Genomic DNA, 72,089 nt, shown 5'->3' on the forward strand with positions numbered 1-72,089 from the left:
GTTTTCTACAATACTATCTTAGACAGCATCTAGATATCCGACTTCGTGAAACATTATACCTTTAAAATTGTATGCATAACATTTCGAGGATATTTCTGAAATCTGCCTTATTTATTACTTTTGCCTTATCTCAACAATGCAGACACAAAAGAAGTAAATCCGAATTCGACTTTTAAATTTGTAAACTGAAATACATAGCGAAGTATACATACGTCCTAGAAGGACAAAACAGCTGTATGGTTTCCCTATCATCATTGAGAGTCACAGAAGGACCAAACAGCTGTATGATGTCCCTAACATTACTGACGAGTCCTAGAAGGAAAAAAAGTGGTATGGTGTCCCTAACATCACTGACGAGTCCTAGAAGGATAAAACAGATGTACGGTGTCCCTAACATCACTGACGAGGCCTAGAAGGACAAAACAGTGGTATGGTGTCCCTAACATCACTGACGAGTCCTAGAAGTTCGTGGTATTTCAGTCTCCTTGCGCAGGACATCCCGTAAAGGTTAATCTCAAAATTAATCTTAATAAGGCGTTTAAGTTCGAAAGGATTTCGTTATTTCCTTGTACCTTTCCATGATTTTTCTATCAGTCAGGATTCTCTTTTCTACTACAATGTGACAAGGACTCAAAGTTACATTGCATCTGTCATTGGTAAAATTTGGCACGTTCAATCTCCAAAGCCAAGACATTAAATACAAAAATCTGACAGCGTTTACATTGTAATAATTTCGTTGAATTTTTCTCGTTATCCACAGTACCCAGTTTACATTAGAACTGTTCTTTCTCCCATTTAATCCTGAAAAATCTTCAGCACTGTCATTTTCTGATTTACGTTTGACTGGGAACTGCCTTTGGACTAGTCCTGTCACCGCCCGGGTGACATCCTTGTTGGCGTTGTTAGATCAGTTCCATGTTTTAACCAACATTTACCTCATATGACGATAAATATTGTCCGAAAATGCTCCAGTCACTACGCAGCTCCATCATATTCATATATGATTGATATTTAATTGCTGTGTCTGGAATAAAATTCTCTCCGAAAAGAACTGCGTAATTCAAAACGATTTCATAATAGACTATTTCAAAGCGTTTGCTTACATTATGCTTTAGAGAGGGCTATGCCATTTAATTCAAACCACATGGAAACAAACAGTTTTATAGTTCTTTAAGGGTGGTCTTTTTATGTTGTGTTTTCTTTTCTTCTCAGCATTCTTAAAACATTGATCGAACATCGGCTTTATTATTATAGTTCATTTTATATGGACTTTACAGTGACGTAGAGACAAAAACACGACATTCCGGCTGTAGTTTTTGCACAATATAAAATCGTGTTTGATATGAAAACTGTTATGAGGGACCATAGCCATATGAAGGTATGTGGCTCCCCTATCATAAATATCTCAGACGGAGAAATGTGGAACATAAAATGAAATAGAATTTGGAAATGCATGTCTTTATGAATGTGGAAATTGGTCTCACGACATGTGTTATTGGTGGAGAGGGAAGGAATAGTTAAGGCAAAAGTACGTCGCCATTACTGCGATAAGCCCCCGGGGAGGTACCAGTCTTTATATAGTCTCCAGCCCCACGGTCAACTATTGTATGTACTGTAAGACCGACTGTTGTCTAGGTACGACTACAAGTATCCCTAGTTAAATGGTCACCTCTGTACTGTTAGGGGCAATACAGACGTTAACAGATTACTTAATGGTCAACTCATAAATCTATCCCCAAAGTAAGGCAAGCAAAATGCTTGTACTTTTAACGATTTTCATGATAGTATAAAAACATTTGTGGTTGAATTGTTATATGAAATGTAGGACAATATTTTGAATCATATTGTGATATTTTACGATTGAAAGTAAAGACTGATTTTTGTATAGCTTTATTAGTTTTCATTTACAGACCCCGATTTCTTGAAACAAATTTTATTAAAAAACAGAATTAAGTGTAAGTTTTCATATAAGTTACATAAGGAGAAAAACTTCAGTTTTGAATAAAGTCTGCACTTTTGTTTCGAGGAATCTCAGCCAGGACTGGTAAATGATCAAAGAAAGTTATATATAATTTTCACGAGTTTGGTTCTATTTGCATTTTATAACGTCCAGTTTCATATACTACGACGACACAAAATCCAGTCCAATCTGATTAAAATACAGATCCTTATTATCACTACGTTAGATAAGAGGATCTGAGAAAATCCCATTAGGGGTCATGTCCAGGTGACCTTTGTAAATGGCCAATCAAATTGCTGCTGGCAAAATTTTGACAGTGAATTTCCGGGGACGAAATAGCTTGAAATCTGTCAGAATTATTTCCGTGTACGTAGTCATCTCGCCCAAATAGCACAACAAAGCTGATCGTATATGTATATATGTATGTTGGGGCGAAATGGCGTTGTCAATTGACAGAGCAACGTGCAGAAAATACATTTGATCTGAATTACATATGGTATAAAGGTCATCCGAACATGACCCTTAATCGGATTTTCTCAGATCCTCTATTGAACGGAGTGGTTATAAGGATCTGTATTTCAATCAGATTGGATCCAGTCCACTTACTTTCCTCAACTCTGGGATGAGGGAATTGCAACAAAAACATCCTCTGATAAATGTCGACCATAATTCAAAGTCTTGTCTCTCAAGGAGAGGGCTAAATCAAAGGTGGTCAGCAGTGGATGGCATCAAGAGAGATATTTGATAGAGAGACGCGGTTTTGATTGAAGAAAAAAAGAAAACTTATTTTAGAATGACCTCGTTCTGAAAAGAAAATACGACTCGAAAGTTTTTCGTTCTGGGGAAGTAAGTACGTTTCCAAATGGCCTCGTTCTGAACTTAATTATTGACGACCTGAAATGACCTCTTAATGGTAAATCAAAGACGACTCGAAATGGCCTCGTTATGGGGAATCGAGGACGACTCGAAATGACTACGTGCAGAGGCATTAAGTACGATTCGAATTGACCTCGCATAGAAGCTCTCGTGCAGAGACTCTAAGTACGACTCGAAATGACCTCGTTCTTGGGGAAGCAACAACGATTCGACGGACGCTTAAGTCCTACCTGCAAGACAGTTACCCTTATAGTACCACAGTAAATTCTCGTCAACAAACGCTTGATGTTGAACAAAATATCCAGAGGGATTAAGTCAAGGTAAAAATACCGCGGTATATTTCAATATGTTTCTTATTTCATCGCAAGAAGTGTCTTGGCGTTGTAATGGGCTAAAAAATATCCACTTGGTCACATCGTGTTTCCTACAGACATAGATTCATGTCGTATTTCTATGTTCTACCAGCATATGCTGGTATCGAATGCGTCCCTCGAAGTAGTTCAAGATAAAACTAGGCACTTAGGTTTTGTTTTTATTGTGTGTTTTTTTAAATTCTCTAGTTTGTATACATAGTTAGGTCTTTAAGTTCGTTTTTATTTGTTGCTTAGGGAATTCTATTCTTGGGAATTGTAACATGTTTGGTTGTGAATAAATAAGAAACATGAAACATCGTTCCAACTGGAGCACAAAGAATCAGCACGGCTTCAAATTCCCACAGATACACAGTGAGGCACATTGTTCACAAAATGTTCTTTCGACGGTTTCGTACAAGCATTATTAGCTAATATGCTTCATATTTGTATAAAATCAAACGTAAATTTAATAAGAATTACGTCTCGAATCTTAATCAACTATCGAAAATTCAAAAAAATGGTTGAAGAATATGTATGTATATTACATGTAATATGATTATTTCTACATTTACATTATACATACGTATTTACATTAATACTGTTATACTCAACAGACTAAATTTGACGAAAGTACTAATTTTTAAAACTTACTGGGATTTTTTTTCTCAAAACACTCGATTAATGGGTTTTACGTAACCTATTATTTATTAAAACATTTTTCTGCATCCCGAATGAAGAGTCCTAAAATTACTATCTGTTCGTGCAGGAAAAAGTTCTTCCAATTGTTAGCTTTTGTACAACCTCTTAGGGTTATTTTATATCATCGTACCGTGCTAGTCTTGGTATGCTAAGCTTAAGTTTTGTATATGAGACTAATTTTTAAATGACCGAGACAAAATGTACCATGAATGGCACTTCGAGTTCTGGCCTTTTGTTTCCTAGAGTCATTTATCTGTTTATCCATAACTTGCAAACGTTTGTCAAGGTTTAAACGGTTAAATTACGTTAATGAGTCAGCCAGAGTTTATATCGCAATGTAACTTGTAAGTAAATATGACCTTGGCTTAAATTACAGAGGTCAACGATGTTTTGTTGATAGTCAGAAGAAGAAAGGAAAAAAAAGAAAAGAAAGTAAAGTAGGAAGGAAGGAAGGAAGACGGACTGTAGGAAAGAAGGAGATACAAAACATACCTTGTTTTTTTTTCTTTCGAGTTCTTTCGGACAACAAAGCAAACAACAACCGCTTAACTGGAGATTTTTTTTAGCTTTTTTTCCTCTTTATCCCTTTGTCTTGTAAAATATAATTATATATATATATATATTATAAATTTAAGAATGTCACGGTATCTATTTGAGCCACCTTTAAAACCCGATTCTTTTTACGTCAGCCGTTAAGTCTTTTTCTACAAATTTATGTTGGTTCTTATTTCTTTTAGAGATATATAAACCTCATGTAAGTAGGAATTTTAAAGAAATGTTAAAAAATGTATAATGCTCATAAATAGTTATAGCCAAGGCGGGAAAGTTTCAGAACATAGTACTCGGGAGTAATAAAAGAACAAGCGGAGAAACAATAGGTATGTTTTAAAAGCTCAATAACACTTATATGTGCTGAATGATTTATGGCAAATCTTGCTCGAATAAGAATGTAAAAGAAAATCGCCTATAACATTTAGATGTCCTGTAAATATGTGCTATTTCCATGTTTATGCAACAGGAGAGAAACTAGGAGTTAATGCCATTCTATGTCGGTCACAATCAGCTCTATATAAAAGATCTTTACAAAATGTCGCTGAAAGCATAGCACTGAAGAATAGTTCGAACGTTATATCTAATCGCCTGTTTTTTACGGGGTTAATATTTTCGCGGAGCTATGTTCGTGAAATGTTTGATCCACGAAAAATTGAGAAATGGATGAATTAATATACAGCAATAGCCAAATCGAGCAATTCTGGAAACGATAGTTTTCAGTTCACATCGCGAAAATTTTAACTCGCGCAGATCTAGAAGGACCGATTATAAAGTATATTGTAATATGAATTGATAAGATTTGACTCATTATTACATTGTGTACCGGTATTTTATATCCTTATTTGTGTCCTTTATAATTTTAACGTTATCGTTTTAACGTAAAAATACAACCAATGCAATCGGTTTGATGTTATTATAAAAGACGGGGAATTTGAAACATTACCTGTTCCTTTTCCCAATATCTGTCTGTCTTGACACCGCCTTACTTAGGGTTTGCGTTGAGCGATCGATTCCGTGATGAGTTAATGTTCTTGGTTCTGCCCAGGACACATCTTGCTTTATAAAAGTGATAGATACTGTCTCTACTGTTCTGCATAACGAGAGTTGAGTGACCTGATTATCCACTGTGTATATAATGTAGGATGTGGTCTTCAGTGAGGTGGTCTTCAGTGACGACTCGTACCCGGAAACGATTACGTGACGGCATACGTTAAACCCACTCAACCCTTCAATGACGTCGAAAGTAGATTGCTTTACGAAGATAGTGCTGTAATATTAGACTCTCTCATATGTGGATTAGAAGGTTAGGGATATTCTACCCGAGTGTAAAACAACATTTTGTGATCCCGAGGTTAAGATATCCCTATCCTTCATAGCCGCATATGAAAGAGTAATTTGCTTTCATAACTCGGCATTTTATTGCAAATTTACAACTATGATATCCCGCCATTTCGAAATAATTTCTAAAAAAAACCGCGACTGCAAGTCAATTCTCCATACATAAAAATTACGTGAAATTTTCAAATCCCGTTATTTGCATCTTTTAAAGTAAAACCAGATTAGTTTTTAAAAAAAATGTGAAAATTTTACCGTGAAGCTAATAATTTTCTTGACGCCTTGACGTAACGAGGTTGTATTGCATGGCTACTAGCTATGTAATACAGCCTCAGACACATGAGTGTATCGCCATAGACCAGCCAGTATTACACATGTAGGTATGAGAGAGAGAGGTGGTACAATAAAGTGGCCACCATCTATGGCCAGAAGGCTCAAAGCGGACTCTACGAACAAATTTACTTTTGCGAGCGATTAATCGTCGCGTATTTTGCATGTGAATGGAAATTGCGAAAAAAAATTGGCGCAAAATTGTTTCAAACATAAGTAAGGTAGAGTAATAAGAGTGTAGATCGCGAATAACTCGTTTGGCAGATAAACGGGAAATAAGTTACCGCTAAATTAAATTGTTTTACAGTATACTGAGGTTTGCAATATATGCTCACAATACTCATACACAACATGCAGTCGTTGATAGGTCATGAAGTAATATAAATCATAACCAAACAAATCGATGTTAAACTACGAAATGTCAAAAAAAATATATGTATGCTCAGCTAAAGAACATTGGGTCTTTTGTGATACCCTTAATATATTTTTATCAAGCTTTTTCGTGTAATTCATTTCATACTCATATAATTAATTTTTATTTGTTTTCATACTAAATCTAACTCTCTGATTGGCAGCTTCTTTTTCTTCATATACTACGAAGAAAAAATCCTAGAATGGCGCGAAAATCTGACGTAATCATGACGTCACAATAGAAACGTCGACGTTGCGTATTGATCTAGAAAAAATAATCCGTTGGAAAATCGATAGAATCGTACGTGTAAACATACTTAATTTGATCTAGTAGTTTGAAAAATTAATTATAAGCATTGATGTAACTATTTTTAACTTCATAGGGTTATGAAATAAATTCTGTTTGCAAACTTTTGTGAGAATCCGCACAGTTTGCAAACAAAATTTCTTTCATAACCCTATGAAGTTAAAAAATAGAAACATCAATGCTCATCAAAGTTCTCCAACGACGTCTTTGTAGTTGTCTTACCCTCTTTACCTTTGAGAACACGTCAGGTACATGTATGATATTCCAAGTAACATTTTGACTTGACCAATATTTTGGATGTTCCGTTTTGTGCCTGCGCCCGTCCAGTCGCCCACTTGTAATTTACCTTTACGCTCTTGTATGAAGTCCTATCGTACAATAAGATGGATCCTTCACACAGGAATCAGCAACGAAGCAGCGACGCCTGCCTGACTGTAGAAATTGGTCGTATTCCCTTTGTATTCTACACACATACGGTGAGTACAGCAGACAATATTACGGAAGTCCTGCAGATTTTTAGTTCTTCGGACTATTAGCGTCCGGAGTATCAAGGATCAATTGTAGCTACACTGTAAAAGTTCACATTTTAGTGTTATCAAATTTTTAGCAGTTTTTGTAACAGAAATGTTACTTTAAATTGGATTGTGTCTTTTCTATTTTATATCTAGTTAAAGTAGTAATACACAAATTGTAATGTAAATAGCAAACTTACTCAGATTCAATTTTGATCTGAACTTTAATTTCGCTGAAATTATTAATGATAAATGGATGAAAAGCAATCAGATATAAGTTGACGGTAGGTCGACGCAGGTTTTGCATATGGGACTCACGTTTATTTTGTCATAAAACTTATCAGGTTAGTGCATGATCTTGCCTGTTAATGAGACGTAAAATAAAAAAAAAAAACATATAACAAAACTACCAGATTACATCTCTTGTCATATATCACGTGTTTGTGTTTATTTAATATAGAAAGTGATCCGCACATCTGACGATCTTATCAGATTAATGAAAGTTAGGGCGATATTGGACTCTGTGACGTCGGTCCATTTTGTATGTTTGTTTTAATATCTACACAATAAAATATGGACTAATGACTGAAACCAATTGATTTTTTACGTCCTATTAACAGTAATGTAAAGATGTGTCAGTTTTATTAATGGAGGAAAGCCGGAGTACCAGGAGAAAAACCACCGTCCAACGGTCAGTAACTGGCAACACGGAATTCGGATTCGCGATCAACCGAGAGGTGGTGGGCTAGTGGTAATTTGTCGAGACATCTATTTGGCTACTGCGACCACTGCCAATAGAAGCCAATGTTGGTAATATTTATGTAAGGTATTGCGTTCAATGTATTAGCACTCGCTTGACATGGTCGTGCAATACGCCGTTTCCGGCATACAACATTCAGTCAGTTTAGTCATGTGACTTTCATCACCACGTGACTTTATTTAGGGCACATTTGAAACAAAATGGCGGCATATGTAATGATTGAAAACGGGTGGAAAATTACATATCATGACAGAACACTAAGAATTAATTTTCAAAACATATTGTATCAAATATAATCTAAATATGCGCGAAAATTCAATTTAGACACTTCACAAGGAAATGACATGTAAATTACAGCATCAAATGGAGCTGTCGCATAGCAGTTGGAAATCCACGGTGTCTGACGTCTCACTCACAAATATTTCATAGCTTACCTGGGTTTTTTTTTCCAAAAATCAATAACAAATAAGAAAACAAAACTTAACAATTTATCTTAGTTCCATTATCGAGCAAGTTTTACTGACAATGACCTTTTCTCGGACATTGGTATTCTCTGCCTATAAGTGTCACCGCCATGACGGAAAAATGTACCCTAAATTTTTCGCGGACACATGACCAAATTAACGTTTTCTACCTCCTCCCAAGAAGAGTTCCTTGTATCCCGGAATCGGCGTATTAGGAATGGTCGTGTTGCTCAGTGTGTTGGTAAAAACATAAAAAAAACTTTTGTATTCAGGTCATGAATATGGTTTTTCAGATGCATTATTCGGTTGACATTTTTTTTCTTGTCTGTAAATTGATATGTTACTCTGACCAAATCTGTTTCTTGTAAGTGCTATATAGATAGTTTGTTTAAATAACGATTTTAACATTAAAAATCGTTATGATAACCTGACATCTGCGGAACGATAACATAAAAAATGTTTGCCTATATGGGTGATCAAAAACCCAAATCAAGAAATTAACCAAAATGTCAAAACGTTAGTCCTCAACTTTAGCAAAGCTAAACTGAATCTGGAAATACCACGCGTCAGTTTTGTACTTGTACATAAGTCGTCCATGTTTCTAGGGATGAACAGTAGCAGATATAAAATGTGACGTCAAAAAAGTTAAAGAAAGGGATCAATGCCCGAAACAGAGTAAAGGAAGCACTAGGCGATGTGATAGAAAAGCAAACAATAGCTGCAAGTTTTTCTTTGCTTTTGCATTTTATATGGAATTCTTAAGTAACAGTAGAACAGATATGAATTGAAATTAATAGAAACATTGCCGTGATTATTGCATTTCATGAATGGCCTTGCTTTCTCCATTTAAACAATGTGGAATCATACCCATCATAAGAAAGGATGAGATTTTCCATATAAAAACAGTATCAATTCTAAAATAGTCGATTTTCCATATAAAAACAGTATCAATTCTAAAATAGTCGATTTTCCATATAAAAACCGATTTAGTTCTCAAATCGTCGATTTTCCATATAAAAACAGAATCAGTTCTCAAATAGTCGATTTTCCATATAAAAACAGAATCAGTTCTCAAATAATCGATTTTCAATATAAAAACAGAATCAGTTCTCAAATAGTCGATTTTCAATATAAAAACAGATTTAGTTCTCAAATAGTCGATTTTCCATATAAAAACAGATTCAGTTCTCAAATAGTTGATTTTCCATATAAAAACAATATCAGTTCTCAAATAGTCGATTTTCCATATAAAAACAATAGTCGATTTTCCATATAAAAACAGTATCAATTCTAAAATAGTCGATTTTCCATATAAAAAATAATCAGTTCTCAAATAGTCGATTTTCCATATAAAAACCGATTTAGTTCTCAAATCGTCGATTTTCCATATAAAAACAGAATCAGTTCTCAAATAGTCGATTTTCCATATAAAAACAGAATCAGTTCTCAAATAATCGATTTTCAATATAAAAACAGAATCAGTTCTCAAATAGTCGATTTTCAATATAAAAACAGATTTAGTTCTCAAATAGTCGATTTTCCATATAAAAACAGATTTAGTTCTCAAATAGTCGATTTTCCATATAAAAACAGATTCAGTTCTCAAATAGTCGATTTTCAATATAAACAAATTTAGTTCTCAAATAGTCGATTTTCCATATAAAAACAGATTCAGTTCTCAAATAGTTGATTTTCCATATCAAAACAATATCAGTTCTCAAATAGTCGATTTTCCATATAAAAACAGAATCAGATCTCAAATAGTCGATTTTCCATATAAAAACAGATTCAGTTCTCATATAGTCGATTTTCAATATAAAAACAGATTCAGTTCTCAAATAGTTGATTTTCCATATAAAAACAATATCAGTTCTCAAATAGTTGATTTTCCATATAAAAACAATATCAGTTCTCAAATAGTCGATTATCCATATAAAAACAATATCAGTTCTCAAATAGTTGATATTCCATATAAAACAGAATCAATTCTCAAAAAGTCGATTTTCCATATAAATACAGTATCAGATCTCAAATAGTAAATTTTCTATGTAAAACAGCACCAATTCTCGAATCGTAGATTTTCGACATAAAAAAAACGTGTCAGTTCTCAAATTAACATCTTATTAATACCTTTATAAGAAGTTCTATGAATACTGTATCTGTTTATTTGCTTTTATTCGCGAGCTATTAAAATTCTCACGAACAAGCAAAATAAAAGGCAAATTATGACAAGTATACTCATCCTTTAGGTAATTACTGCTATAAATAGATAAATTTGGGAGCATTTCTTTTCGCGAATTAATATAGAAGTGATCGCGATAATTTCTCCTCGCGAAATTATGCAACTGTATAAAATGTTACACTGTATGGACAGTCATCAAAACCCCAATTCATACACCTTTATATACCAGAGTGCTTGCAAAACGATATTGTCATATTTCCTTGACATTATATTTACATGCTGACAAGTTCACATAAGATTGATATAGAATGATGCTGTATGTTTCAATAGGATAATGCTGATCATTTTGGAGAAGGTGTTGTTATGGGTATCAGTTTTTCTTGGCATTCTAGTTACGTGCTAACAAGTTCACATAGCTTGATATAGAATGATACTGCTTATATTTCAATAGCATAATGCTGATCATTTCGGAGAAGGGGTTGTAATGGGTATCAGTGATGACATACTCATCTCATACTTAACAACGAGTTATCAAGCATCATACATTAGGAAACATGTGCTGATACAACAAACAATCCAAATTAGACTACCCATGTTTCTAACAAACACACTAACAACGTTACGTGGCATTTCACATGGACAAATCGCATTCTCTGCGCGGGAATGGAAACACCTTCATTTGTTTCCATTACAATGTAATTGTGATCACTACAAGCTAATTCGTTTGGCCGTGTTGTGCCTGTCTGTAGTAGCTAGCGTCATTATACAATTTGATCCGGAGCACGGGTACAGCGATCCGAAACTCCGATACATACATTGGGTGCCTGATTAGAAAAGAATAACACGTTTGAATGTACTAATATAAAACAGTTCGATAAACATAAAGTATCATCGATATTGTTTAATCAAGTCAGATCGAGCCTATTTTACATTCCATTGGATGAATTTCAGAAATTATAATCCATAAATATATCGCTAATTGATCAAAACGGCACATCTGTCTGATTTCTAGGAAATTTTATTAAACATGACATGTTTTTCGGAAAAAGTTCATTTAAAAAACTGTACATTTTATTGCGAAATAAACAAATTAATTTTCAATTAAAACAAAATTTTATTTCGATAATAAATTGATAAAATATATTGAACAACAAGCAATGTTTATGTTAGTTCCTTAAAAAAAACCTAATTTTGACAAAACATTTAACTGGAAATTAAAAACCGTTGTTAATTGATATTTTTACGACCACATGTTAAAGTCTACAAAGAAAAGAAAACAATTAGACATGGTATATGATCACATAAGGAATTCATTGATCGAAGAAAACAATATTCTATTAGCAATAACATTGAGAGTTATCGACGATTCAATTACATACATGATTTAATTCCTCGGGGAATATGTTTTACGGGCTTGAAATTTAGGTAGAGAGGGCGTTCTTTTCTGGTGAGTTATTCGAAAAAGTGAATGTAAATTTGACGTCTACTCATTGTCTGTTGCAATTTTAAAATAACGTCGTATATTATCGTTAGCTTGATTTTATGTTGTCATTGTTATTTCTGATATTTACTTAACGTATTATATATGCTGTGATTATGTTTGAACTTAATTGAATTTATTATTAAATATTCTTATTATATGAATACGTGTTATATTCTAAATATTTATACTTTTCCTTTTTCAGTTTCATGCACCATCGGGTTTTTTTGTGCTTTAAGAAGGAAGGGAGTTTCGCTCTCGGTCGATATTGATTAACTACAATTTACTGTGTATTAGCTTATCAAATCAATTCTGTTGGATTGTATTTTGAATTCAAGCTGAAAAAAAAAATGTCGTGTCTTCCTATTATGAGAAAATTTGTTTGATATTGGAATTTATCCTTTTGCTACTTGTTTAATAAAACGTCTGTGTTGATGTTGTGCAAATAATTGTATTATTTTTGTTTATTACCTTATGAACAATGTTTTAGCCGAACTAGCAATATAAAGTTCCTCACAATATACATCTAACAACACTATCATTATTATTTGAATAAGTTTATATCAAGCAGGATCTTTATTTTGTCACATAGACTACAACAATAGCAATAAAAATACAATTTCTATAGAATTGATTTACACATACATACACAATATGTTAAGCGTTTGTTGACGACTGCTTCGTCTGAAGACAATTAGATGGTAGATTCTCTGAAAAAGAATCTGAAGACAATTAGATGGTAGATTCTCTGAAAAAGAATTTAAATGAAATCAATTTGAAACATTACAGCTGCTATCATCTTATCCTAGATAACTCTCAATGTTTTGCTGTCTTTATCCCAAACATTTGAGGGACACGTTTTCAATGCATTATATGATATTTGATTATTTAATGTGAGTGAAATACGTGTATCTACAACCATACCAGAAACATTATGTAATCTTATATATCAAGTTATTGATTGTGAAGCATTTTTATAACCAATGATAGACATATTCAGGTAAGATAGACGTATATTTAAATAACAACATTGTTTGCTGGACTCAACATTGATTTTGCATCATACTAACATAGCAGTCTTTAACCCTGAAAGTTGCCACATATATTTATTTTATTATTTATATTTCTTTTCATAAAACAGCACAATCATATTACTATGTTTAAGATAGGATAGCTCGAAATTAAAAAAAAAATCACTTTTAGTGACGAAAATATTCATATTGACTCAAAACTCAGTAGAACTTTCCACCTGGTTTTGTCGCATATACAATCAATTTTTTTCGGGTCATTTGCTATTTTTCTTAAATGTTCGAGATATTAAGTGTGGACGAGAAATCATAATGTGAATAATGAAAAACATAATATGCAGACATGATTCATATGAAGAAAACGATAATTTAAGACACGGAAGGCATGAACTTTCCCGGATATTTTCACTTTATACTTGTATTTTTTTCTAAATGCCACTTCCTTATTAAGGTATTCTACCCATAAACGATTGTGTTATTACACTTAAGACAGAAACAAAATAAAAACAAGCAAAACATATTGCGTAATCTCCATGTGAATAAAAACAGATCAATATTTGCTAATATTTGATACAACTTTATTTCATAATTAACACTTTTTTCCATCTTGAACATTTTTTCCCTTGTCAAAAGTTTAACTAAAAAGAGGTGAATGACCTTAATCATTCTGCTCGGTAACTACAATTCCCTAGGATGCCATCAGTTCAGATTTACATATATTACATTCTAAAAGCTATAAAGCATGATAACAACTCTAATGTTTCAAATTGATTTGATTTAACTTCTTTTTCAGAGAATCGACCATCTCTATTTCATCTAATTGTCCTCAGAAGCAGTCTATTAGCTATGTATTTTTTCATGCAAGAATTGGATATTTTTGTCAAAGATTCATAAGGAAAACTTAATTTCCCAAGGTCAAAATTTTAAAATTAGATAAATGCTTCTGAGTGGATTTCTCGCGTTAATTCAATCTTGTTCCCATTCCGTACTGAAATCAAGTACTGAATAAATAGAAATAAAACATGGGCAATAAAATTGTGGAACTGTCTAGAGAGTAGCCTAATATCCCAGTAATCTTTTGATTTTATAGCCTTAAATCTGTATCAATTAGTTCATTTTTCTAAAGAGCAATCCCTGTTGTAGAATCGACAAAAAAGCGCCTGAAAACTGCCGAACCAAAGAACAGTTCGTTGGAGATCATTCAGGTTCCATTTGGCAATTACATATACATAACATGTCCCCTGGATGACGTTCGCTACAGTCGGGAAACTTGTCCAAACGCCGGTATGTTCTAATACTGTGTTTAATTGGCCTGAGGATTAACAAAGGATAACGATGAGTTCACTCCCCAATCACGTCCCTCGTCGATTGGAAGCTTAAACAAGTCATCGCAGCGAAGAGGGTGAGAGCGTAGCGCTGTAACAGAGGAACACAGATCGTTATTATATTTAAATATTGATCGTAGCAGGGCTTCACCGCCTCTCCGAACGAATGCTCCAATGAAATTCGAGTAAACGGACGAGTATATGATATGGATGCCGCATTATAATTTAATCAGACTCTCGATAAATAAATGTCCCAGGAGCTTGGTAAATTTCTCACTTTGTAAACTTCATCAATACTCATTTATAGTAATCAAAATATAGCTATCGGGACAAGAGTAATTTGTTAAAACATAAGTTTTCTCTTGTATACCTTATACGTCGCGGGTTTAGCAGAGCGAGCATTTAACTGGTTTGGGCATTGACCACGACGTCAAAGTATAAGTATACGAGTCGATACGTGGAAAAACAGAGCTTATTTGACCCGCACCGCCGATTTGGCAACACAGGAGCACACAATCTGAAGGAACAGTCTGTCATTAGACCACCATCATGGAGTACTCATACTTGGGACAAAACAGTTTTGACACCAATTGCGGTATACCCGGAATGGAAAATCCTCTCGCGAGTTGTAACATACCGTGTACATATGGAGATACGAACCCCTTCGGCCAAATGGCTGCCCAAGGGTATCGGTACAATGGGGTGCGGACCTTTCCCCCAAACCCTGCGATAACCTCCGCTAGTTGTAGTATGGTACCTCGCCCCCGAGACCACTCTCAGCCTCCCGTTTTCCCGACTGGTAAGTAAAGTGGATTTTACAGTTTATATTGCACAGCCATTGTTGAGTGAAATAAGATTTGGGGCAAGAAAATTGTTTTACGTTCGTCTAACTGTGTTAGCGGCGTCTACTTAGCAGTGCTGATTGGAAGCAAATTGGATTACTTAATGTGGAAATACACATTTTACATAATTTTCACTCTAGCTGAAAATTTTCTATTTATTTACGAGGTAAAATTGATATAAACAGCAAAAATTGTTGGAAATTAAATAAAGAGACAGTTCTTTTCACTACAGATTTGTTTGGACTGAATTAGTTCCGTTAAACCGCAAGTCGACAGATAATAAGACTACGGTCGCTCGCAATAGCTAGAAAATATAATTTGGTCGGTTTCAGCATCATTTTTGCATTCATAATCACGTTTGTGGATTTAGATTTTATTGAAAATATTAAATAACCTTTCCCGACTCATCTTCGTCAAAAGTAATTTGAAAGGGTTATTGAATCTTCGGTACGCAAGGCAGGGATGGAAACGCTGGGAAAAGTGTCATTTTCGATTTGATCTCCAATACACTATTATTTCGATCCATATGTATGACAAGTACATCCAGATAGTTTTCATTTTTTTTGTTTAGGATTTCGTATTGTATACGGAAATGATAATATTTGTTTGATGCTTAGAGCTTTTAGGTTTTATCATCTCAACAAGAGGGGGATGGAATTGCTTTTATTGGATAAAATGTAATTATGAGTAGGGAATTGTTTTCAGCTGAATATGAGATCCCGTTATTGATAAATAGCATTGACAGCTGTAAAATTTTAATATTTTCTCCTTTTCGATATATACGTATGAAACTATATGTATTGACTTTTTAACTATTCCTATAGTGGACGCATTGTTGTAACAACGATTATATACGAAAGCGCGCATATTTGAAATACAAACAAATGCACATCAGAAATACTCTATGTAAATCACACGTAATTCACTATACATTTTGAAATTTAATATTGTCCTTCTTCCTTTTTTGTCGAAAATGTATGTAATATTTTAAACTTAAATCACTTCAATGATAGTCCGCAAACCGTAATATTGATTTTTAAGCTTTAATTGTGTTACAATCTGGTAAACATTGATTTTTTTTATCAAGTAACATATATAAAAAAGGCCGTCGTGTTCTATCGGTATTTATAAAAAATCTTTTTCTTATTTATCACATTTTTGTTTATTTATTTTTTACCAAAACACTTTTCTGTTATTTGATACGGAAATAGTTTGTTTTTTATTTACGTTTATTAGTTTTCTTGAAATTAACAAAACTTTCCAAATAAATGATCATTTCTTATCTGATAATATATCAAAAAGAATTTTATGATTTAAAAATATTACTTTGTTATTAATCTAACTTTATCAACACCGGTATACTTGAACTATTAATTGAAATATATTCACTCTTCGTGGAATAATGTTGCTAATATTTTTTATATTCTTTTATTAGTTTTTTTATTAACATTTAATTAGTAATTACGTGTTATAATATTGGAAACTAAACATTTTGTTGTCCTGTGTTTTGTAGTGTACAGAAGAATGCATGAAAACCAGCATAGAGAGACATACAACGGTATTCATTTCTGTTTATATATTCTTTGATAGTAGAATAATTGTAAATAATTTTTCATTTATTTAAATATTTTGCAGGTTTGAATTAAATATTATTTTGATATAAATCAAATGTTTTATCATCTTATTGGAAAAAAAGCGTTTTGGAAATGTATTAAGAAAATCATATTGTTAATATAGGTTCACGATGATAATTATTACATACCTGATACAGTGTTTTAAGGCCTTGTTACCGAATATTCGTTTGTCTGCGATATATTTGAAATAAAATAAATATTTGGCAAGTTATATAATATGAAATAATTAACTGTAATAGCAGACAGAATAATTTAACACCGAAAACACGTCAATAACAATGCTTTGTTTTTATTGTTATGTTTTAAAACTTATTTTGTGTGTGTTCTATTATTTTTACTGTGAATTTTACAGATAATTTGCAAACTATTGTTATTGTTATAAACGATATTGACAACTCTATGAAATGATTAAAACTAGTATAGATGCACCACAAGTCATAAAAATGAAATTAATGATAAGATAGGGACGCCAACAGGCCGTATCAATAAAAGTATAACGAAGGAGAATACCTGCACCTAGTTGTTTTAGTAACTATGCTATCCGGAAAATAATTGGAAAATATAAAGAACTTTGCTAAATGTTTAATTAAACGAGACCCCAACTTCCTCCCGTATCATTAAAGCCACGCAAATGACTGGCACTTTGAGAGTTTGTGAACAGCTTTTAAAATCGATCGAGGAGGAAATTTTGTAAACCCGGTTCAATGAAATTAGTTTTACAGTGGGATAATGGCCATATTTTATAACACTTATATTAACACAACAAAGATACTAATACTGAAAACTTAATAAACGTAATAGCACCGTTATGGTAGATTGGTTAGGTAAATAAAAAAATATAACCTGCATCTGTGATTATAATTACTTTAATTATAAATTATATAAAATTATAACATCTTATCAAGCATTTAAACGTTATATTTGACAAGAAATTGTTGAATAAATGTTAGAAAGAATTCATTGAATTATATTAAAATTTCTAAGTTTAACTTAAAAAGTAAGTCTTTACTTTATATTGCTAACTCTAAAAGTTGAATTTAAATCACAACATCTCAAATTAAAAAAAAATTATCGGGATGATAATAGTAAATATTAACACATTATGAAATACAAACAAATATTTAAATTGATCTATATTATGAAAAATGCATGTTTTGATCTAAATATATTGAAATATTTTAATCGTATACGCATTTGAAATTAATATGTAACAATGATTATTGCTGTTTTCTCGTGTTTATTTCTGAATTGCAATTGCTAAGAAATCAAATTACTTGCAAATATTTCTAAAACTATTTAAATTTCATTACTAGGTATCTTTATTCTATCTTTAAAAATATTTAGTTTAGCTTATATTGAATAATGCCCATGATATCTTTTTTTTCCAAATGAAATAATCAATATTTACTCGATTGTAGATAATATTTATTTATAGTACATCCAAATTGTATTTAAATTCTAAACAAAAATATTGTCCATACAACAGATTTTAAAAGTTAACTGCTTAGTACGTAGACTATTGTATCTTTAATTATTGGTGAGAACGGGAAGAAAATTCCGGATTAAAACGAGACGATCTAACTTTTAGACGGTTGCATGTAACGACGCACGGCGTTTTATAATTTGAAACCTTCTGCGGATTGTTCCCATAGTATTTAAAAAACAATGTTGATATGTTTACTGGAATAGACAGCGTAAAAATGTTAACACTTGAGTACGCCAGGGTCTCACCTTCATGGTTAACGGATATATTGTTTTCTATAACGTCGAGCGCTGGCATGTTGATGTGTCGATGTTGGTTTTGGATCACATGATTCCCCATATTATTGTGTTGAGATTTACTCTCAACTATCGCGAGAGTTATATAACCTTATTACTGTACGTAACATATGTGTCTCCATTCCGTTGTTCTTAAAATGAAAAACAAAACACTTACAAAATCTATATATAGAGTGTCATTATTATAAAAAAAAACTTACCTTTACCACCGATTGAGATTTCTTATAATAGAAATAAATATTTTATAAGATATTTATTAATATGCCAGAGTGAATGTTCGCAGATCAAAACTTGATTCTGATAATTTTACCTTAAGTCTACTTCAAAAATTTATCATAGGTTATGTTCTGAATGTGAATATATTTTATCATTATATTAGAAAATATTATAAGACGAAAATTCAATTTGAAAAAAAACCTTTATAGTGAGAGTATGTTTATACGCAAAATCTTTTGTTTCAATTACATTTTGATATAATTAATACTTACAATAGCCGATTAAAAAGGTTTAGCAAATGCAAATGTTTTTTAAAAGATATCAGAATTCAATCTCATTATCGATAGTTATATTCACCGAGTAATCATTTCATAAATATAAAAAACGTCATACTTTTTATCAGTTCGGTTGGATGTGATGATGTCTATTGCAATGAAGAAATCCCTTTCCATACATACACTACAGATATAGCGCTATTCCTTCCAATTTAAAAGATTTTAGTTTTTATCGGCCATTATAGTGTGGAAACTATTAAAAGAGAAGGTTATTTGTCGACGATAACCCCAGCTAAATACGTAGTTGAGAGAGGGGGTGTGATTTTGATCCATTAGCACTAAAAAGCAATATACTTAAACCTAGGAAGTGCTCTTTTCAAATTCACATTTTCTCTTAATTACTTTCACGATTTTAAACCTATAGTAATCTACCTTTATCTTAATTATTTCTGGTTTCACCAGAGTGTATATACCTATTGCATATATTCGAACAAAGTTGTCAAGTTAGTTCGAGGTAATGTAGTGAAAAAGCATTTCTTCCGCGCGTTCGTTTCACACGATCGCGTGCGCCTGCTTACTTTTACTATTTTCTCGTGTGATATTCAATCTCCCTGGATACAGTTTTATATCGGCAAACCTTACAAAATCTTCAAATCAAAAAGATTTATTTTCTAAAACGCTAATTACAGACATTTTATCGAAGTTTCAGTCTAACTGCACACATCACACAATAAATACAATAATTATTCCGAATATTCTAGTTAAGTTAAACCATGGAAATTAAAATACGATTCTAAAAATAACATTTAAAGATATTTAGTACAAATGGAACGGGATAAATGTAGGTGATTTATTAGCGCGATGATGCTGTAGATTGTATTTTTTCGTTTACCATTCCAGCATGCTGTCGGCTTTTATTTCTGCATTGTGTAGACGTTCATCTCTCCATAGTATAATGTAAATTGATGCGGCAACATAACAGCTCTTTGCAGAGGTGTAAAGGTCTTTATTTACGTTGGCGTTGGGGAAAGAAAGTTTAATTACGAGTCTTTAATCCGCTCTGGCTTATCATCCAAAGCTGAGCTTGCTCATAGCCTGATAAAAATGTCCTTGGAAAAGGAATGTGACCTTCACTTTGTTATATAAGCCGTTGTGGTCTTAAATAACTACTTTTGTTGATGTTTTTGTAATTTATTAAGACATTACCAATTTTATTATACATTATATCTCACTATCTTTATTTTTACTTCTTAGGATTTAGCTAATTCAGAATTTAGTAGAATTTGTATATTTAAATAAAGTTTTGGGGAATAATCATAATTTTTCATGAATCAAGTTTAATTCCTTTGTCTTCTATGACAGGATTTTATGTGCATTTAAACGTTAGTTATTTTATTATGTTGTGAGCATTGTTGTGAACACTAAAGCTACCAAAATATTAATAATGAAATATAGGATATCTACGGTAATAATGGCTGGTATGAATAAAACAAATATATATAAAATTTACTCTGAAGATATGTCTTCATTTGTAGTCCCCCTCTATTGATTTGTCGTTTTCTTATAATTGACATTAAATATAGAACAAGTTCACATGCGGCTTATGAAACCTAAAGAAAGACCAATATATATGTATATCTTGTTTGAAAGAGCCTTGGTAAAAATAGCAAATACTCAAATACATAGCCTGCACATTCTTATATGACATGTTCATATTTAACATTATATTTCTATTTCATTAATTAACGCATTAGAAAAATAATTTAAAAGATTGTAACAAATAATTCACTACTAATCCAACCATGTCATTCACGTAGCTATTTCAGGAAGACTGCACACGTGATATCACGAATTAAAGATGGCGTTGCAAAATAGGAGCCATTGTTTGAAGTTTCGAAACAAATTTACCGAATATCTGTTACATCACATGATTTTAGAACTTAAAATATGTGAATTAAGGTTAATTGTATATGAAATTACACGTTATGCATCACATGTCGAAAGTATTTTTTCTTTGTCAATGGAAAACAAAAATAAAAAAATAATATAAATATTTGTTATAAAAGAAACAATATTCAGACGAACATTTTTATTTATGAAATGATGTATACTACAACAATTGAAGTCTGCACGGACATCACTAATAATCTTTTCTCTTACAAAACAGCTGTTCCTTTGTTTATCTTTCGGATGTCCATTTTGTAGGGTCAATATCAATTTTTTCTGGGAGGTTTAATGCATCAAAATGAAATAGAACATAGTTTTATAAGCTTTAAAATAAGCAACCAACCGACCGAACCAGACAGGTCTCAAGTTATTAGGCTAGGAGAAAAGTAGACCTACAGCATAAAAAAATAAATTAACTTGTTACAAGCTGTTTATTTTGTAGTAAATCTATTAGCCTTGTTCTTCTCCTTTTAATTTTCCTGGGACAAGTATTACATTAGAGCTGCGGGGAAAAGCCCGTAAATAAATACCGAATGCTTGTGCCAGGTCAGACTAGAAGAGGTAAAATACATATACATTATACCGCAGCGCGTTTAATTTGCTAGGAATACACTTCTTCCACTCCCGAGAGTTTCTAGGTTTCCGAATATCTGCTTCTTAATTCTAATGCTTTATTTTCTCATAGATGGTTGTTGGTATATGGTGTTGTACATATCACTTGCCATACAGATATACATCCATTGAGACTACGTATCTAGGCCTCTTTAATTTACAACCACCTTTAATCTGGACCTAGCTAACGGTACAAGAAGACAATATCATAATTAGATCAATGTGATATCACTATATCATACGGAATTGATAAATTGAATATAATTTCCCTCGCGACAGATCAGAGTATATATATCCATATAGACAGATAAATGTTTATATATATCTCTGTTTACAAGGAAACCTAATGATGGCTAATCCAAGAACTCAAAGACTTTCTGATGCAATTGTCTGCTGCCTTTTTTGCTTGTGATTTCATGTGATGCTTGGAACCATAATTAGATTGAAGTGATTCTTATTACACCATTGTTGTTCCCTCTTCATATATTTACACACGTATTATCATGTTCTGATTTATCCCTGGTATATGGCTACAGATATTTCTCATCCAATAGAAATCGATTTAATGTAATAATGCTTATTTATTTTGTTTATTTTCTCGTACTTAGTGTAAATTAAGGCACACTCTTTTATGGTTTTAACTTATTATAGAAATTCTTGCTCTTTTTAATTTTTCTGATCAAGATTTCAGGGTATGTATGACTCAAGCATTTCTCAATGTTTCTTAGTGATTATAGCAATGCCATGGAAAATCGCGAAATATCATCCCAGCGAAAATAACGAGCTATACGGGTCTACATAATACAATGTTAACCAAAAATATTCGCTCTCCATCAATCTATCTGACAAAGTACGACCGCATTGTTTGAATCAATTCTTCTCAACATTGGTTTGTAATTTATTTGTGATCGGGTGGTGTAGTGGTTAGACCACTCGCCTTTCACCTAGCCGGCCGGGGTTCGATCCCCGGAACAGAAGTGAAAAGGTTAGGGGTCACCTGCTCGATCACGTGGGTTTTCTCCGGGCACTCCGGTTTCCTCCCACACTAAGATCCCTCGCGCGGTTACATCCGGGCCATCGAGAGTGATTTATATAAGTTGTATAACTTCTTTCGTGATCGATGTAAAATAAATAAAGTTTATATATTATTCATTTGTTTTTGACCAAAATATGTGCAATCAACTCAATAGTAGGAATTTTATGCTTTGAATTTCCACAAGTGCTGCTATTCAAACGAAGGAAACTAGTTAAATTATTACTATTATGTTGATTGCACATGATATTATATACGTTTATATGTTTTATCTATTTATTAATTAGATTATAAACAAATTAATTATTATCATGTTGTATATTATCTTAATATACAAGATGATGATAATATACGTACATTCTTGATTGGATCGTTTTATCATTATGTTGTATATTACACGTAAAATCTTTAATTTGGTCATATAATTATTATTACGCGCTAAATTATAATATAGAGAGTTCAGTGAATGCAAACCTTGCAGAACTATTGCATTTATTTTTATTCCATTTTTGATAAAGCGATATGTTCGATTTTAATGCTTTTATTTCAAAATTGATTCCTTCCTTGTTTAATTTCTTTGTCTTTAAGATTTGAATCGTTAGTACTAAGTGATGATTAGTTTAGAAAGTCATACAAACTTTATCGCTTAGCTGGTTTATGAACATTGACGGAATACATACTGATTTTTTTTTATTTATATTTGATAATTTAAACTTATTTTTAATAAAACATTATTATTTACACAATCCCGCTATGTTTCCCCATTGTTTGCCTGAGATGCGACTTTTATTGACAGTATATCTGATAAGTCTGCTGTCAGGAATATAAACGTCCTGTGTGACTATCATACAAATATATAAATATACAGTTAAATGTCTTTTTCACGTTTCTGTGGTAATTTATCGATAAATATGTAAAGCAATTAGCATATTTATCTAACGCAGCAAAAGTCAATTAAGAAATATTTGAAGATTGCTTCCTGAAGTGACTTGGCTAATTGATCTAATTTAATAAAACTTTCCTACTCGCCCGGGAAGATGATTCTTAAGCATAATGAATAATGATGAGAATCCATTCTGGGTCTATACGAATCTATGCATTAATTCATTTCAACTAAACATCGCTAATCGTGCTTCGGATATTAAGTAGTATTAAGCAAAGAATGGCATCTTACTTTACGACCGGCATAGTCAAATATGATTGAGAGGCCTTCGAAATAACAATTCCAGTTTATGCATATTGATACATTGTGATAGAATCACAGCATTTCTTTAGTAATAATTTCATAAATATTCCAGATATCCCTCGCTCATAAATAGCAGAATAACAGTCCTATATCTGACACGGCACAAATTTGGTGTTTTCCCCACCAGTTTATGGTAGCATCCTACATATTGAAAATGCCAGGATGTAGAAATACGGTGAGCACTTAGCTTTTATGTCTGGTTCCATACCTTAGGGCCCCGATACGTGTAACTTCATTTCAGTGTACATTAATTATTTAAGCATACTGCGGTAATTGTGCACTTGGTTGCGAGCGTAGAATGTTTGGCACTTTAACGGCTCGACTGTCCCGCTATTGTCAAATCGTTAAATTCCCCCAACAATAAAGGGTATTTGACGCCCTAGCGCTTACGTAATAATTCATCGGAGGTGATGCTTAGCTATTCCGAGGAACCGAAAGGATTAATTTTTGCTAATTCTTGATTTCTATTTTTTATGTTTAGTTAACTAATTTTTCTTAGAACAAATGAGTTCTGTGTTTTTTTGCTGTATAAGGATGCTTTTTCGCACCAGTATATATTTCTGGTTTAATCAGGGCAATTGCAATACCTGTGAATTATTTAAGTCCCCAGAAACGATACCAGAGAAAAGCAGTTTTAGGCAAGGTTTAATTATCTGAAATCTAGGTGTACTTAGCCAAGAAAGCTTAATGAATGATTACATCTTACATTTCTATTTGTTTCGTCGGTTTTGTCACTCTTTGTATTAATCATCTTAGAGCGTTGGGTTTAATATCAAACGAAATTAAGCATGGTAAGCATTGATTATTGTTCACAATAAACAGTTTAGGAATACTAGTAAGTAGAGGTGATGGCTTAGTATGTAAGGTATTTTTTTTAAAAATAACATGATCTTATTAAATATAATTGTGTTTATTTTGATAGTTAAATATTATTTAGTTTTATAATTGTACACGACGATTTTGATATCTTCCGTTCTTGTTTGCAAACGACACAGAACTAATGAATTCAAACACTTGCATAACTCGAAGTTTTGTCACGGTCGCTTCGAGTTAGAATTATCGAATTAACCGAGTTCCAATGTATATAACGCTTTTATCATTACGCATATAACACTCAGGCTATTCTCTGACAATCAACATACGAATAAGGAAATGGTCTGCTACTTGTTCGTTATCATTTGTGTCTCTCGATAGGTGGCGCTGAATATTTAACATCCGTTTCCTGTCTGTCCTGCTACAACGAACCGTCAGGAATTATGGTTATTTCTCTGCTGTTTATTGTTCGAGATGATTGTGAACACATGTCCATTCTTTGACATTGATAAAGCTATTTTCTGTTCAGTTATATTCTGAATAATATAAAATATCCACCGATGTATAATTGGTCAATTGAGCTTATTGGCTTGTTGCCGACATAAGGGTTTCTAACAAAAGATTTTCGTAGAGAGTAAAATTACTTATAACGTATAAATGTAATTTATATGATGTTTATTGATATTTATTTCTATTATTGTACCAATATTTGATTTCTGTTTTAACATTGCATTAGCACATTTATTTGTCGACAGCTTGTTTTTAATGGATAGATGTAGACAAAACAATAATAAAACATACATATAGGATCTACAGTAGATACAATTTCTTGTGAGCATGTGATTCTTTTTGTTTTAAATCTGAAAGCTACATTAATCAGAAATTAAAATTTCGAAACGAGTTTAATGTTTATTCATATTACGAAAAATTGAGAAATTACAAAATGATTTAAATCATCAAAAACAAGACTAATGAAAAGCGTCCATGTTGTTCCGCCATTCGTTGCTTCATGTCATTTAACAGTTACATCGCAAAACCTAGTGAATTGATAAATTCACTTTCAAAGTATTGAGATAACTTGAAAAAATTAGCGGCCACCACAGTGTTGAAATGTATTACAATTTAAAGTTAAAAACATGAAAATGAAAATCGTGTCATGGCATTATTAATATTGTATCCTATAAAGCATGTCAAGACAATTTGAACCGCAACGTTTGAGATGATTCGAATGGAGCAGGTTTTTTTTATATTATCCTGGCTGGAACACCGATACCCTCCTAATAAATATCATTGAACGTGTCTTTAAAGCAGAACTTTAAATCATCGATACATTTGAAGCGCTAGATAATACGATGGAAATGATCTCTTACTTAATTTTCAATAGAAATGATCTCTTACTTAGTTTTCAATAATGCTGAATTGAAACAAGTCTTCAGTGACTTTCACAGCGCACAAACTCTATTTCAATAAAAATCACTAAAAGATAATTGTCGTTTTCCTAGTAGCACACCTGTTGATGCATAAGCTATGGCCCGTATTAGGTACATTGTCTGCTGCTATTGAAACTCTGAAGTCTTGGATGTCGATCCTGGTATTTTTGGTATTGTTTGTTTAACTATTCTATCATTGAGGACGAGGGCTTGATCCCATCCTTTGTATCTTTATAGATACATACAATAGACTGGCTGTTATTGGAGTTACCCATTCCCCTGATAACGTCTATACGTACTTTATACCCGTATTACTTATCTACCAGCAGTCCTTTATCTCCACCCAAAGTATAAATTGATATAACTTTAATATTGGTTTTTAAGTGATTAAAGTTTAAATACATGGGCGAGGACAAGAAAAATAACGAAAACAACTTGAATTGCAACGTTTTGAAAAGAACAACAACGCGAGAGTAAGGAGAATAACACGATCCAATAGGTACCACCACCACAATTATCACCACCATCATCAGCAACACCATCAAAACAACAACACCATCAAAACAACAACAACAGCAACAACAAATCAAACAAAAGACTCTTTATTAAAACAACAATCAATCAATATGCAATGCTTTCATTATTTGATAAACAAAAAATATTGCAAAGCTACAAATGATATTACAGTGAATTAGTGTAATGTTTAGTTTGAAAACAGAGATTATTCAAAATGCATTTCGGTTAACTCAATCATATCTTAAGGAATCTCCAGTAGCGTATATTTATATAACGTAAGACCTCAGGTCTTACGTTTTCTTGCTGTGGCCTGTCCGTCTAGTTAGAAGTGTCCCTAAGTGAAAAACTATTTTAGCTGTATGCTCGCAGGAAAAATGAATTGGTGGTCCTAAGTTACCTCGCTCGTTCATTTCTCTACTGACACCTTCACCAGATGGGTCTCGGCCTCCGCACGGTGTCGCCCCTCACGCGCCAATTCGAGGTAGTTATTGGTCTCTGAACAGCCTATAAATCCACTGAATCGTTTGAGAACCCAAAGCCCTGGTCAAAGACACTACATCTTTATGTCAGAGTCAGTATATCAATCCTTGACGGTCAAAGGCAATGACAAATCGTTCATGAGCGTCATATATTCACGCGCGCTAGTCAAGAACACTTTTTAAAATAACTTTTGTGAAAATAGATCATATTTTGATTTCTATTTTAAAATTCCAAATAGTGAATTTCATATTTCAATTGATTGATTATAAATGAAATAATAAAGTTTTCATTTATTTAGTAAATATTGCCTAAGCATGGGCTCCCAATGTAACCATTTATGTGCATATACTCGTATCTGTAATTGCAAACACACTTACATGAGAGCCTACTATTTATGTGGATTTGGATCACCAGAGATATATTACAGGATGAAATAGAGGTATTACTAATAACTCATGGCCATTTCAATTTTTAGTATAACTGATGTTCCAAGCAATTGGAGACGAATCATACAAACTGACATTCATAGAATTTCATTTCCGAGTATTGGTTAATATGTCTATAGCCTAAAGAGATATGTTGACATGAAACCATATTGGATCTGTTCGTGCTTCCCATATTTCTTCATCTGAATCGAACAATTATATTGGCGAACCCCGATCATTAAATTTGGCCCCTGATTGACCATTTGGCGTCAACATTTTATTGGCCATGTCTTTAACTTTAGCCCTATATGCCAAACTGGACGTAATGTTATTGAGCCATGTGAGAATGTTACGCGTGTCTGTTTGGCACACAAGCTCCATTCAGTCGCCTATATAATCTAGTATATAACTCTGCCGTGTAGCGTACCTAGGAACAAAGTTACTCCTTGGATTCGATAAAAGCAAAGAACAATTTCTTATTCCATTTAATTATAGCCTCTTTAGATTCTTGAAATTCCTTCATCTGCCATATTATTACGTCATTGCTAGTAAGATAATGATTTGATTATCTAAGATTGAAAATCGAAGTAACGTGTAAACTCAGCTATCTTTATAATTTATTGTGAGAAGTCATACATCAAAATGAACCAGTGTGCCAGTTAAAGCTGGCACCAAACGCTATCAAAGTAGTTTTCGTCTTACAGTTTACGAGGAATATCTCCCAATTGATAAATTTAACTGTATGATATAATTTTAATCTTCGTTTGTTTCATTAATTTATGATCAATAACTTTAGCAGTCTGGCAATAGGTATTTGAGACACCGCGGAATACTAACGTTCCTGGTTTGCAAATTACATGCGCGCTTGGTTTACAGATGCAATATCAATAAACGAGAGCCATTTACAGGAATAATCGCCGTTTTGTCCGCGATCAGATATCCAGAATCACGCGCTACATGAAACGCGTTCTATCAAGCATTGCTGACTTTTATTGGGCATCAATCAAGAAAAAATATCAAGCAATTCCCCTAATGTACCTTAGAGATTTGAAGACTAATTAATATATCGCTATGGTTCGCCTTTTCCAGTGGATCAGCTAACCGAGATTAATCAAAGTCTGCCTGTAGTTATGGCTCAAATGAAAACGTCATGGACACACCAATACACTGAGTCTGAGCAGGGTTCATATTAAACTTTCGATTAGCTGAGTGGGTAGCTATTTTGTCGCAATTTGTCGTACGTTACAACTACGCATCATTGAAGTGGCACGCGCTGAATGATCAACGCACGTGTTTCTATAGACGCGTGCTTTCCTACAGCCAATGATACTGTCGTTAACAAAACCATTTGTACTGGTTGCTTTTTGTAAGGTAATTGATAAATTTTTCACGCCATTAGATATTCATAAATAAAGAAGAGTGGGACATTTCTCTTGTATTGTAAACACCAATCACCCCCACTTGACGAAGATTCTCAAAGTGATAAGAGCTTTTCAAGCCCAATTGAATAATATTTGTCCGTGCTTTCCGACTTCAGTCCACTGTGAAAGAGAGATTGACAGCCTCATTGTATAACTGAAGGAGGCGTTGTTCAGGTGTAAAATCGTGATTATGTTACCCATGTTTCAAACAAAGACAAAGTTTGAGACGTGGCTGTGTTAGGTCAATGTTCTAGTATTACAATACTCATCACGATCCCATCCGCTCCTCCACACACCGATTGCTCTTTGTTATACACGACAAACCTTCCTTTAGAATTGTAAATATTTTCATAGCGGTAAATGTTGCTTTCATGTTCAGTCATGCGCATCTTTTGTATAACTGTTCTGACGTAAACTCAGACTCCCTAGACACACTGAGAGGATCCCCTCAGGGACAGACAGATATTGGTCGGTTCCTTTGTCTATTCGTCTTAGCTTCCAGACAGACTGCCCATTGTATACAATAAATCAAACAATAATTTTCATCTGATAATGAATAAAACAATGAATATTTTTCTTGTTATAATCGATATTTAAGGTTGTTGACCTACATAAAAAATTACATTATTGACTTTTTAATGATTTTATTATGGTTAAACTGAACTAATACAATGAAACCGCCATTTAATTGTTGTAGTTGAATTAATTTTGAATTGGGTATACTATTTGAAAATGGCGCCATCAAAAATGGCAAAGAGTATGTAAGTAACAAAATGTAAACATTATATCTTGTATAAGATGTTAACGCGATAATTTTCTTTTTCTTTGATATAATATTAATGGTGTATACTGCATATGTATTATAATAGAATGGCAACTGATACCAAAACAAGATACATTTGCTTAAATACAGTCTTCGCTGATGCACATAACTCGACAAAATCCTATCCTAAAACTGTTGTTTTTGGTATCGTGTGAATTCTATAGTTCACTGATTAGAAACAATGCAATATTTTCAAATATAAATCATGATTATCACACGTCGAGTCTATAATTAAGATATGTATATTTCATTGAAAATTATGAAAAATGTGAAATTTAATCATTCCATGAGAACGTAATTGTTATTTGCGGGAGCGGAGCTATTTATGTGTTTAAATGAAAGCGACAATTTTCTATAGTTATTTATTGCTAATGTTTTCTCAGTGGTCATATTAAACCGCGTATTTGCTATCAGTAAATTATTAAGATGAAATTGTTATGCAACATAACGTATGTATTGTGATGATATAGTTTGTAATATTATACATTACAATATATAGCCAGTTATCATTCTAAAACATATTTGACAGCACAGCGGTATATTTCATCTCTGACAAATAAATGTGAACTGTTTTTCATCGAACCCATAAAGTCATTTTGAATTAATATTTGTGTAAAGCCACAAGACAGAAACTCTCCTTAGCTATCTAAGTTTTATTTATGAAAAGATTTGTATAAAAAAACATCATGAATAGATATTTATACAAAAAAGAAAATGTTATTAGAAGCATAAATAGCATTTGTTTATTGCATAATATAAGATTAAAAATGTCTCCATATTTTTAAAGATGTTGGCCATATAAATTCAAATTTTTACTTTTAGCGTTTTTGTGCCAGGAGAGAATATGTATAAAAACATTGTTTGTAAAATATTGACTAAAATAAAACAACTTAATCAATTTTATTGATATTAGAAAACAGAGATAATTGAAGCCCTAACTTTATGAGAATGTAATAGGTGAGTACAAGTGTATATATTTGTTGAAATTCAATTAGGAAAGTAATCTTTGTTCTGTGTATATAGTCCGTATATCCCTGTCTAGGAAATGTAATCTTGGTTTTCCCTAACTAGAATGGCCATCCTCCGTCTACCAAAACAATCATTGAAATAAAAAACGGAAGTATTTTTCAAGTATCATGAAGGAACTAGGACATTTTGAACAATCTGCTTTCAATTGAATACAATACTCATTGTCTGCACCTGCCTCTCATAAATTTACCTGTTAGGTAAGTAATCGAGTATTTAATCAAACTCTGAGAATTTTTTTTCCAACATCCGTAGCGCAGTGATATTCTAACTCATTACGGACAATAGACTACTGATTACCCTTACTCGTTTTATACTTTGTTTTTATCTCCTTTTGTTTTTTGTCTACAAATAATTGACTGTAATCTGACGGAAAAAACTGTTTAACCTGAAACTAGCGCTTTTGCTATTTACGGAGTTACCTAATCAGTTGATGTCGGGGACAAACACTGTCTCCAATCTCGTATGAACTAGTCAACTTAACATTGGCATAAAAAATGTTAAAATAACCTTCCTCGTGTCGTTCGGCCTTCAAATAGATAATCAATTTATCATATAGCCTCAAATAACCAATATTGAAAACTTTTAGGATAAAATCATAATATCATTAGATCAGAGATTCATAAGATGTAAGTCTTCTTTTTGTCGCGAAGCTGACAATGCTTTAATGTGTAAGCCTACTTTTGTGAGCGTTGCTTTCTTCCGTCGAGCGGATCGCCTTGTGATATTCAGTGCATTCGAGAGAGGATGCGGAATTTTGTAATTAATTGACTTAAAGGTGATATAACGTTGTAATTACTCGGAAAATTACCCTAATTAATTTGATAGCTCCCGGCCGACAATACGAAGTAACGGACACATATTAATTTTCGATTTATTGGTACTCATGTGACAGAATCGTTCGCGGGACTGTACATTCTCAAAGAAATTATAACACAGAAGACCATGTGGCTTATTTCTTCGACTTAATTGGTCTTTTTTGTTCCGATCTCGTTTCTTGTAATTAACTTTCTAAAGCTTTTAATGTTCCAAAAAATTCAATTGAAGTACTTTTATGTATTCGGTCAAAATAGGGTGAATTTATTGAGGGAATGGTGGAAAATCTAAGGAAACCAGCCTGTCACAGGATCGAAAAGACAGTCTTTTGAATGTTGATTAAAATATCCAATCATCTCGTTACTATAAATCAATGATAAACAAGTGTTATTTAATGTTAAGTAGTTCACAAAGAATTTGTTAGACATTTGGCAACCATACTCTTTATCAAGCAAGTTTATTCATCAACATATTGAAATTACAAAAAAAATCATATTAAAACAAGTGCATCTTATCAGAAATCGCCATTAATAACTACAAATGGTTAATAAAGTTACTTCTGTCGTCTTTATCAAAGAGCTTTGTTTTAAATTTAATTTGTAATTAATCATACCTCTATGGGTACTATGTTTATAAAACACTCACCCCTCTCATACTAATTTTTCATAACATGTATTGAAAATAATTGAAATTGGGATTTTGACTGTGGTGTAAATGTTATATTTCCTGGGAACGGGCTAGGTATAATTTGTATAACATATGCACTCTTCAATAGCTGCTGCTAATGGCAATAAAAATATTTAAATCAAAATAAACTCAAGCGCTGATTAAAATTTATTTTATTTTATTTTTATAAAAAAAAACCGAAAATGAATAACATTTTAAAGTAATTGAACAATAAACATAGTTTGAAATTAATTTTTGCGAAGTACCAAAGATGTTTTCTGTATACAATTTAAGTGCATCATACCGCCCTACCGTTCTGTAGGCATTGTTTGTGCATTTTCACTTAATTTTGTCAGGAAAAAAACACCTGCCATACTGTCTTCAAGGTGCTGAATAATAAATTTCTAATATTACTAAATAAAAGATGTCTTGAACATTTTCTTGTGAAAAAACAGGGTGCTTTAGAAAAGAGAATGAGTGAAATAAAACAATAAGTATTGACAAGCAATGCTTTATAGTAAAATATGAAGCTGTTATTTACAGAATTATTTGAAAATATATATATAAATGCATGAATACACGCCATTATCTCCGATTTCTGTTAACAGTTAAACCATCTGAGAGGAAATACAAAATATTCTTATTTGAATTAATCAGTCGAGTACCTGTAGAGACCTGGCCCTCGATGACCAGTAATCGCACAGAACCTTTCCCGGTACCCAGATGGACAAACACCGCTTGGCGTGTTTTGTCAGCGCCTTCTCGCGAGAGATTGATTTCACACTTTGTGGCCATCATTTTATTCCCTTTCTTCCACCTTCTGTGCCTAAGGTGTAAATAGAATGCATCCCGGTCCGGCACAACTCCATCATATAGAAATAGCTGGACGCTCTTTTCCCAGGATTTTTATTTTATCGATAATCTGATGGATTTGGATCTTATTCTGTTGTTGTCTGTTTTTATCTAGAAAGCAAACGTTTATAAAGAATAATAATACTAGTGACGAGTATAAAGATAAATAACAAAAGTAAAGAACTTATTTTTTTACTTAATTTTGATATTCATTAGGATACACAATCATGTTGACTATTTCGTGTAGTATAATCTAGTGCAGATGAATGTTTTTGAAAGTTCTCTTTTACTTTAAACGATAAACAGCTACATCGACAATGGTCTGTATGGTGTCATATAACAAAAGAAACATTATATCAAAATATATTGAATAAATGAAAGATAACACAAACATACATTCAATTTCTATAAAAATAGCACGCTTTAGGATACAAAATGAATTAATTGTATTAATAGAACAAGAAATGAAACTGAAATCATTGACACCTCGATATATATAACAAAGAGTAGAAAGCTCATTTTTATAAGGATAAAATGTGTACATTAAAAATAAGAGAATATTTCCAGATAGAATCAGAATGCTTGATTACATTGATTAATTATGTTAGGACAAAAATTCTTATCAGATAGGTATAAATATACGTATAATACAATAACATCAATTCAAGTAGTATTTGTAAAATTGAGGAATCAGAGTAAAAAAAATAAGGTATTTTCTATAACATCAATTCAAGTAGTATTTGTAAAATTGAGGAATCAGAGTAAAAAAAAATAAGGTATTTTCTATAACATCAATTCAAGTAGTATTTGTAAAATTGAGGAATCAGAGTAAAAAAATAAGGTATTTTCTATAACATCAATTCAAGTAGTATTTGTAAAATTGAGGAATCAGAGTGAACAAATAAGGTATTTTCTCTTTACTTCTTAACTTAAATGATATCTGCCTGGTTTGGATTTTTTAAAAATCTATATTCATTTCATAATTTGGTAAACATTTCATGAAATTTAGACTTTAATAAGATAAGGATGTATTTGCTCATTATCCAGAAAACATCATAGCATTTAAAATGAAACTATTGCAAATTAGTAAAATCTTTGACTTAATTGCAATACAAAAATTCAAATCCATTTATTTTTTTACAGTCTTACCAAATTATTGAAACATTTGAAGTGAATGATTCACATTGCAGAAACATGAAACATTACGTATACATGACAAATTAGATCAAATATGAAAATCAGTTCCGTATAGGTTTCCAACACTCTAATTTTTCATTACAACAATTGAAAGTACATGCCAATGCATTATCTTTCAACACAATACTATTTCCCCACCAAATACTAAATGATATATATAGAGGTATTCGCATTTTGTTTTTTTCCCTGAAATTTATGAAAAACATATGATAGATTTCTTTTACATATTCTGTACACCCAAATACATATGGTCAACCACTGAACGCCATCATGGTGGCCAAACTGTATAAACCAGGTCGTTGTATATATAATATGGCTGTGGTGCTTTACTAAACTCCGGAGCTGCGACGGTTTTCCTATAAATCCGGACGTCTTTCCTTCCTGTAAAATAATGTCTCTATTGACGGTGGCTCGGCGGCAAGGATCTTCTGACAATAAACAGATGTAAATATTTTGCCGCTGTTCTCGGAATACATTTCTGTGGAAGAGAGCATAATTTTACCCTCGCTGCCTGCCTGTGTCAGAAAATATTGCATTTTGCCTGCATTTAATCTCATTATCCCATAGGCTAATTTGCCCTGATTTTCCAAATGATAGCATACGTAGCGATTAAGGACGTTGTGTATTGGAAATGATAGGAAATGTGTACAGGGTCTGAAGAAAGAGTTACTAATATTCTGACTGGTTATACAAACCAGTAATCGTCCATTGTAATTTTACTTCAATTTGAACCGCTGGTTGGGTATCCACATTTGACAGCATAGCGCTATAATACATACACCATCCTGTACTATTATTTAGATGAAGTGAAAATCCGTCCTACAGAACTTGGGGGATATTTACTTCATGTCTCAAGGAGACAAGGGAATAAAAGTGTGAATATAGATTTTTTTTCTGCTGCTTTTTGCTTCATTTCATCGATTTACTACAACTTCATCTTGTTATAGCTTTATATATTGCTCCTGCGTAAGGAAAAATTTTCTTCTTGTGTTTTAAAATGATTGACAGTTTGGTTTTAGAAATTAGTCATCTTTTCCTTATATTTCTTAAAAAAATTGATTTTATGACTTGATACCTTTTTAGCTGTTTGCCATCTGAAAAGTGGTTACAATAATATTAACACTATTTTTTCCATTTTTAATTAAGTATAAGTTATATAGAAATGCTCGATATGGTTTTAATCCATCGTGATATTTTTTAATTGAAACGTTGATGCTACCCTTTTTTTATATTAAATCGGGACATGAAAGAAATTTTGTTTGCAAACTGTGTGAATTCACTTCCTATTGATTGTTCAGACTACTTGATATAATAAAATACGTTTAAACGTTCGATTTCATTGATTTTCCAAGGGATTAATTTTTTCAAATCAATACGTCGATGTCTTTATTGACATAACCTGGGGTTATCGCGCCATTCTGGGAATTTATCTTCATAGAGGTATGAAGAAAAAAAATGCCAATCAGAAAGTCAGATTAAGTATGACGACAAAGAAAAAATAAATTGTTTAACTCTAAAATGTATCAGTGAGTGTATTTGTGGTATTACAATTATGTACTCATTATACATAAAAGCAGAATATACTTTTAAATATAAAAGTACTTACATTGAAATATTGACACATAGTATTTGTGCAACGTGCATGTATGTGAATGCTTGATATTTTCTTAACAAGTATTTTTTTCAAATCAGTTTTGACTTTATTGAGTGCAATTTAGTGCAAAGTTCAAGTTCTAAAGCGTATGTTATACTAAAAGTTAATTAAACAATTTTAATTTAGCAGAAGAAAACCAATGTCTTTTTAAAGTACCTGACAGTGAAAAATTTAACACGCGCTATCGGGGACTCTGGGACAAAAGCACTAAGAATATTAACAATTAAAACTTCGAAAAGAAGAAAAGCAATCTCTTTTATTTCATAAGTGATTAAGCAGGATCGGTTCCTCTTCTCTCACACTGGTAAAGAAACACTTTCATACCGTCTTGTTTGACTCTCATAGAGCTGTCGTTTTTCTTGCCGTCGACTCCTCCTCGCATCTCCCCCCAGGAATTGTCTCGTAACAGAGGATTCCATGCGGATGTCTGTTGGTTCAAACGGCAGCTTTGGAACAGAACATAAACAGTCTCTACATGTCTCTACTGTCCGAGAGTCTCTTTATCTATTGCCGTTAGCTTGAACGTAGTCTATTGAAATAATGATACAAAAATGATAATAAATTTGCAAAGATTTTTTTTTATAATTAATATAGTGATAAATCATACTTTAACAAAAAGAAATGTTAAAAATTGAAGAATAAAAAAATCTATTTTGATATTGTTTAAAATCAGTTTGGGAAATTTAAAGCTAACAAATTATTTTTAACATCCTGGGTTTGTCCCACTTCTCGCACGCAAAGCACATAGAGGTTACATGTCTAGGGATTTTTTTCGACAAAGTTGCCGACAGATTTCCTAGTTTCTTTGGCAGCCGGCAGACGCTAGCTTCGTGAGGATAGAACGTTATGTTGTTTTCTTCACCGTCCTGTGTCAGGTAGAACGGATTTTAGTTACACGCAATACGGTGTGCGTCGGTCTATTATGAGCACCGTCGTTACCATGGTAACAAGGAAAAGCTGGGGTTGGAAAGACAAAACATATTATCTTTATATAAAAGATCGCATTTTTAAAAAATGATATGATAGCTTATATTTTCTTTGTATTAAAGAAGTTCAAAAATAAGAAGAAAAAGGCAAAAGAAAAAATAAGAAGACAAGAAAAAAACCAACAATGATGATTAAAACAATTTCCAAATTGATATTAGAATTTTGGCAATATAGTAAAATTTCAAACGTAGTTAAAGTTATACATTGTTGAATGTGTATATAACTGACATGTATAACTTCATATAATTGATAACAAAATTTAAAGCTTGTTGATGCAAACTTTCATCTCGCTGAAAATCAAAACTATTAGAAAAAGAGAATAACAAATCATTCAATTAAATGTTTCTATTCTTATAAAATTCAATAATATCAAAATTATTTATCAATTTAGTCAAAGAGGGTTTTTATTTAAGACTGTTTCAAAATATTATATTTTTCCGGAAAGAAAATAAAAATGGCGCAGTTGTGAGTATACACTGTATACTATTTATGAGGTTATACAAAACAAATTTCTAAACCATTTCTTCACCATGCACGGCGTGTTTGATAATACACAAGAATGTCCTCTGTGCGGTTTATGTTGTCTAGTTACACGACAAATACTACATTATACCCAATACACTGCAGGTCGATGTGCCCTGAAGTCATATCTCAGCATGTATGATGTGCTGAAGTGTATATGACGAAACTCATAAATCATTCGTTTTTAATTTTCACATTACCTACCCAAGAGACTGTGAAGTTTGGTAAATTAGGCCAAATATTGAATTCCAAATGAATAAGGCTGCAACAATTGGAAATAAACTTGTCGACACAGACCATTTCCACGCTTCTTTGAGTCAAAACATCAATTGCATGCTATATTAAATGTGTTTATTTTTTGTCACGGTTTTGAAATAAAAAGTCATAGGAATTCTCACAACCCGAGATGATATAGAACAGAGGAATTTAACAGTGGATTAAATTAATAAAGAAGCGGCGGAAGAGTATTGATAGTTATTCTCCTCCTTTATAAATGCTCTTGTATTTGCCTCGGGCAACTCGACAAGTTAGACCCAGCCTTTCTTCAAAGTGAAGTAAATTTGATAAACATTGATTTTGGAGTTTTCCCGGATACTGCCTTTCAACACTTCTCAGTAAATACTAATAACAGGCGTCGGTTCCGGATTCATCTGGACAAATACAACACCGAAGCACGAGAAGATTCGCTTTCTATACAAGACACACAAACAACACGATTCTATTAGCTTGAAATATCATTGATTTTCTGCGTGATGAATTAAACGTCTTCGCTTTCCCTTCTTAATTGGAATTTTATTCAATAAAAAGTTTAAAAGCCTTTGTCCTGCTTGTTTTCAACCTTCCGATTAATTTTCTTTCCGGTGAATCTCCAGTACCACGAGTTCCAAGCTCGATGAGCAATCGCCTAGCCCATTACACGTACCGCGACACCCCGAGGCTGCCCGGAATACAATTAAATTATGTGAATATAAAAGTAATATCAATATGTGAATTTCGATTTGCGTTACTCTCCCACAGATTGCTACTCCGCCATTTAAGTACAGCGAGAACTATCAGGGGACAAAGCAGTGTGATATAGGCATTTTCTATAATAAAGCGACTGAAAAATTATTTAAAACCAGCGTTTAGATATTTTTACAATGGACGCGACAGTCTCTCGAATGATCTCCATCCGGAAAATTACTCATTTTTGATTTCACGAGGGAATGAACTGATATTAAAACCGGGAAAATGGGGTGTAGAGAAGACTATTTCGATAGCGATGTCGGACATTTGTGAAGTTCGAATAATTGGACTGGAAATGCTTTTTGATATCAACTTCAACACACTATAGTGATTGTGAACGTGTTTGCCATCCTATCCTGTAAGTGCCTACGTTGTGCCGTGCTTCATCCCCTGCACTTTGATTGGGTTTAAGGTGGGGTTGGCATGACCAAGGAATTATTAAATATTGAAGATGGGACCCAATCATTTCACTGAACTACGGCTGACACACGTAAAACCTGTTAAAACACATTAGAATGGTCGCATTTCAATCCGTCCTGAGGTTAGGCAATTTTCGATTGGTATATCTACATTGAACTGTTTCATCATAAAAGAGAAGATGGAGGAAATAAAAGCATTGTCCGGTATCATTCACCAAGAATGTTTGGTTATAATTAGTAAAACCAAAATTCCAAATAATTTTCCCTCAGAATTGTAGTATAGTATGTATGCCATTTTGTCAATTATATTTTCCATAATTTTTTCAATGAGCTATTGATGCAAGGCGGTAATAAAATCGTGATTTTCATGGGAATACAGAAAAATTACTATATTTACCCCAATTTGATCCCCCCAATGGTGAAGGAGAAAATGTATAACACCAACACGGTGCTAAAGTATCAATATCCTTTCATATTTCATGATCATTTGATACAAAAATATTACAACCCTGCACATTAACACTCTCAAAAGGAAATAACACCAATAACCATTGCCATACCCAGCGTTTTGAATAAAATCATAACATTAGATGGTACAGGACACTTTGTTAATTGTAGCGCAATTTACTTTTGAAATATGATATCACATTTTTTGAAATTTTCTATACATATAAGATGATTCACAAAGATATTAAAACACAACAATATTAATTCTATGTATTTTAATTCCATTACATGCGTTCTTTCTGGGTTTTTTTAACGATTTCTCATACAAAATTACTCGTTTCTTTTAAGTTTGGCCTTAAAAGGCTGTATGGATTTGTATTTACCCATCATGAAACTTAAGATGTGATAAAACATGCGTATCAATTTTTCATAGAACTAATTCTGCATTCCGGCAATTTATTTTTATTATAATTTAAGATTTTATGATGAATTTACTTGTTTAGATGATAAAAACTATACACGCCAAAGCAAATACATACATTTTAAATTAATATTGTTTGCTAAATCTTCCAAATTTTTATAAAGGACCCAAAAATTATAAAATATAAAATGTATGGTACAGATGTATATATATAAATCTCATCTGAATATAAACCCCCATCTGTTGATGATTTATATGTATTTGTTTTAAAGGAAAGTTGAAAAATGAGTCTGACTTTCTAACAAAAGAATCTTTAAAGTTTTTATTGAGCCAATAAAAAGGTATCTAAGACACGGGAATGTGTTTTTTAGTTTCCAATGATAGGGGCGAGAGTTTAAAGTCAATAAAACTTCAGCTGTAAAACAATAGAAAAATAAATAACCCTTGGTCAAATGATATTCACACGGATATTGAAGTCGTAACTGGCATCTTAATAGTCATATGATATGGGTAGAGATAGAACAGTTTGGTTTAGACAAAGCTTGGGTCATTGACGGAAAGAAAAATTTGCTTGTTTTATTTCTCATATGTGATGAATAAAAATTGAATTAAGGGCTGGGAGTTATATAAGCAGTACAGCTGACATATCAGTAAGTGTACAGACAAGGTGAGGGTACCATTTAGCATGCTCGTAGACACAACACACAAAAACCATCAACTCAAACAAATGGCAATACACTGGCAACAAAGAGAGAATCCCTCCCCTGTATAAAGGCTATATGTCCATCAGGAAAGTAAATTGTAGCCTTCAGCATGTGATGAGGGCTAATATTTCCTGTATGAACTACTTTCATGAGTTGGTAGACACCTCTTAGACCAAAAGGCCACATCGTCATACATTTCCCGTGGTAGACTTTTCTCCAGGGATTCGAAAGGGATATATGGACTTAGGAAAAACGCGTGTGGGCCACTATAAGCAAGCATGCGGGCGAGGTTTCACCACATCTTTTTTGGTAAAGTCATTCCTTTTTGTCGTCATAAGGAGGTCTGCTAGAAGTGAATGATGACTAGATGGCTTATGGCTAACAATAAAAAGAAGGCATGTTTCATTAAAGGCTGGGAGGCCAGACAGGAGGGTTCGTAGGGGACAAATTAAGGAGAAATATTAATCTAGATCATGAATCACTATGATTGACGATTCGGGTCTGGTTCATAGGGAGACGGTAAAAGTAACTGGAAAACAAATGACGCCGTAACAATGTGGAGTATCACATCTCCAAATAAACAGTCTACTAATTATCTGTTTAATTCCATTATGCATGTAAGCAAATAACCTTGGTTTAATATAAAGGATACTAGCACTAGTACAATGTAAGTCTAGTTTAGATAGTTTCTAGTTTCGATTTCAATTGAATCGTTTTAATCGTTCATTTCCGACGATTTTTAGAGGGGTGAAAAAGATTTCATTTCAATTGTCATTTTAAATGAAATATGCTGAATGTAATTCAAGTGGCATAAGTATGATTTTATGTAACGTTTCTGTTAAAAATATCACATGTTTAATTGTTTGAAATCAATCCAATTAATCCATCGACTATATAATGAGTAAAGAACTTTTAAGGTCATTATGAAAAAGCACAATTTGCATTAATTTTGACATTGATTCTGTTGATATATGGATAAATCAGGCAGACATGAAGGTATGTAAAAAAAATTAAGATATTGTTTGATGTTGATATGATTTATCTTATCCAACTTCATATAATTAAAAAACAAAGACAAGGGTAAGTCTTTCATAATTATGCATTTCCTGAAAAAAAACAACACTGGATTGGTTTTCAAAACTTATGTATCTTAGTAATGAGAGTAGTTTTCGTTGATTGATTTTTGAATACAGTATTTCGTCTAATTTCCTCGGTGTTCCATCTGAGCAATTAGAGGTATATTTCATTACTATGAAGCCCTCTGGGGGAATACTCTTTCGGAGAAAATAACCAAATATAAGTAATTAGACACTATGAAATGATTAAACAATTTACTTTCTGACATTTTTTTTTTTTGCTGCTGAAGCAAATATTAGTCGTCCGGCTTCCATTTCTGCATCAAAGTTTTATTTGACCAGTTCATAAGATATGGTTGGTGTAGTCACTGAGGTATGTCTTTTTTTCAGATGTTGTATTATTTTTTCTTTTGTGGGCTTGTCATAAGGGGCATAACTCTTCATAAAAATGAATTTGATAAATGAAAAAATATCATAGGTAGAAAATTGACTTCCGAAGACGATTTAATATTCTAAGACTTCATTTTACACGCTTATTGTTTTGGGTGAATTAAATCATACGTTATATAGCATAAAACACGTACATATATATATATACAAGTATTTCAAGTTGTACCATTTCCAACTTTGTAAAAAATAATCCACTGTAACCATTATTTTAAGTAATTGAAGTGGAATATTGTTTTTTGTTCTAAATGTGGAGTATGATGATAGCACGAGTAACTCATTTTATTCAAAGATATTTTACCCCTCATAAACATTTATTTCTTATGACAATTTTCAGACAAATAAAAATAAAATTGCTTAATAGTGCTGGGTGTGCGGTATTAGAGATGATAAATTTAATGTCTATTATCTGTGTATTTTACTATCTCACAGGCACATCGATCTCGCTTTTTAACTAGAATTACGACAATTAAAGCATTTAAGAAATGTGTGCTTGTACCGTATTCGACACTTATTTTTATAAAAACTATTCTAAACTTCTCTAATTATGACATAAAATTTAAAAGTAAACACATTGATCAACTCCTTGTTTATTTGCATGAAATATGTTGATTGGTTTGTGGAATTACGTTTAGCGTAGAAAAATTAAAATTGATGCCATGAATTTAGAAACAGGTTTGTAAATGAGATAAGGGTTAAAATCGTTTGTGCATGCATGGAATGAGTTGAGGCAGCTAGTTGAGAGCTGAAAGAAATATATGTGACATTCCAGTGTTAAATTCTGATACTATTACTGCATCAATTAGGACAAAGAGATTGTTACCGTAGAACGAAAAAGAAAAATACACTTGTTAATTATATTAATCCTCGGTTATTTTTGCATTAAACTAATTTTAACATGTAGAAAACCATGTCGTTAGGTCGCTTATGCCATTTGTAATTAGGTTTCATTTTCTTACTTTAATTTCTATCATGCTTGGCGATAAATTTAAACAATTTCTCTCTTTTGTTTAAGGCTCAGAGCATTTGTCTTTCGTCGGAAATGCCGCTTAGCCTCTTTTATTGCTCAAGAGGAAGAAGCAATATGATTAGCCGGTCTAATCACTTTGTTCTGTATTCCTCCCCCGAGAATATGCGAGTTGTCTCCCTTTGCTAAGAGAATTTCCTTGATAGAAGCCACATGCCCACTGTTCTGGGGTCTAATTTTCCTGAGGTTGACCCCCTCATTCTATTTCACGAATTTGGAGGCTGCAAATAAAGAGTAACAGACTCTCTATTGGAAATTATTAGATGAAACTGCCGATAAACAAATATTGAGAATTGTTTCTGGTTGTTCCATGGAAACATTAGGGAATTGTTGGTATCTATGTATGTATGTTAGGGTTGGCGTTGAATTGACATGAAAGCGGGAATAGAAACTGTAATTATTACTGCCATTCCGGATCTCAGAGACTGATTAAGAGCTCGTGTTTTGTGTTAGAATTGTCTTTTTTATTGATAAGATTGTACTAATGTATTACTAATTGTAACAGATTGAGACCGACACACTATAGATTCAATCAAAAGAGCTTCATACGCAATTATGTAGTATTTAACATACATATGTGGATACATAAATACGATATTAATTATGCCATTATCATTATTAAGAGCAAATTAGTTTTTTATCAAAAAATAATTTTGAAAAAAACACAACAAAAAACAAACAACTCAATATCAAATTTATTAAGCACACATTCTAACTATATTTCAGACTATTGTTCAATTCTAATTACCCAAGACTGTGTTTATCCAGTAAATATGATTAATTCCATCTCTTATTCGATGCGCATATATGATTATTGCTACATAATTCCCTGAATATTTATTTAATAATTGTAGTATTCAACAGAAAAAAATGATGTTTTTTTACATTAACCACAGATACAGGGCACTGTTTTACCTCAAACCTTTCAAAAGACGCAGACAAGTATTTATCTAGTTTCGTATAAAGCCTGAATTTCCATTACACGATATACCGTACTTGTTGATTTGATTGGACAAAAAAGATACATAGGTCGACTTGGTAGTCATCTAAAACGGCAGCACATATATATTGATGTATGATGGATTAGACATACAGGAAGGAACGATAAAACGATTTATCCGTTTATTTGAGTCGAGATGGGAGAATATCCGTCTATCACCACAACTTATTAATTATTTAAGCCATCTATTGATGGTCTCGTCCATTTAGATGGGATCAGCGTTCGCACCTTCGGTCGATGTGAACATCACACATATGTTGGGTATGGAGATACGAATGTGGCATCGTTCGGAGATGCGAAGTCGGATGTGTCTGCTGTGTAGAAATTCACACACACTAGCTTGGAGCCCGATAATAAAAATATACCATAAAATGGCCATAAATCCATGCTCCAGTATAAGTTACAAATAAAAAATAACAGCATTCTTTGGCTATTTGTTTTTCTACGTTTGTTCTTGTTTTGGGTTCACTGTCAGCCATTTACGTATTAGAAAAAATATATAACCGTGCACGGGCATTGATGTACTAAATGACCTTAAGAGATATTAAACAATTCAAATTTACTTCCGTATGCATTGAGTAAGCATGAGTCTGCTCTACAACACCATGAAAATATGCAGATTTTTATAGCCGACTCGAAATAATTTCATCCAATATTTTGAAGCCAGTAATACCATAACAGCGGCATAGGTATCTATATATCAAACTCGAGACAACATATGGATAATTGAATAAGCAAATAAATAAATGAAGCAGTATTTTATTTTTAGGAATTATCGTTTAGATGTGTACCAATGAATAATAAAACGTACCATTCGGGGTCATCAGGGGTTTTAGAAACATGGGCTATATTCGTTGTATATTAAAAATACAATTGTTCTAGACTTGCTTCTTATCAACCACTATATACAGTAGTACATAGAATGTGATACGGATGTCAGAGAAGACACCCCCAGATAAAACAACAAAGTGATACGGACGTCAGTGAAGACACCCCCAGATAAGACAATTAAGTGGACAGGCAATTGGTCATATCTATGGCAAGCTGCCTGTGCTGAATGCCCAGTCAAGATAACCCATTGTCTTTCAGACCAAAGGTTCCACTAACAACCGGCTGTGAAGTACTCCTATTGTCCCAATGTAGAAGACGTCTATGACAATGATAAATATAATAGACATAAACGTCTATTACCATATATAGTAACAGACATATTAAAAAGTATTCTTGTTATCATTTAATTACCATATTTTGATGGAACTAATATATGATTGATTTTCCTATTATGACTCTCTTGCGTAGTCTAGTAATTGCTATTGCTACAACACACTGATTAGTTTTGGCATTAATTACGAATTTACGAAATATGCTAAATTGAATAATTCAGTTAAAAATTAAACTAAAAATGCTTTTATTCTTAAATTGCACTGATTCCAAAAATATGCAATTAATAAAATGGTGGCCATATCTATAATTTCCAAAAATATTTTGATACAAGTTGGCCTACAGATATCCTTTTATGGTGTTATTTTTTGAAATAGGAAAATCGACAAAGAAATTAACTTTAAAAAGAAATTCGAAAAACAGGTTATAGATAATAGTATTTCCGAACACAATGTCCTATATAACATGCTCGATGATACTGCTCGACAACAGCCAAATGAATGGTATTCTCATACAAGAATTCCAGAAGCCTTGGAAGTGCAATTTGGCCTAGCGTCCCATCACACCATTATTCCACACGATTCTGACAATGACTGCCGATAGCTAATGGTCCCTTCGCTCGTGGTTTTATAGCGGTGTCTGCTATGCTGCTTGGCCACCGAATGGCCACACAGACGGAATAAATTTGAAGGCATGTTGTGTATAATGATTTCACCTTCAAATAAACTACAATTTGTTTAAATGTATATATATCTGTGAACGCTATAAACTTCCGCTATCTACGCTAGCGATTTAACTGAGTATCTTGAAATCGTTTTTCTATGTGGCACCAAATGGCTTAGAAATAAAGACAATGTATCCGTGACTTTCTCGTTGCTACACTAGGCATTCTTTAGGCTTTAAACTCGAACAATTCTCGGTCGTGCTTTGAAGGAACATTCCCATGGCTGATGTTTTTTACGACTTTGTCTGTTGTGTTTGTACGGACACAGTTTAAGCCTGGTATAACGGGCTTGAAGGCACAGTATGTTGTCTGCCGCGCAATGTGCTGCATGGCATGATAAGACAAAGTATAGTACCATAGATAAATAATTAATATGTTTTTATGTGAGGCTAACAGACCAATTTCTAAGCGTAGACAAAAGAGTGAGGATAGGATGACTCAGAACAGACTGCTATTCCAGTGTAGGAGGCAAATCAACATTACTTGTTAAAAGCACAATATTGATTTTTAATATTTATGTAATTTTTGTTCAAAGCAGGTATTTTATAAGCTTTATCAAGATTGTGTTGTGTTTTTGGCAAGCTTCCGCTTTTTTGGTCTTATTGACGTTTTTGATCTATAGAAATCTAAGGAACAAAATCTGTGTTGAAACATTGTTTTCCGGAGCAAAATTTAATTACAAAGGCAGTGTCTACTGGAGATAAGAATCGGAATGTATAAATAAAGATCGCGACTTTTCGATTATTTGTGCAATTAAAAAACTCATATAGGTAAAGCTATGGGTAATCAGTTTAAACCTCTCCATCATTGGGCGTCGCCGGAGTTTTCTTGGTATACATTCAAAACAAATCTTTTTGTAACAAAATCAAAACAACATTACTATATTTCTTGTTGATATCTTAAAGCAGCAACAAAGATTAAAACTCCAAAAAGAATTTAACTTCCTACATAATATAGATGGTAGCGTGGAACACTTGCCAGTGATCTCTAATTAGGGGTCTGATGTTTTCTGTGAAATTGGTATACATACATACTCTTTATCTAATCTTTGTAATGTACGTGTTTGTACTTGAAAAAAAGAGAACAAAAATAGACAGACCTTTGTTAGGAAAAGGGCAATTACAATACAAAAACAACTTGATTAAGTTTTGCCTTGTTGCTAATGGCTTTGTTTTAACTAAGTACAATGATCGTACTGGTGCAGACCGCGCGTGTAGATATACGTGACGTCATAAAGCAACATGAGATAAGCAAAATACGGAAATGACGTGTATAGTACAAAAAATCTTTTCCGGCCAAAGAAAAATATAAACATTCTTTGTAGTTTTCAAAAATACATATAATTGTATCATGATATTATCAAAAGAAATTAGCTTTAATTAGAAATATCTAACATTCACTAAAGAAAAAAGTAGGGGAGGTAAAAATAGTAATCCTTAGTCCGTATCCTTCATTCAATTATCCATTTTTATGTTGACAAAATAATGTACTCCTCATTTTTTGCTCATTTTTTTTAATGAAAATGATTTTTTTGAAATTGATTAATAAACGAAAATGCGATTTCATTATAAGCTTTAAAACTTAATTCCTTTGCTGTCATAATATATTACAGAGATCTTCTGAATTTACACTACAAACTTAATTATAATATTTCATATATCACATATTATAATCGGATAAATAATTTGACTGTTTGGTTTTCAGGTTTGTCCTATAAGATGTACCAACATGGACACCATGAAAATGGTTTAAGTCCTGAAAAAAGAAAGCAGAGGCGGATACGAACCACATTTACAAGCGCACAACTCAAAGAACTAGAGAGGGCATTCGCAGAGACACACTACCCCGATATCTACACCAGAGAAGAAATCGCAATGAAAACAGACCTCACCGAAGCAAGAGTACAGGTAATAGCTGAATGGTCATACAAAACCAACGCATGCCTTACAGGCCAAGAATCCGCTTGAACAACCTTGAGGACTGACATTTCCTCATATACTGTTTCCATATATGCATTTAAAACAAATTCTGAATGGTCAAACACAAAAAGTATTTTTTGAAATTTCACTTTTGTATATTTTTACAAGAGGGAGTTTTTGTAATGACAAAAACAATTAAGCATATATAGATGGAAACGAATCTAGAACGTTTAGAAAATAACATCGCATTGTTGAGTACGATGTAGGCTCAAACAATAAATGTAATGGACAATCTAAACACAATGAAGTACAAATGAAATTTAAAAGATAAGCTTACATTGAACTACTCTGAATCAGTGTTCAATCATTTTTGTGTGAATTGGTAGGAGCTAATGCAATATGTAAAAAATATTCACGCTTTAGTCAAAATGTTCCTACTCTAAATTTTGATGGTTTAACATGTTTCTTTGTTTTATTTTTGTTGTACATTTTTTAACGTGCTCTCCGTTCTTTTGTTCAAGTATATTGTTATAGATGTTGATGTAAAACATGTTTATGTTTGATAAAATTCTTAATATGAATGGAACGTATCTGAATTTATAAGATTAAGATTATATCTTAGTCATCCCATACCCCGGTATCTTGACACCATACTGTTAGTACTTAAAGATGCTCCACCGCTGATAAATGGTATTGTTTCACTATAAAAACAGGAGCAGACAATTTAGTAATTTTCTTCAGTTACAAAAGTTACTTACTTTACATTATTACCATCATTGAAAAGTTTGAGCTTCTAATTTTACTTTTTTTAAGTTAAATATATGAAAAAATAATTAATTGCATCCCGAAAAAATTCCGTGGCACTATGTCCTATATAGAATGAAGTACTGATTGCGCATGCACCAAAGGCAAATTGAATATTTTATGTTACTTTTTATGTTAATTAGGCATATATATACACGATTAAACACCAATTATTGTTCAAATGATGAATATCATTTATGCTCTGTCTGCGGTGGAGCAGTTTTAACATATCCCTGATATCCACTATTTGAGAAATAGCTTCTGTGTGTTGTTAAAAGTGTATATCTATTAAGTTGGTGACACTAAGGCTATGATTTTAGCTTGAAACTCGCTGTTATTAAGAAAATATTAAAAATTTCATATGAATCAAAATTGAGGTTTGGTCTACCGCAAGCTTCAACTAACTGTGGATAATTGTTATTTCCATTCATAAGACAAGTGTCATGGGATTGGACGAATTTTCCCCTTGACTTCTTTCTAATAATTTAACTTAAGATTTAATTTTTAACATTGAAAATTAAATAGGTACAGGTATAAATTTTATCTGTATTTGAAAAGATTGGAATGTCTGGACGATTTCCATGGAGTCAATCGGGCTCACTATTATGTTTACATTAAGGAGAGATGGTACATCAAATTACGATAAATTTTCTAAAAAAGAAAGAAAGATTGAAGATTTAACAGGTTGAGAACTAATAACTGGAAATACGCTTGGCCGATCCAAGAGGCAATCTTTTCTATAAGTACGTGTACGTAGTGTTTTTTCACAAGATTACCTCAAATCACTTTAGCATCAATAGACTCTCACTGTTATCTATATCATAACGAAACGTTTAACTGTTAGAATTACTTGTTATATACATAATGATTATACCTCTGTACGTACATGTAACTGACAACCTATTGTGGTGGATACTTTCCCAGAACGGATATGCAACAGCCGTTCAATTGCTTGACAATATTTATTAAGTTTAAATCCTGTGAACTGCTATTGATATATTCAAGTCGACAATGTATTACCAGATCGTTGTCGCTCGAGCTATCTATAAATCAGGCAAAAGATAGGTTAATGATGAATCAGCTTTGAATTTCTTTGATCTTAACGACGTTTATCTTTGTGAATCTCTGATCCTTTAAGTTTAATTACTTCCCCAAATAATTAAGATTATACATAAACGGAGACACACTATCGCTAACGTCTGAAGCTTTCTCTGTATAACCTAGGTAATGTATGGCGTATGTTATAACTTTTTCATGTCTCTGTTTAGTCAAATAACACAGGTAGTTTTGTAATATGCTTGTCTCTATCTAATGCCATTCCGATAAAACACAGATGCTTTTCAAATAATCCTGCTTTCATCTGATGACCAATCCATTATGCCTAAACATGCACAGAATATGTTAAATTTCGAAACAATCGCAAATTGTTCTAATGTTGTTAAATGGCCAATTAAGATATCTTATGTATTTATATTTTATATGAAATAAAACAAAATTGATTAATCACACCGAATAACTACTTACAAGTTTGTTCATGATGAGTGATTTACCAAATTACATTATTTTTAAGGATCATCACGTTAATACCAACCTTTTAATTTGATGATTATTTTTGTTTACTACCAATAAACATGGTAATTATCCTTCAACAAAACTTCATACGAAATGTAGTCAAATCTGCCTACCTCTTAGTCAGCGCTACCGTGGTAAAACGTACCATCTTATTATAAAATTATTCTAGTATCCGTATAAAGTGTACACTTAAAGCTGTATTAGCAAACCTCACCTTATAAAGATCACCTGTTTGATAAAAATCACTTTCTTATGTTATTAGTTATTCATCTGTGCCATCCGTGGGCTAATATTTCGTGACAAAAAAATGTCGATACCAACAAGATACTTTCAATTAAATTAGGTCTACGGGTTAACGGAGTTCTAAACTCTTAAACATTTCATTCTTATAGCATCATTTAACAAACGGTTAGACGTGTACAAGTTAGGAAAGTTCTTTCTATCATCATAGAAATGAAATATTCAGTAGATGATAAAAAATAAGATATTTGCCGGTTATTCATTAATGATAGCGTATTCATATATTTAAATGTATTATAGATGTAGAATAATCACAAAAGTTGTGATATTTTTGAAACCATAAGTAAATATCCACGTGGGTTTATTTGAAAATATTATTTGTGATTACATCAGTTTATTTGGTAAAAATACAACAAAACAGTTTTGTCTAAAAGTTGTAAAGCAACATGCATGATCACAGTCATAGACCTTAGTTACAGTTTTAAATATTTTTTTTTACATTTGTTTGAAGGTGTGGTTCCAGAACCGAAGGGCAAAGTTCCGAAAGGTTGAAAGGGCAAAACAACAGCAACAACAGCAGCAACAACCAACAACTGTTAAACAGGAGCCTGGTAACACAAGCAGCAACAACAACAACTCCAGCACAACAAACAACAACAACACCTCTTCTAACAGCTCCAAAGACAAGCAGAAGCAATCCGAGGAGAGCTCAGCTAAGTAAGGGAGATAACTTAACATTATTTTATTTAAATTAAGGTAATAATGACGATCATGATAATGATGATAATACAGCCATAAAAACGATTACTATTCGTAAAGTTAACGTCACCTTTTTATAATAACAATTATATATCAAGTTCATTTAAGTCAAGTGACCTCTGTGCCAAGACTCACTCGTGTGTTTAAAGTAGTGGTTTTAGTTCCTGATTTGCACTTAGCACAACTGAACTGAGATAAATGATATGCACGTTAATAGTATCATGCTACATTGGGCGGGGTGAAATATATTGTTCTTGATGTTATAATGATACGTGTTAATTAGACACACAAATTCATTCACATGATTAAACACCAACGATTTGTTTAAATGAATAATAAAATTATGCTCTGTACATACCTTAACTATTGGTAGATGTTAAACAATTATAAAACGAAATCAATTAGAGTTTACTTATCAATTTGTTTTCCAAACATTACTGAAACAAAATATGCCAAAAACATTTATCAATTAATGGCTGTGTTTCACACTAATATGATAATTAGGCATTCTATTTTTGTTTTTTTTTTGTGTGTTATAGACAAAAGTCAAAACGAAACCTCAAAGTGGACAAGTGGAATTACAGTAGGAAAAGGAACATCTGGAATGGCAAGCAATCCGTCTCTACCGGGCCCTTATTCCAGTGTTCTAACTAATCGCAGCGGCGATTACCAAACATCGCCATCGTTAGACAAAAGTGTTTCATTGGCTGGTGGAATATTTTAAGCCAATGAGATCCATTGACTCATACTGATCATGGACGGACATCAAGAGGTTCACAGCTGAACGTTTGAAAATCAAATGGGTTCTTTTAAGCAAGGACCAGGATGCTGTCTTCTAGCATATCTTAGCGTGGAGGGAACGCAAAGAAACTGTACCGTTCCCTCGGGGAACACAGACACTGTATGTGGTGACATGTTCCCATGTGTTCTCTCCAGAACGTTCCAGACGTAGGGTTTAGTCCAAGTGGGCTATCACCTTTTTGTGGTGTTGTCATCAAGCATTTTCTTTAATTTAAATCGTGTTGGTTTGATCCCCGTGTGCCGCCGTAAAGGTGTATATAGACTATTGAAGAAAGATTACATTTCATTATCTCAACTCATTCATAATTCACTTCTTTTACTCTCATAATTCACGAGAAAAAGCTCTGTTTTGTATGCATGAACATTCCAAATACATTCCTTAGAAGTACAGGTTACATTGCAAGGCTATATATTGTATACAACAGCTCCAGTATTCCTGGTTTTACCAAAAACAATATTAATTTATTTAATACTAATATTTGAAATTCATATTAAATGCAATCATGCTATATTTTCATTCAATTACACTGATATATTTTATTTATGTTAACGATAAAAGTCATTTTCTTCTGTCGTTAAATTAAAGTACTACTATAATATGTGACGATAGGGGTAAAATTTTCATCAGAAATTATTACATCCTACATGATTTAAATAGGAAACATTACCTGCATTGTTGAGAACAATACCAAACGCTCTTTTCACAGGCGTTCGACAATTGATATAAAATATCTGTAGATATTATTAGCGGTTATGTTCTAAATATGTATTTAAATCGTTATTTTTCTTTTAATATGTGAGTTATATGTAATTATATTTTTTTTGTTTTTATTTACTTGTTTTAAACAATGATAGTAGCACTGTAGAACTATGTAACACTAATACGTTTATAATGCGCAGTCTAGCATTGTATCAAATTGATAAATGTATTAATCTGTATTGACGGTTTTTTCACTAAAATCGCCAGAATCATAGAGTTGAAAGTTTAATTTATGATAAAAACTCTGTTTAATACACGAAATATGTAGATTTGTACCGATATTAAAAAATAACCCTATACAGCGTTATATACCTAATTGCTGTAACTTTTCCAGATTTCGTTAATGTGTCATGATGCTGTGTTATTGGTAATGGCTACTTGGACTAGTATCACCATCTATTAACAAATTGCTGTCTTTTTCATATCTGAAAAGTTTTTTGTGTGCCAATAATACTAAACAATATAAATACTATTATTTAAATTCATCGATATATCAATTTCATGTTTTAAATTAATTAATTAATACGTTATAGTTTTGTGCCAAGAACAATACCCCCAAACCGAACAGTATTATTTAAAATTACCCTGCCCCCTTTGATGCTTAGAGTGAATAGTCGGGCAAAGAAAACCAGTCTAAATGCGTTCATTGGCCTTCCAAAACTTCTCACATATTAATACGACGGTCAAGTTCTGCTTACGTTTCCCAGCTCTGACCATTGAAATAAAGAAAAATTGAAAGCACTGAAAGCGAGGCTGCATGGAAATGTAACCACGGACATAGTCAGCCGGGAGGACGTTATAGGATTCCTATACTTTAAATTAATTTCTGCGTACGCAGGTTTTTACGAGAGATCTTATTTTTTTATTTCATAAGAAATTATCCTGGATACATTCACACCATTTTCACATACTTTAGCCATCCTTGCCCGACTGTTCACTTTAACGTATGCATTGATACTTTGTGCCAAAACCCACGGACAACAATAACAGTATTATTTGACTTACCAATACCTGTTTAATGTTTAATTTGTTTAATTTTATGATATTGTGCCATCAACATGATATTAATAATGTAATAATGCGAGCCCGTTTTTAAGTACGCAATATTACTTTCCATTCTATTTATTACACAAGTCTCTCCATTTCTAAGAGAAAAAATAATCGTTAAATCCATGTATATTTATTATAAATAAAGATTAACATATTTATATGATATGACTATCTAATAACTAAATTATTAATGTTTTCTATTTAAAATACCTCTGATAAATAAATTAATAACTAATTGATATCACAGTAATAATTAGCCCCGTCAATCCCCTTATTTTAGTACTTTCCCTTAGACTGTCATTTAAATTACAATTGATTTCATCATTTCACATTCCACGGTGCTAAATATTGTGTATTTTTCAATTTGATTGATTTTTGTTTCATTTAAAGACAACAGTAGTAAAAATGTCATGAAACGTAGCATGCCATCGTCTATTTCACGGAGATAATTTCGAATACATTTGCATATTACATCTTTGAAAACGTAGATAAGGCTATGAACACACTGATTGAATTCTGGCTATCATCATTATTCATACAAGAAAACTAATTTCTGAATATGAATATTTTATATTTCATTTAAAAAGAGAGAGTCTCTGTGTTCAAATATCATATCAGTGTCCTCGTTTCAGCAGAAATATTGATCAGCATTTTTTTAACAAGATGCTCAAAAGGCAAACTAAGTAATTTAAAAACCACGTTTGTTTCGACAATCACAGTAAAAAGTAGTGGACAAATACATAATGTATAATGCCAGTATAACTTCTTCCAATTTTACTCTGAGAGCACCCATGTCAATGACGGGTTGGTGTGTGTGTGTGTCCAATATCGTTAATTTTATCAGTTAGACTATTCGAAATGAAAACATTAGAATGACGCCTTGAGCTTGACATATCGTTTACAACCTCAAGTCGACTTTTTGTAAATATTTCTCCAACATTTCGGCGAGAAAGGTCATGTTTATGTATAAAAAATATATATCTTAATTTAAGTCAACAGAACACCTTAGCAGTTGAAATACTTGTCTCTAAATGCTTCTCTCAGTTGAAGTTAAAATTTCTTTGCTCGACAGATACACAAATTTCGCTGCCCTAGAAATATATGTCCTCGTCTGAAGACACCGGCATTTAATTCTTCTTACACCCGCTCGGCAATTCCAATGTTTCCTTAGTTGTACAGAGGTGTTAAGGACTTGACTTCTTCCTCCAAGATGAACGAGTTTAGAACAGGTAGGTCTGTTAGGAATGTATAGCAACTCTGACCTGTGAATTAGTAGAACATCCATTTTATTTCGTCTGGTCGTTCCTGAATTACTGCCATTTTTGAGTGTCTAGAAAATTTGTTCCATTGTCTTTTCACACTTCCAACGATTAAGTGAGAATTCAAAGGGTAATTTCTTACTAAGGAAAGAAAATGGCTAACCGTTAAAATTTAGATAACGTATCCCTCTGAATAGATTGGTTTTTTTACGGTATTTAATTAGAATGATTTTAGATATTTGTAGTTTGCATGTATTATTAAACGTAATAAGTTTTGTCAACGTCAAAGATATTTGATTGTTCTATTAAAAACAGGAAAATTTTACTTAAACAAAATATTGACTTAAGACTTTTTGACTTATCCTATCGACTTGATCAGAAAAACATATTGTTAACGATCCGTAGTAACGTTTCCGCATAGAGTATGAAAAGCTAGATTTTATATTAACGTTTCATAAACGTAAAACGATTGTATGTGTGTTTCCTTTATTTGATTATTTGAATGTATCCATTTTTGTATAGCTCAATCAATTTACCTGTCGTTGTACTGTAAGGGCTGAGGCTTGCTAATGGCTAGTCAAACATAAGAAATAGTCATATATTCGTATGGATTCAGATTAAGATGTGGCCCTCATTCACAATAAGGACAGGTAATATTGATTAAAATATACATATAATCATTAAATACATGAGAGTGTACCATGTTTCCTTAAAGTAATTTCATAATGTAAAAAATATGTTGTATAAATTATTGATGAAATATGATGTTATATGTCATAAATGAATAAAGATTGGTAAAGGTCTATTTGTATTTTTATAATGCATTTTGATTCTTTAAGTTATATGTGCGGTAAGTTTCATACTCACTAATCCAGAAGAGCTTTTAATATGTTATTTACCACTAAAAGTTACAAACATTTTAAGAATAACAAAACTTCCAATGCAATTTTAATTTTATAAAAAAATATAAGAGCTAAAAAAGAATCTAAGGCTTATATAACTTAAAGAAGGATCGCGAAAGGCTGATTTCAATGAGAATACATTATATTGAACGATACCAAGCCGCCCTCTCCCTTACCTCAATCCACCTCAGTTCTACTAAGCCACCCTCTCCCCTACCCCAATCCACCAGTCATACCACGCTGCCCTCTCCCTTATCTCAATCCATCTCAGTTCTACCAAGCTACCCTCTCCCCTACCCCGATCCACCTAGTCATACCACGCTGCCCTCTCCCTTACCTCAATCCATTTCAGTTCTACCAAGTCACCCTCTCCCTAACCCATTCAACCTGAGTCATACCATGCTGCCCTGTCCCTAACCTCAATCCACCTCAGTTCTACCAAGCAACCCTCTCCCCTACCCCAATCCACTGAGTCATACCACGCAGCTCTCTTCCATATCACGCTGCCCTCTGATATTCAAATTAACTCTAATTCCTAAAATTTCATTAAATTCGAGGACTCTTTCCTCTTATACAACATGGAATCAACAAATCAGAGCTGACGTTACAAATGACAATGATATCATTCACGCTGTTTAATGGTGACGTAAAAATGTTAAGCCAACCATAATACTCGTTACATGCAAGATTGGAATATATAAATATAGTGTTACCTGTAACATTAAGTAACCACTACAAAGGCAACGTGTGTTGGCAATGGGCTCAATACGATAGCATACGATGTCTAATTGCATTTTGTAAAAATTGCATTAATGACTGAACTTTAAAACCCGGATTCTATTTGATCTTCCTTAAAATCAAAACGTAAACTGTAAACTTTTTGATTTTGTATATTTTTTCCCGACAAACCTACAATTAAACATTTTTAATATTGAAAAAAAAGATAAAAAAAAAGAAACAAAAAAGAGAAATCAGATAAGGGTAAAACGTTACGGGAATAACAAATATGAGTGCTAGTTCAGAAACTGTACATACGATATAATCTGTGAACAATATACGTTGATATATTTGAATTTCTACACACAGATATAGTTTACCTGAAACATTAGCCATACTGTGCCCGATAAAATGTTTTCTATGGTCCAACTATCAGGGGCAGAGAAGAGAGACGTTGATGGATTGTACTTAGACAGAAGTGGCCTAATGCAACCCATGGCTTAACATGGAATGGATTGGGGTAAGGCAGAGGGCAACTTGGTATGACTCAGGTGAATTCGGGTAAAGGGAGCGTCCGGGTTGGTATGACTCAGGTTAATTGGAGTTAGGGGAGAGGGCGGATAGGTATGACTTAGGTTGATTGGAGTTAGGGGAGAGGGCGGATAGGTATGACTTAGGTTGATTGGAGTTAGGGGAGAGGGCGGATAGGTATGACTCAGGTTGATTGGAGTTAGGGGAGAGGGCGGATAGGTATGACTTAGGTTGATTGGAGATAGGGGAGAGGGCGGATAGGTATGACTCAGGTTGATTGGAGTTAGGGGAGAGGATGGATTGGTATGACTCAGGTTGATTGGAGTTAGGGGAGAGGGCGGGTTGGTATGACTCAGGTTGATTGGGGTACGGGGAGAGGGCGGATTGGTTTGAGACAGGTGAATTGGGGTATGGGGAGAGGGCGGCTTTGTATGAGACAGGTGGATTGGGGTAAAGGGAGAGGGCGGATTGGTTTGAGACAGGTGGATTAAGGTAAGGAAGAGAGCGGATTGGTATGATTCAGGTGGATTGGGGTAAGGGAGAGAGCGGCTTGGTATGACTCATGTGGATTAGGGTTAGAGGAGAGGGCGGATTGGTATGACTCATGTGGATCGGGGTAAGGGGAATAGGCGGCTTGGTATGAGACAGGTGGATTGGAGTAAGGAGAGAGGGATTGGTATGATCAGGTTGATTGGAGTTAGGGGAGAGGGCGGATAGGTATGACTCAGGTTTGATTGGACTAGGTTGATTGGAGTTAGGGGAGAGGGCGGATAGGGTATGACTCAGGTTGATTGGAGTTAGGGGAGAGAGGGCGGGTTGTATGACTCAGGTTGATTGGGGTACGGGGAGAGGGCGGATTGGTTTGAGACAGGTGAATTGGGGTATGGGGGAGAGGGCGGCTTTGCATGAGACAGGTGGATTGGGGTAAATAGAGAGGGCGGATTGGTTTGAGACAGATGGATTAAGGTAAGGAAGAGAGCGGATTGGTATGATTCAGGTGGATTGGAGTAAGGGAGAAAGCGGATTGGTATGACTCAGGTGGATTGGGGTAAGGGGAAAAGGCGGCTTAGTATGACTCAGGTGGATTGGGGTAAGGGGAGAGGGCGACTTGGTATGACTCAGATTGATTTGGGTAAGGGAGAGAGCGGATTGGTATGGGTGAGGTGAATTAACTTTGAGAGTAAACGAGACTCAAGGAATTACCTAGGGAGACTAAGGTTGGAGAAGGAATGGCTTCGTATATCCGACCAGGATAAATGTGTGTGTCATGGAATAGCCATGATGAATTGAAGCATAGAGGATGATCCGCTGAGTATGACTTTGTAGTGTTATGATAAAGGAAGAAAGAATGGATTAACATGATTATGATCTGATAACTTCTCAGAATTGATAATATGATAGAGAATACAACTAGTGTAAACTTGTATTTTTCTAAATTCGATAATTATGAAGTTTAGATAATTTATTAAAATTATAATTAAATCAAATCATAAACTGAAAGTGTAAAAGCGTTCTATTAATATGTGGGAGTGTAAGTCTCTTTAGCTAGAACCAAGCTAACAAGCTACTACATTCAAAATGTAGGCCATAAATACTACACAAGAAAGCCACTAGCGAATAAATACACTTGTTGCTTCCACATTAATCAATCTCTATGTCCAATGTAACAAATACTGATTTGTCATAATAATGGATAATGTATATTAGCAGTATAGACAAAACATTGGCACAGTTTGCACAAAAGACATTGTATATATAACGTAAACAGACCATTGATCTGATAAATATTTTTATCAGTTCCCGTGATTTGCCTTTTTACCACATCACTTCCCCGCATTCGGCACCTGCGCTTTCCCTTGGTGGTACACAACATTGTCATAATATCTTTTCCATCTCTTATTAATTCCACATTTAATCTTTTGTGTTTTTTCGTGCCACCTGGGGCAACGAGTTCATGGTTCTATTACCTTAACACTGTCGTAATACAATTTGCTCTGTAGTTATCCGATTATGTTGTTTCACGGCTGTTCTAGACAACACCTTATGAATCCTTCAGCTTCGTACAAAAAGAAACTGACATCTCCCTCAACGCACCAGGCCAACTACACTTATCATACAACTCACAGACTAAAATATATATATACATATCTTTGATACATATTTTTTCATTCTTACATATAATGCTTCACAATTCAGGCGATTATTTTTGTGGGTAAACATCTTCGCGGTTTGAAGTCAAAATATCCTAAGGAATATAGGCAATTTTGCGTAATATTGTTCCCAGAATTGAAATTTTGATTAAATCTTATTAATAAAAAAATGATTAAAGTCTTTATCAATGTTTCGTCGAGTTGCAAAAATGCTACTCCACGAATATTACCTTCTACATATAGAGTTTAATGCAATATTTCACGCACTAAATGGTTGTATTTTACCATTCCCTTGTGTTAAAAGGGTAGCATAACGTTATATTTGTTTTGTGTTTGCAGAGAGAAACCTTAAAATGATGTAGAAATCAATAACAGAATAATCATCATCTAAATTGATTAATTGTTAAAATTGTCATTTACGTTTTGCTGATGAATTGGGAATGACATTTGTGAAGTACTGAATGTTTTGTAAATCAATCTCGTCAACTATTGAAGATATCTACTTCAGGTTGTGAATTCCGATTCAAAATATTTTGATCAGAATTATCAAATCTGTATTGTCTGCTCATGATAAGGATTCGATGCTTCAAATCCTAACTTAAACAGTGATTTTGGCTCCAAATTCATTTCACGTATTTGAAACATCTTAATCAATATTCTTGAATTGCCAACCTTTATTAAAGATGCAGTGTGCACGAGCGGCGCGCGTGACGTTTATTGCTTTTTTTATTCTTTTAGAATTATGCAAAATACACTGAAGGATTTATGGGAAAACGCATTAAATGCGCATGTTACAAATGTATAGTTGCGACGATTTTAGAACAGAGCTTATCGCATGGAAAGTTTCCTTTATTTCAGATATAAAGACCAAAATAGTGAGTTACAATACAGTTGAGATTGGCTAAGGTGTCTTTGAATAGTAGTGTTTTCTTTATAGCTAAGCAAGTACTTATAAATCAGTGCAGCTGAACCAAGGTTACGTGCCTCATCATTTACAAAACATAATGTAGAAAGAAAATCACATTGAAAATAGTACCCCCTTAAGACGGTGCATTAGTATTTGCCCAGTGCAGTTAAATAATAATCCGCATCCTAATTGGACTTCCTTTATTTAGATTTTACGAAATACAAAAACAACATGTTGCCTTTCAATTGAAAATGGCCACACAAATGTTACGGTTTTAGTGCTTATATCATGATTTATATTCTCTCTGGTATTACTTTTATCTGGATCATAAAAATATAAGATAAGGATTATTCTTTCACAACACTTAGGAGATAGAACGCGCAATACTTACTCTTTAATGGTAAACCATTAGGAACTATTCCAGTAACCCTGAAAGTGAATTAAAATGTCGAGGAAGGTATTTTTCACATTTAACTATTGCATTTATTTCTGCCTCCGCATAAATACTTTAGATTTCGATATAAACAAACGTTTTAGAAGGCCGTTCGGATCCATATATTTTAGGGCTCAATATTTTCTCTTACCCTGGACACTTATATCTACCTGTGCAGTTTTGTAAGTTATTCCTTTAATTCAATATCTTTACTAATGGTGTCATTTGTTGGATAGTAAATGAGGCCTATAAAACAATTAAGGGATTACGAAGGGAGTCTATATAAACTACGAAGCCTATTCCAAAGATTCCCTAACCAGCCACAACTATAACCTTTATCAGATATCATATTCCATGTGGATTAATCTATTTATCAAGTGGTATGCAGACTGATTTTATGTATATGCAAACATTGAACCTTTATTAATATGTAACGAAGAATTCATGGTAGTTTTATTCACAATAACTCATTTTAAAATGTTCGACTTTTGTAATATTATTTTTTTTATGTGGAAAAAAATATAACCTTACTTCAGGTTGGTTTATATAGCATTAGCGAGTAATTAACACAATATCTAGTTTAAAACTTAAAATTGATAAAACGGATTAAAATCAAACAGATATGGATCGAGATATATAAACAGGACCATTCATTCCTCAAAACTCTTCATGAAAGTCAACAGGATTTTACCTAGGTTGGATCATGTGTCAAAATGTCTTTAATGGGCATGTTAAGAGTTTTATTTGTTTAACGTCCTATTAACAGCCAGGGTCATGTAAGGACGTGCCAGGTTTTGATAGATGAGTAAAGCGGGAGTGCCCTGAGAAAAACCACCGACCAGCGGTCAGTACCCGGCAACCACCCAGCAGGGGATTCGAACTCGCGACCCTGAGGTGGAGGGCTTGTGGTAATATGTCATGACATCTCAATCACTTTGCCACCGCGGCTCCTGCATGTAAAGTAGATAGGGTTATATCTACTAGGTTGGAAGATGTTGGAAGGTCAGCAGGTAAGGGAAATAATGTTGTTTATATCTACTTGATATTCCATTGTCGTCGACAATAAACTTGTTAAAAATCTACTCGATAGAATGATCTTTCAGTATTTGTTTCCAAGACTTAGACAAAATTAAAAAGTCACATGTACTTATGACGTCACGTAATTGTTAAAAGTCCATAACAAAGATTTTATCTCCCCATTTCCCGCTGATGTTTAATATATTGTTGATGATATATCTTCACGGAACACATATATAAGGTCCTGATACATGTATAAGGTGTTACCGCCTTAAAAATTGACATGATGAAAGGTTATAGTATTGGTAGATTAAAAACATCAAAATTATTTACTTATCAAAATAGTCAATAATACTATTCTCAACTTTTTCCATTGAATTCAGCGATTTCACTACAAAGATAACAAGTCACTAGCCCAAAAATGTAGATTTTCTCCCAGTACCCCGTTTCCTTCAATTGATATACCCCTTCCATGCATATAGCGTGATAAGCAAGAAATTCAGCTATAAAAAAAAACTTGCATTATTGCAGAGTAAATGAAATTGTATTACGCAATTTACATGTCGTTTCAAATTTATGAAAATGTTGAATGTAAAAAAAAAATAATAAAAATAGTGTTTGTTACATCACGATCAAAGTACACATATAGATATATTAATAATTGATATTTTATTTCCTAACTCTCCGTAATAACATATATCGAGATATCAAATAAATGTCAAAAAACAACGTGTGGAATTGAAACGAAAAATAAATAAACCTATTATATAGCAATTAATGCAGAGAAACCAGAGAAAAGGGTATTCATGATCAAAAGAGTCGGTTTATATGTTGTGTGTTGAACTCTCGTCACCAATTATACGTTAACAGTCGTGTAATTAACTCAAGACAGCTTTACCGTTAATCATAGATATTTTTTTTGTCATTTTGGGCGTTGAGAATCACCGATGCAGGTAATAGGGAGACTTATTTGGAAGTCTGCTGTTAAAATAGAATTCAAATTATTCAAAATTATTCATGATGTCCGCTATTCATATTTCCAATTTGCAAATGCAGAAAAACATTTGATGAAAATTAATGAATAGAAATGCTACATCAAAGGACGACGAATGAAAAAAAAATCATTTAGAATAAAAAAAAAATACTCTCATCAACTTAAGTTTATTTTACTGAAATTTTAATGTAGTTTTAATAAGTATAATTGCGATAAAAGCAAATTTTATAGAGCTTTGATTGTTCATTTTTGTATGAATACATTAATTCAAAAGTTTTCTATGATAAGAAAGAAAGTGAATGTTATACCAATCCCGTTTTAATATAAAAACATACGCGTATCTGGACATTTTAGATTTCTCTTGAAACCAATTATTAGAAAATTAGAACACTTTGCATATTATTGATAATTTTTAATAACGCTATCTGTCATCCAGAGCAGGGTGTGCTATTTCAAACATTATTCAAGATACTTTCTGAATACATAAAGTTTTTCTAATGGATGGGTTTATGAGGAACATAATATTTGACATTTATGCATTTCAATATATATTATTCAACAGATTGGATCGAGCAGACAAATATTATATGGAATAGGATCCCGATATTTTTATGCAAGCGTATAAATTTGATTTGAAAATAACCAGTTACTTTAAATATGAATTTAATGAAACAGACAGTATGTTCCATATATATAAAGCTATCTGAAGTTCAGTTTAATATTTTTTTTCATCTTTATATGATTCTTTTCTTGAGAGAAGTATACGCACACATGATCACAGAGGACTGGAGTAAAAACAAAATATTTACACCATTTGGGCCCGATTGTTAAAAAAATGATAAGCTTATTCACATGAGTAGTAAAAATTCCTCATGCACTGCAGAATTTGGGATCATTTCTTACTCAAGTCAGCAAGTAAGTAAAGAATGGAGTTCTGAAGTTTCTTATACAATTTTGTAAACTTAGTATTACCAGAAATTATCTCATCTTGGTTTAAAAGATTGTCGTTATGCTGTGGCGAGCCAAATCACCTTTTGAACAAATGATCCCTGCAAGTTTTTCTTATTATTGTACCAGGTATTGTGTTATCATTCTAGGATTCAGCGTTGATTGCATTGACCTAAAGCATTGGCAAAAAGAGTTGACAAAACCAAAATCTCAGATAATCTTAACACCTTAAAACTATAGTGGATTAAAAAATTCAGTTCATTTGTTGGGACTATTAGAGAAAATCAAATCATTTGAAATGAATAATACTACATTTATTTTAAGATAAATGGTAATAAGAATCTTTTTCATTATTTAATTATTAAAACGAGACAATAAAGCTCCACTACTTAACAATCTATCAACGTTTCGACCATCTCTTGTCAAAAATAATACTTGCAGTTATCGCTCTAATTTTCCGATAGGGATACTGTCAAGGAGATATACTGTGTTTTTCAGAGCAAGTTAGTAGAGATTTACTTGCATGAAACCATAATTGATTTGAAATATCAATATAAGTAAAATTGAGAAGAATTCACTCGCTAATATATGTTGAACAATCTATCAGACTCGAAGGAAATGTGTGCACATTTGACCTCGCCTTTTGACCCTTCACCATGGTTATTCCGTTGGTTATCAGGCGTTATCTATAAGCTGTATTATCTACATGCTTTTTAATTTATTCTCACTGTAGTTTTGTGTTCATTAGTCCATGGATGCACATCTTCATTACATTGCCAACTTCTCTCATAACAGCAAGATGAGATTGTACTGAACAAATTGCAAGTTTTTCCAATAAAGTTAAAAATATCGACTTTGTATGTAAGACGATTATGAACTTAAACTGAAATCGCTTACTTCATGCCATTCGTTTAATAATGTTTACGAAGTGTGAAATTATCAGGAATGATAAAATATTGTGACACCTGCATTAATAAAGACTAAAATATTCGGCATTTAAAGCCGGGAATTAACTATGATATTGTCACACATGTGTTTGACCATAATTGTTTTTCTTTGGTCACTGGCATACATACATCTTATATGCCATAAGATTACGTTATACATATGCATGTGGACCAATTTGGCCCAATAACCGAGAGGTGTGATCACGTCTTAAACACATTATCCAAAGCTATAGGCACATGTAATCACCATGTTTTTCGTATACAGAATGACGCAAAAGAGCGCAAATTTGACAGCATGCGGAAATGACTCCAATAAAAGTCATCAATGTGTTTGATCCTTTACACCTCCGTTCACTATAAACAAGCGTTCAGATGACACAGATCATAGATAGCGTTAATGCGTTAGTTTGATGTTTTGTATCATGTCTTTGAAGTTTATTTATGCACAAGTTATTTGCACCGCTATAAAATACTAATATGCAGTCGAAAGGTGTATTCGATATATATATATATATGTTTAATTGACAAGTTAAGAAAGTTTCTTTAATTCTGGTCTAGACTGGTGTACTAGGTAATTGGACATATGTAGTTAGGTAACGCTCCGAACGTCTCATCATTTGATTGTGATCTCCCATGTAGATTTGTGATAAAAGGAAGATGTTTTTTCCTTTGTCAGGTGACTTGGCTACGGACATTAAGCGTTTTAATGAACTAATAAGTGATACTCTGAAGCTTGTTGGTTAGTCGGTATAATATTGTCTTGATTGCGGTTAGTATCAACCCAAAACAACGTCCATTGTGTTCCGAAATTTCAATAAAAAAAATATAAAAAAAAACTTAACAAACAAACAAGCATAGCAGAAACCACTTGCCGGCGAGTGCACTTCCCCTGGTTCGAGCCCACAATCGGTTTCTGGCAGTCATAAGTTCCGTCAAAAGGTAGCTCGTCACAATCTTGTGAATAGACATATATATCCAGAAAATTGATCAGTGTCCGAAACACTATGTATTTAATTTTGATAAACTATACATCATTAACATGTACTTACACTGATAAACCCATTTGTTTAAATATTATATAGGTATCACATCAAAGGATTTGAATTAGATAATATTGTGTCACCGATATGATATTTTAGCGAGTCATTGTATTAATAATTGTCCATTTTAAGAAATTAAAAAATTGACAATGGTTATTTTATTTCAAATAATAAAATGCTGTTTTCCATAGGTAAAATGGTAAATTGATTTTGAATTGATGACATCCATGATGTAAATGTAGTAGAAACATCATCCTTGCTCATTTCACTTGTGTAGGATAACATGGATTATGAAATTGATTTCAAAGTGTCGATTTCAACAGCTGTGAAGCCATGTTCTATCTTCCTGGACCCTGTTTGCTAATGCAAGCGACCACACAGTTCGCTATCATGCTATTGTAATGTACCGTTTTCGCTTTGTAATGAGAAGGTAAACGAAACTTTGACAATGTATTTCACAGTCATCTTGACGTTGCAGTCATATTGTGATTCATTTATATGAATATTTTGAATGTATGCTAACCAATCAGCGGAAAACTTACCTCGTCAGCACATTGAGTTGTTATCTTAATTTCGATTTGACGGTAAGGACGATGTATAAAGGGCCCGGGTGACCCCTTAACAACACCGGCCCCACTGGGAGCTGGTACTGAAATGGATACCCTTGTCCCAGTGTAAATTATTCAAAAACTTAATTATACAACATTATTATGGTCAACTTTCTATCAAATAGGATTTATTTCTAAAAATATTGATAGTGTATAACCTCCGATTGTGATTATAATTTTCCACAACCGTCTACTTTCGACAGCTGGTTTGATTAATGACTTTACCATACCTAGCTAGATATATACACAGACGTTTGTCATATTTTGTCTTATCGACTTTAAATCTTTACAAATATTTATTTTACAAAGGAAAATCATGTTTTTCTGATGAAGTTCTTTAATCACACGTCTAAAGGCTATAATTAAAATGATTAATTATCACCCCTACCCTGATGTAGGTAGGAGCAGTCACGAGACGTGACTTCTCGCTACTGATTAGTCATTAATCATATTCCAACACACTTGTCAAAAATACCAAAAAAGTTCAGAAGTTTAGTCCCCTTTATATCATATGTTAATGCCAACTTTTGATTTCCATATACCTGCTATGAATCGCTGATTTTTTTTTTTTTTTTTTTTTTTTTTTTTGAGTATTCACTTCCACATTGGTAGATACCACCCACAGAAAGATAGCATACAATTAAGAAATACATTTCATTCATATTGATAGAAGTTCAAATTGCATGACAAAGGTCGTATGATTAAATGCTCGCGAGATTGCCGTTAGAATATCTTTCAGCATATTATAAATATTTACAAAGTGTAGCTTAGTGATATATTATATTTTTATTTTATACATTAAGACGAGTTGTTGTTTGTTTTCTTTAAAGATTTAAACCGGAAAAAAAATAACAACTTGCTCTCAGGATCTATATGACTTTTCTCTATATTTTGCTGATTTAATGAACGGTAAAACATTTTAAAGATAAAGAAAATGGATTTTTGAAATGATTTATTGACTATAGATGCGTATGAACGATATCATTATGTAAATGCTAAATAAACAAATATTTGATATGTATTTTATGAATATGTTTTTTTATTTATATTGTCATGAATTAATTCATTATGCAATCAATAAATGACAAATCAACCTTTATAATGATGAACGTATTCATTCAATATAGTTGTGAAGCTGTTTCTTGTATGTAAATACAAAAAAAAATCATGATATATTATTAACTGTATAAAGATATACTTTTTCATTACAGATGGTAACTGACTTTAAGATGGGGACCTTAAGATGACAATACTTAACGCTAGAACACAATAACCATTTATTTATCATACCACCCAACATATATATTGGTTTGATTCGTATTCCTAATAACAATTTTATGAAAGAGAGCAAACTATAAATGATGATCAAAGTGGCTGTGCAGTGAAGCAAAACGACAAATGAGGCTTAGCCCAGAACCAGCCAAGCATAACAATTGCTGAGTAAAAAAAAAAGCTTTAAGAAAAATTACGGAAAATAACCGAGATACCAATCGGAGATTTTACTGAAACTGTTATTATAGAATTTAGTTTTCAAAGAAGTAACCTACCGTAATTCATGTCATAAACACGTCCGCAAGATCATATGTTTTATTAATCACCGCAACTAGTTTTAATTATAGTCGCATTTATGAGAAATTGAAAGTTTTATTTGTTTCAAAAATGGAAGTTAAATATTGTATTAACATTTAATTATAGTGTAACTTACAAAGTGTCGTGTAACATTATTTACAAGTCGTTTCCTTTACAAACGCTGATATGTTCCCAGCATATTAGCCCTCACCTTTGGGTAAACATTTTTTCTCTACCTCGTATACGTATGAAAGGAAAGGCTATCCATTCCGGAGCCTGCCATTTCCGATCATCAAATCTAATTTGTTCACTGATGGTAGACTCGTAGGGATTGTAAAAGACATCATGTCATTTATCCCGACGAGAATATTTATTATTTTAGAAAATACTATTTTTATTATTTTTTTTGTACTATTTAGATAATACAAACCTGCTTTGTATTGCTTTTCATGTCTTGAAAGACATATTTTCTTACTTCATTTTGGATTTATTGAAAAAAATACAGTGGAAATCATTTATCAATATCTCAATTAAAATGACTACTGTTTTGATTTAAAATGTGTCATACAAACATGATTTCAAAAGAAGTTTTAATATGCACCTGAAAGTCCAAGTCAACAACAAAGTCGTGTAAGTTCAATTACGGATAAAGGCAAACGGACAACGATTAAAAGGACACCGGCCCTAAGAAAAAGCTCCACATTTCTCAGTAACCGTATAATCCGCTGCATCTGTGACGCTTTGTCTTATATGACAGTTTTACGCATGTCTTGGTTGCCCCTTGCGACACAAAATTATTTTAGAACTGTGAAGAGAAGGGCCTGACCCTTTCGTGTGGTAAAGTTGCCTTAATTTTCCGTCTAGAGTCCCTGGGGTCAGGCAAGGGGAGATGCGGGTACGGGCGAAACGTAGATACTATGACAAGTTCAATTTTCGTCAAATGGAACAAGTCACGTGTCACGTGACAGGATGCGAATTGGTGGGAATGTACGAGAGAATGACCCTACTTAATTGTAGAAATGACAGAATCGTAACAAAGAACAAGATTATATCAACTATTTACTGAAGGTAATAACCTGTAACGAATTTGTTTGTTGGAATTATCATGTTGTAAATGTAAATTTTTTGCATATTTTCTTCATTTCTGTTTAAAGAAGACGACAACAAAATATCAAAAGTGCTAATAATGATATAATATATGTATTTAATGTTTTGTTAGACATTATCATCACGTGATCCGAATCCTTCTTAATTATAAGAAATTAATGTTAATGAAGGCTAGTGTTCATTTTAAACTCCTCTAATCAAAGGCTAGAACAGTTCATAATGAAATTTCAGGGGGTAAAGCTTTAGTATATAAGATTTGTCATTAGCAAGTCGCCATTGTTTGTTTATAAAAGTGCAGACGACGGCTTCAGTAGCGACCTTGTAGAAGACAAGGGAGACTTTCAGAGTCTACGTGCCCCCGACTGCAACATAATTCACCTGTAGAGGAAGTTTGACGGGGTCGCGCTCGTTAATTAGTTTACATACGGTGGTACCTGGAAGGTGTAAGCCTCACGTCACCACCGTGTTTCGCTATTAGATCTAAGGACTTTAATGTCCTGAGGTGTATATGTGTACAAAGTAGATAAAACATGTCTATCTACATACCTATATAGTCATAATCTAGTTAACCGACTAATTGGCCCACAAAGAAATAGTAGACGTTCTCGACTGTAGCCAGACATGTAGAGAAATCTTCTCGTGATGAAGAAGAAAATGAGGAAACTAGGAGTAGTCAATTGATAGGTAGTTGTGAGATGAATTAAAACTGTTTTAAAATCTAAGATCAAATTTACACAATCATTTTTTCTCTTCTTTTTTTTTCTCTCCTGCAAAGTCAATGCCATGATCAGCCTTCCGAGAACACGTGTATTTGCTATAGAAGATAATGTTTACTGTGAGAGCGCATTTTACACAGATATCTTCCACATATCTTAAATACCACTACAGTCATATGCTAGCCAAGCATTAAATCTTAATCTTCAATATAGTGAACAACCAACTAAATAATTGTACATAGACCACAGTGTTAAAGTTTGTTAAAGTTCTGTAATGCATTATTTAAATAAAGGAATATTAGTTAGCTATTGTGATCTATAATAAAAGTGTCGGATCTCATTTAACACTAGATAGAAAAAACAGTTTGATCCTTCACCTTAAACTCATACTAGGGTAGCCATGTTGAAATCAGGCGCATTTTGCACTAAAAAATCATGAAACTGTTATTACCAATTCATTATCAAAACTGATATTTTGAACCTAAATCTTAATCTGGATTTTCAAAATTCATATCAAGGTTATTAAGAAATACATTTCGAAGGTCTTGTTTCATTCATTTGTTTTTCTCTAAAGCACGACAACACAGAAGTATTGTTTTGTATCGAACACCAAAAATTAAAGGATTTTGCAAAAATAATGTGATGCTTGAGATAAAAGATATGCGAAGAATACTAAAGCAAATTTCCTAAAGCATGTAGCTGATATATATGTCTTAAATAACAATAATTCAATTGATAGAATCATCTTCAGATTGTGAAATCGATTTTATTTGAGGCTTACAGCAAAAGTAAATTCGAACGAAGCGACTGGAAACCCCAAAAAATCAATAGCCGCTATTTGTTCTTTCAAATAATTATTTATTTATTGTTGTTAAGCATAAAAAGCGAAATTCATTCACCACAAATGTGTTAGTTTATAGCTTTTTGCTTGATTTGTTATAGTAAACTGAAAATAAAAAAATAAGAAATAAGTAAAGTTTTTTTATCAATGTCTAAGGTTACTGTCAAATTATCAAAAACTATCTCACTCATTTCATACTGTTTAAGTTGAAAAGTTCATTTTGACTTATTGTTGCGAGCTTTCAGATTAACCTGTGGACTTTTAATGGTAAGCCAATACAGTAAGATATTACATTATTGGTATTTGTAATGGTTTGCAGCAATATCCGCAAGTACTGAACAATCACTAAAATAATCAGACATATATGTAATACCAGTTTAATAGAGATAAATTATGTTAAGAACGAAAAAAATAAGCACTATTGCAACACAGCTATCATTTTTTAACATTGTTCCTTAAAGTTTTTTTTCTGTTTTTCTTCTTATTTGAAAGCTCTAACAAAGTAAAAGTATTACACAAGTTTTCTAATTGAGAGAATCTACAATATCGTATTACCATTTTATATTTCACCCTTGCATAAAAATGAACCTATATTTTTGAAAGCACAAATTGAAAGCTGTCCAGACTTTGGCCTCTCGACCGACCAGCCTTGGTTAGGTTTCATTGCGGTGGGATAGAATCTATTGTATCATAGAAAGTTACTCTAGGTCTAACAGAGAGCATTGCCACTGACAAAACTGTACCAATTGCATGCAATATTTTTTTTTTGAAAACATTATTTTTTAGCCGCTGTCTTGGGACAGTGATGTGTCTGTAGATCCCCGTTACGTATTTTGCCGAGGCTGATCTATATCTGTATTACCATGTCTGTAGACATTGAAACATCTTCGATATCTGTAGCTGATATGCCAACCCTCGTGATTCTCGTAGAATCCACTCCCCGATCTCACAAGTCAGTGGGCATTGTCGGCTTTGGACTAAAGTAAAAAACAAGTTGATAATCAAATCGTGATTTCATTTCGCTACATTTAGGAAAAATAATATATACATAAACGGGTTTTTTTGGCAATATTTATTTGTTATTTTAAATGCTATTTGAAAGATTTTATCATTCACATTTATAAAATCATATAATCAACTTATAAAACATGCACACAATGCTTCGTAAACGATGACTCTTGATTCGTGATTATGTCAGAATTTTGCCAGACACTTTTGAGAATTGACTGCATAAGAAACACGTCTCGTAAAGGGTGCTTCTTTTATCATGACAATCAACAT

The 72,089-nt window shown here is 32.8% G+C and overlaps 1 protein-coding gene across 1 annotated transcript; it reads left to right on the top strand.

The window, feature by feature from the left end:
• The first annotated feature begins 15,246 nt into the window (after nucleotides 1-15,246).
• Nucleotides 15,247-52,165, top strand: LOC138327194 (paired mesoderm homeobox protein 2B-like). The gene is made up of 4 exons (XM_069273175.1): nucleotides 15,247-15,373; nucleotides 47,922-48,124; nucleotides 51,264-51,469; nucleotides 52,051-52,165. Exons 1-4 carry the CDS (start codon nucleotides 15,247-15,249, stop codon nucleotides 52,163-52,165), a joined length of 651 nt encoding a protein of 216 aa, XP_069129276.1.
• The last annotated feature ends 19,924 nt before the right edge of the window (nucleotides 52,166-72,089 follow it).

Source organism: Argopecten irradians, chromosome 7, assembly GCF_041381155.1.
Source record: "Argopecten irradians isolate NY chromosome 7, Ai_NY, whole genome shotgun sequence".
NCBI classification, from domain to species: domain Eukaryota; kingdom Metazoa; phylum Mollusca; class Bivalvia; order Pectinida; family Pectinidae; genus Argopecten; species Argopecten irradians.

Coding starts and splice junctions, on each gene's coding strand:
- LOC138327194 (XM_069273175.1), top strand. CDS start 15,247: ATGGCTGCCCAAGGGTATCGGTACAATGGGGTGCGGACCTTTCCCCCA. Junction 15,374..47,921: donor GCCTCCCGTTTTCCCGACTG/GTAAGTAAAGTG, acceptor TTTGGTTTTCAG/GTTTGTCCTATAAGATGTAC. Junction 51,470..52,050: donor TCCGAGGAGAGCTCAGCTAA/GTAAGGGAGATA, acceptor TGTGTGTTATAG/ACAAAAGTCAAAACGAAACC.